Source organism: Papio anubis, chromosome X, assembly GCF_008728515.1.
Source record: "Papio anubis isolate 15944 chromosome X, Panubis1.0, whole genome shotgun sequence".
Lineage (NCBI taxonomy): Eukaryota > Metazoa > Chordata > Mammalia > Primates > Cercopithecidae > Papio > Papio anubis.
The window spans coordinates 5,075,520-5,147,608 of record NC_044996.1 but is presented as its reverse complement, the minus strand read 5'-3'; the positions used below and the strand labels follow the sequence as shown (position 1 = coordinate 5,147,608).

Sequence of the window (72,089 nt, the reverse complement as noted above, 5' to 3'; positions counted from 1 at the left end):
CCAGGTGGTGGTGCCTGCCAGAGCCGTGCACACTATAGATGTGGGCTGCATCTCCATAGGATAGCCTGATGCATTTCCACAGACAGGAGCTTGTCCTGTGTGGATACACGTGGAAGTTCCTTGAGAAGCCTCATTTTGTGTATAAGCTATGTGGTTCCGTGTAGATGCTGCCTGGTTATCTGCAGATGCAAACTCAATCTAAGTAAACATAGCCTCCTTCTGTGCGCACACAACCTTCTTGATGGCAGATAAAACCTCATCTTGGGTAGACACAGCCTCATTTTGGGCAGGTGCAGCTTCGTCTTGGGAATGTCCCGCCTTGTCCTGGGCAGCCAGAGTTTGATTCTGTGCAGACACAGCCTGTGATGACACACAGAGTTTTTGCTCATATAGACAGTTTGTGGCCAGTTGCAGGGCAGCTGTTGACACAGCCAATGTCCTCTTGTGGAGTCTGTGCTGTGTAGATGAGGCTTGAGCCTGCTGACTGAACTGTGTTCCTTGTAGAGACAGTTTGTATCTGGGTATAAAGTCACCTCCTGTGTGGCCATGGCCTGCAGAAGCCTGCCGAGACTCATCTTGTATCGATGTTGTCTGCACCTCTCCACTGAGCCTGCTTGCACAGATATGCCTGTATTGCCTTATGAAATTTCACTTGATCCTGACCTAGCCAGCACCACCATGAAGAGCTGTGCACCACATGGATCCATGGAGGGGGGTCTTGAAGAGCCACATTCACGACTAGTGCAACCTCTGCCTCCAGGGAACTGCCATCATTTTTCTGCAGAGCTGTGATCCACGCAGTGGCAGTGTGCATCACTGGGAAGACCCATAGTCCCCATGTTGGTGCTGCCCGCATCTCCTGGCTGGGTACTGTCCTCCACTTTTACTGTCTGTCTCTTGTGGCAGATTGGGGCTCTGTACGTGCAGTCTGCTTCTGCCTGTAGGGCTGGACTTGACAGACACAGCACGCATCTCTTTGCAGTTTTGTCCTATGGAGGCACAGCCCTCTTTTCCTTGGGAAGTATTGTGTTGCATGGATGTTGTCTGTATCTCTTTAGGGAGCCAGATTCCATGTAGATGCAGCCTGCATCCACTAGAAGAGCCTCATATCATGTAGATGCAGCCTTCATCCCCACATAGAGGCATCCCCACACATTCTTGTGGAGTGCAGCTACCTGTGGATCCAGATTGCCTCTGACCACCTGCCTTGTGTGCTGCCCCAGGTTACTCAGGTGGCCCAGTCCCTACAGCTATGGCTTCCCCACACCATGCTGCTTTCTTTGCTGTGATATCTGCTCAGGCAGCTATGGTTTCAGCTTTGCCCTAGGACCCAAGTTCCTGCTTGGGGCCCCTGCCCCCTTGGAACCCCAGCTGGTGCCAGCACAGCCTGCCTGCATCTCCTGAAGGACCAGGAGGAACCCAGGTAGGTGGTGAGGTGGGGGTGGGGTGGCACAACCAAGAGGAGACTGACTGGAGGAGAGCAAGCAAGCTGAGAGGAGGGGCCAGCCAACCTCAGAAGTCAAACGTGCATGTCTTGGCTGAAGTGGGTGTATCTATACAAAGAGAAAGGAGGTGGAAAAAATCCACTGCCACTCTCTGCTTGGCTCAAGCCCTGGTCTGGGTAAAGCCTGGAGAGTTTAATATGAATGACTCTGAGTCCCAGCCAGTCTACTTCCAGGACACAGTGAAGATAGCCCTGGAGAGTTGCTCCTGAGGAGATGACTCCGCCTATACAGTGGCCCTGTCCAGGTCAGCTGGAGGCCATTGCTCCAAAGGAAGGCCTCCCCACAGGACAGAGCAGGCACACATGAGTCCTCAGGGTTTCCAATGGGAAGAGACCTTAGAGGCAGTGCAGACTGCTGTGGTTGGCCTGGAGGCCAAGACAGAATCCAGAGCCCAGGTCCCACTCAGCAACTAATACCCTGAATTACCTTGGGTAGGTCTCTCACCTCTCTGAGCCTCAATTTCATCATCTTTTAATGACAAGTACCATGACTGCTAAGATTTTTTGCTGCTCTCACTTTCTAGGATTGTTGGGGCTCTTTTGTTCCCCCCACCCCCTTTGCTTTGCAGATGGTTGGCTGAGGCCCTGGGAAGGGGCAGGCTGTGACTCACCCAGGGTCCACAGTGGCACCTGAGCTGGAACCCAAATGCTCTTGCTCTAAGACTAGGCCCTTTTCTCCTGGTCCTTCCCTAGAGAAGGCAGCAGTGTGGTGCTAGAAAATGGAGCCCAACTTGCAGGAGGCCCAGAGAGCTGGCACTGGGGAGACCACACCTTCATGGACCTGTGATCCCTTCACTGTCAAATCCTCAGCCTGTCACACCAAGAAGATATTGGCCTTCTGGCAGATAAAGTGGAATGTGAACTCAGAGCAGCCCTATCAGAGTGGCCGGCTTCATCCCAGGCTCAGAATCCAAAAGCATCCTTCACTGGTTCCCTGGTCCTAGCCGCCAGCTCTGGTAGGAGTCAGGGCCCAAGTCACTGGGCCCAGGTCAAGGCAGAGGAGCTGAAGCCCAGAGAGGGAAAGAAAGTGAAGGGTGCAGGTTGGCAGCAACCTTGTGTGTTGAAACAGAATTCCTGGGGAGGGAAGCAAAACAACATTTTCCTACCTCCATGGCCCCTGAGGAACAGTGGCATTCCAAAGATGGGACTCCTCACTCTGTTCACATTACCCAGCCCTCAGCATGCCATGATGCATCTGTACAATTGCAATACTTATAAAGCATCGTTCTCATCAATGAACATGTGCCAAAAGGGATTTATTGTCCCCCTTTTGCTCTATCAGTCAGATATTTACTATCTCTGTCCTTGTGTGAAAATATTCTCAGAAGTGCCACGAGAAGATTTCCTACTGTGAGATTGCCAAAGAACCAAGGCAAACATCATGCATCTTTCTTGGGAAAATGTCTCAGAGTCTTCACCAACTCCTGGGAGAAACTCACTGCAGTCTGACAATCCTCAGATCCCTCCCAGTCCTAGACCTGGCTCCTGGCTCTCAAATGGGCTTAGGCTAATGGAGACTTGGATTCCAGTCTGAGCTTTGTCACACATTTGATATGTCACGTAATGCAGGTTCTTTGGACTCTCTGAGCCCCAGATTCTACAGAGGTGGCATGAAGAGGGTTTGACCTAGATGGGAGTGACTAGCCTATGCTCTGAGGATGAAGCAATTTTTGGTGACCTAGGAAGTTGTTATAAAATATGCCAACATCCAAAACAAATCCCAATAAAGAGCAACTGCTAAATAGTGAGCAAACATAGATGTATCATCTGGTAGATAATGTCAGTTTCAACAACCTAACATTTTAGATTGATGATTCACTAACAATTACATTATTTTGTAGTGAATTATTAATCAAAGCTAACATTCTGTGCCAGTGCCAGACAATATTCTCTATGTCTTAAGAATATTGACTCATTTCATCCTTATAGCACCCACCGAGGTGGGTATTGTTGTTATCCCTTTTCAGATATGAGACAACTGACACACAGAGAGAGGCATGTTGCCCCAGGTCACACAGATAGTGTGCTGGAGCTTGGATTCAGTCAGGCCAGGCACTTAACCACTGCTGTCTTCTGCCTCCTGCTCAAACACTTGGCAATTTCTATCCTTCCATTATTCTGTAGCATGGTAAGTTACATCATCTAAGCTCTTTGAGTCTCAATTTCTTTATTCGTATAAAGGGAAACTAACAGGACCTACCTCATAGGGTTGTTGCAAGGATTAAATGAGAGAATGTGCCAGAAAAGCCTGCTCTGCAGTGCATGTGCAATACATTCTTACTGTTGTAAATGGTGCCCACGTCACTATTGACATCCTCCTCTGGTATGTGCCATCTGTTTAGGGACATTAATGGTTTATACCAAGTTAAACTTGCTATTTAGGGATGTTACAATAATGATTCTACCAGAAGTTTCAGATACAAATGCAACCAACAAGCACTGTCAAGCACTTTCACATACATTTCCTGGGGCAACCTGTAGACAACTTTGCAAATGTGTTATTCCTATTTTGCAGATGAGAAAACTGTAAATTTCCTAAGGTTACCCAACTCACAAGTGGCAGAGCAGGGACTCTAACCCAAGTCTACCACTCACTCTCTGCTACACAGTTTGCCCACCCCTGTCCTGAAATGAAAAACCTCTTAGGTTTTTCAAGAGACTTGTGTGCTTTGATTCAGAGATGGACAAGCTGAGTAAACGCACAGAGAAACATGGCTCTAAGGTCCCTCCCACTCCCCCAGCCAAGAGCCAAAGCTGCTTTCACCTGGACACACAGCTTACACTGTCCAGCCAGTTTGAGTTTAGCAGGAACTGAAGCCTTGAGTTGTCAATGCATTTGCATTTCCCACAGCTGAATCCACTCTAATGAGCTGTACCTCAGGCTCCTTGTTTTAATAAAAGCTCTCTTTTACAGATAAAAATAAATAAATAAAACACCACATGTCCACTCCACAGGGTCACTCCTCACAGTGAGATTGGGATTTTACTCTCCCTCTTACTTCGCATTTCCATCGTCTAAAGATTCTATGAAAAACCAAGAAAGAAAAGGTCCAAAGGGCTAATCAGAAATAGAAAGAACAGAGTCATTTTTTCTATTTTAAATAACAGCTTTAGTGAGATTTAGTTTGCATACCATAAAATTCACCCTTTAAAAATTCTCTATTCTTTAAAAGTGTACAACTCAGTGATTTTAGTGTATTCACAGAATTGTGCAACCATCACTACTATCTAATTCCACAACATTTTCATCACTTCAAATGGAAACCCTGTATCCATTAAATAGTCACTCTCCATCTCATCTCCCCCAGCCCCTGACAACCACTAATCTGCTTTCTGTCTCTATTGATTTGTCTATTCTGGACATTTCACATTCATGGAATCATGCTATATGTGACCTATTACAACTGGCTTCTTTCACTTAGCATAAAGTTTTCAGAGTTCATCCATATTGTAGTATGTGTCAGTACTTCATTCTTTTTATGAATGAATAATATTCCATTGTATGGATATATCACATTTTGTTTACCCATTTATCAGTCAATGGACATTGGACTTTTTTCCACCTTTTGGCTATTATTAATAATGCAGCTATTTCTGTGCAAGTTTTTGTGTAGACGTATGTTTTCATTTCTCTTTAGTATATACCTAGGAGTGGAATTGGTATTTCATATAGTAATATTTAACCTTTTGAGGAACTACTAGACTGTTTTCCAAAGTGTCTGTACCATTTTACATTTCAACCAGCAACGTATGAGGATTCTAATTTTTCCACATCCTTGCTAACATTTGCTATTGCCCATCATTTTGATTGTGGCCATCGTAGTGGGCGTAAACTGGTATCTCAGTGGGGTTTTGGTTTCCATTTCCCTGATGGCTAATACTGATGAGCATCTTTTCGTGTGCTTATGAGCCATTCATATATCCTCTGGGGAAAATGGTCTATTTGAATAGACATTTTTTGATTATCATGTCCGTCATGATTTTGTCCATCATCTTAAATTTGTGTTGTCTTTTTACTGCCAAACTACAACTTCTTCATAAATTCTAGTTACAAGTCTCTTATAGGATATATTATTTGCACAAATTTTCTCTTAGTCTATGTGGGTTGTCTTTTCATGCTCTTAACTGTATCTTTGGAAAAGTAGATATTTTATATTTTGATGAAGTCCAATTTACCAACTTTTTCTTTCATGGATTGCACTTTGGTATCTAAAAAAACTTTACCAAACACAAGGTTGCAAAAGGTTTTCTCCAATGTTTTATTTTATAAGTTTTATAGTTTTAAGCTTTACATTTAGGTCTACGATACATTTTGAGTCATTTTTTGTGTATGTTGTATGGTAGGGATTAAAATTTATTTTTTGCGCAAGGGTGTCCAGTTGTTCCAGTACCACTGATTGAAAAGACTATCACTTCTCCACGTAACTGCCTTTGCACCTTTGTCAAAAATCAGGTTTTATTTTTCTTTTGGAGACAGGATCTCACTCTGTCACCCAGGTTAGAGTGTAGTGGCATGGTAATCTTGAACCCTTGGGCTCAAGCAATTCTCCTGACTCAGCCTCCCAAGTAGCTAGGACTACAGGTATGCAACACCATGCCTGGCTAATTTTCTAAAATTTTTGTAGAGATGGGGTCTCTCTCTGTTTCCCAGGCTGCTCTTGAACCCCTGGCCTCAAGTGATCCTCCTGCCTTGGCCTTTCAAAGCACTGGAATTACAGACATGAGCCATTGTGCCCAGCAAAAAAAAAGAAAGAAAAAAGAAAATCAGTTTTCTATATATGTACAGGACTATTTCTAGACTCTCTGTTCTGTTCCATTGGTCTATTTATCTTGATGCCAACACCACTGTGTCTTGATTACTATGCTGTATAATAAATCTTGAAATCAGGTAGTGTAAGTCTTCCTAATTTATTCTTCTTTTGTCAAAGTTGGTTTAGCAATACTAGATCTTTTGCATTTTCATTTGAGTTTTAGAATCAACTTGTTAATTTCTACTCAAAAGCCTCCTGGAATCTTGACTGGTAATGTACTGAATCTACAAAACAATTTGGGGAGAATTCACACCTTAGCAATATTAAATCCTTGCCCTGTGAATGTGGTATATCTCTGTTTATTTAGATCTTTTTATTTTCTCTCAGCAGTGTTTTATAGTTTTTACTGTAGAGGTCCTTTACATCTTTTCTCCAGTTTATCCCTAAGTATTTTGTATCATTGATGCTATTTTAAGTGGTAATTTTTATTTCAATTTCTGATTATTCGTAGGTAGTATATAAGAATGAAACTGATTTTTGTATATTGATCTTACATCCCATAATCTTACTAAACTCACTGGCCCTTTTTGTAGATTCCATCAGATTTTCTACATAGATATTCATATTGGTTGTGAATAGACAAATCATATTGGTTGTAGATAAAGTCAGTTTTAATTCTTCTGTTTCAATCTTAATTGCCTTTTTTTCTTTTTTTTCTAATTGCTTTAGCTAAATCAATGTTGGATAGAAGAGGTGAGAGTGGACATCCTTGCAGTGTTCCATATCTTAAGGGGAAAGCTTTCCATTATTTTACCATTAAGTTTTTGTTAGTTATAGACTTTTTGTAGCTGCTCTTTATTAGGTTGAGGAAGTTCTACTCAAAGTTTGCTGAGAATTACTATAAATAGGTGTTCGATTTTGTCAAGTGCTTTTTGATATCCTTTGAGATGATAATATGGTTTTCCTTTTTTAGTTTGTTAGTATGGTAAATTAAATTGATTTATTTTCAAATGTTAGGCCAACCTTCCTTCCTGAGATAAATTTCACTTGGTTATGTTGTATTATCCATTTTATGTATTATTGGATTTGATTTGCTAACATTTTGTTCAGAATTTTTTCATTTACTTCTATGAGGGAGGAATATTAGTCTATAGTTTTCTTTTCTTATAATATTTTTTTCTGGCTTTGTTATCAGTATAATGCTAGTCTCATAGAATGAGTTGGAAAGTATTCCCTGCTCTTTCATTTTCTGGGAGAGTTTTCTATAGAGTTAGTTTTATTTTATCCTTAAATATTTCATGAAGCCATCTGGTCCTGGAGTTTTCTGTATGGATAAGTTTTTAACTACAAACTCAATTTTTAAAATAGATGTAGAACTATTCAAGTTATTTATTTCTTCAGGAGTCAGCTTTGGTAATATATGTCATTCAAGGAATGGGTCCATTTTGTCAAAGTCACTAAATGTATTGTCATAAAGGTTTTTATGATAGTATCATATTCTTTTTATATGTGTAGAATCTATGGTGAATTCACCTCCCAATTCCTGGCATTAGTAATTTGTATCTTCTCTCTTTGGGAGCTAAATGATGAGAACCACACTCATGGATGGAGTTTCATCAATTTTGTTGATCTCAAAGTACCACTTTTTGTTACAACAATTTTTCTTTATTTTCCTGTTTTTAACTTCATTGATTTCTGCTTGGATCTTTATTATTTCCTCTTTACCACTTACTTTGGGTTTAATTTACTTTTTTTTTTTTTTTTTGAGACAGAGTCTCGCTCTGTTGTCCAGGCTGGAGTGCAGTGGCACGATCTCAGCTCACTGCAAGCTCCGCCTCTCAGGTTCATGCCATTCTCCTGCCTAAGCCTCCCGAGTAGCTGGGACTACAGGCTCCCGCCACCACACCCAGCTAATTTTGTTTTTGTATTTTTAGTAGAAACAGGGTTTCACCGTGTTAGCCAGGATGGTCTCAATCTCCTGACCTCATGATCTGCCCACCTCAGCCTCCCAAAGTCCTGGGATTACAGGCGTGAGCCACTGCACTCTGCTGCTTTCCTTTTCTTATTAGGGTGGACGCTTAGGTCATTAATTTAAAAGTTTTTTTTTCTAGTATAGGAATTTAATGCCATAAAGGGTCCCCTAAATACTGCTTTAATATAATATCATACACCAAATTTAGATATGTTATGTGTCCATTTTCATTCAGTTCAAAATACTTTCTAATTTTCCTTGTTTTCTTCTTCCAAATATTTGGTAACTAAATAACAGTTATTAGAACTTATTTTCTTGTTTCCTTGTTTTCTTCTTCCAAATATTTGGAAGTTTTCGAGAGATATTTGTCTTTGATTTCCATTTTAATTCTATTGTGGTCAGAAAACATATTGTGTATGGCTTGAATCCTATTAATGTTATTGAAACTTGTTTTATGGCACCAAATATTGTCTATATTGGTAAATGTTCCATGTACATTTAAAATGAATGTATTCTACTGTCGTTGGGTGAACTGTTCTATAAATGTCAAATAGATCAAGTTTATCAGTGTTTTTCACATCTTCTATATCCTTAATGATTTTCTGTCTACTTATTCTATTAATTATTGAGAGAATAATATTGAAATCTCCAACTTCAAATATGTATGTGTCTATTTATCCTTGCATTATATTACTTTTGCTTCATGTAATGTGAAGCTCTCTTATTAGGTTCACAAACTCTTATGTTCCTCTTAGTAAACTGACCCCTTTATCATTATGGAATGACCTTTATCCCTTGTGGGATGATCTTATCCCTTATAATATTCTTTATTCTGAAATCTGCTTTATCTAATATTAACATAGCCACTTCAGATTTCTTTTGATTAGTGTTAGCATCATAGTTTTCATCATTTTACTTTTAATGTATTTGTATCTTTATTTATGAAATGCATTTCTTGTAGGAAGCATACAGTCAGGTTTTGCTTTTTAAATTCAATGTGATAATCTCTGCATTTTTATTGTGCTGTTCAGACTATTTTATATTTAGTGTGAGTATTGATATTATCAGATTTAAATCTATCATTTTGCTGTTTGCTTTTTATTTGTCCCATATATTCTGTGCTCTCCCTTTTCTCTCTCTATTTTTTAAACTCCTTTTGGAATAATTGAATATTTCTTCAATTTCATTTTGACTTTTAGCTATTACTCTTTGTTTTGTTATTTTAGTAGTTCATTACAGATTTACAATATATACTATTAATTTATCACAATCTGCCTTAAGTAATATTATGTCACTTCATGTATAGTATAAAAATGTCATAACAGTATCTTCCATTTCTCTCCTCCTGTCTTTTGTGCTATTGTAGTAATTTCACTTATGTTATAACCTCCACTCTTAATTGTTATTATTTTTGTTTAAATAGTAAATTATCTTTTAGAGAAATTTAAGTAATAAAAAAACTCCCAGGAACAGAAAACCAAATACCACATGTTCTCACTTACAAGTGGGAACTAAATGATGAGAACACATGGACACATAGAGGGGAACAACACACACTGGGGCCTTTTAGAGAGGGGAGGATGGGACAAGGGAGAGGATCAAGAAAAACAACTAATGGGTACTAGGCTTAATACCTGGATGATGAAATAATCTGTACAACAAACCCCTATGACACAAGTTTACCTATGTAACAAACCAGCACTTGTACCCCGAACTTAAAATAAAAGTTAAAAAAAATTCTATATATATGTATAACCATGTCATTACCATTTCAGTGTTCTCCATTTCATTGTGTAGCTACATATTTCCATCTGGTATCATTTTTCCTCTGCCTGAAGGACCGTCTTTAGCATCTCTTGTAGTGCAGGTCTTCTGCTAAAAGTCTTTATTTCACCTTCTTTTTTTTTTTTTTTTGAAACATTCACTCTGTCACCCAGGCTGGAGTGCAGTGGCACAGCACAAACAGAGCTTACTGCAGCCTCAACTTCCCAGGTTTAAGTAATCCCCCTATCCCGGCCACCCAAGTGGCTGAGACTACAGGCAGGCACACACCACTATACCCAGCTCTTTTTTTTTTTTTTTTTTTTGGTAGAGATGAGGTCTCCCTATGTTGCTCATGCTGGTCTCAAACTCCTGGATATTTCACCTTCATTTTTGAAAGACAGTTTCACTGGGTATAAAATATGAGGCTGACAAATTTTTTATTTGCTTTTTTTTTCATTCAGTACCTTACAGATGTTGATTATCTTCTTATTTGCATTGTTTCGGACCCCCCAAAATTACTCTTATCCTTATATTTGTTCCTCTGTTCATAACATGTCTTTTTCCTTTGGTTGCTTTTACGATGTTTATCACTAGTTTTGAGCAATTTTATTATAATATATATTGGTACAGTTTGTTCATATTTCTCATACCTGGGGTTTGTTGAAATTATTAGAACTATGGGTTTATACTTTTCACCAAATCTGGAAAATTTGTGGCCATTATTTCTTCTAATATTTTTCTGCCTCTTCCCCTCCTTCACATGACTCCAATTACACATGTATTAAGTCTTTGAAGTTCTCTCACAGCTCAATGATGTTCTTTTTTAAATATCTTTTCTCTCTGTGTTTCATTTGGATAATTTTTATTAGCGGGTGTTCAGGTTCACTAATCTTTTATCCTACAATGTCTAATCTTCCATTATTCTTATCCAGTGTATTTTTATGTCATACATTATAGTTTTCATTTTTAGAAGTTCAATTTGGGTCTGTTTTATATCTCACACGTCTCTACTTAACTTTTTGAACATTTGGAATACAGTTATAATTACCATTTTAATGTCCTCATCTACTAATTCTAACATCTGTTTCAGTTCTGTGTTGGTTTCAATCTCCTCTGTGGGTCATATTTTCCTGCTTTTTTGTGTGTGTGCCTAGTAACTTTCTGTTGGATGACAAACATTTGCCCTATTCGGTGGTGGATATTTTCGTATTCCTATAAATATTCTTGAACCTTGTTCTGCAGCATAGTTAAGTTACTTAGAAATAGCTTGAACCTCTCAGGTTTTCCTTTTATGATTTGTTAGGCAGGATTGAAGCAGTTATCAGTCTAGAACTAATTATTCCCTAATACTGAGATAAGATTCATTTGTGTGCTCTACTCGATACATTGTGAATCTGAGATTTTTACAGACTGGCTGCGAGGAGCAGGCATTATCCTGAGTTGTGTAAGTTACAGGTACTGTTACTCGTGATTCTTTCAGATAGTTCTTTTCTATGCCTTAGGTAGTTCCTTCACATGGATTCACTGATCATTACTACACTGAATACTCAAGGGAGACCCTCAGCAGGTCACCAAAATGTCCCCTCTTTGCAGTTTTACAATACTTACCATGTAAAGTTAGCCTAGTTGGCCTTCCTGGATTCCCAGCCATGTCTTCAACTCAGGGAGAGCACCAAACTCTGCCTGGATTTTCCCTCCCTGTTCCACAGCCTTAAATCTGTCTCTAGGCAATAAGCTGGGGCAATTGTAGCACTCACCTCATTTGTTTCCCATGTATTAAGGATCACTGTCTTACATTACCTAATGCCCAGAATCTTGAAAAGTATTGTTTCTTATTTTTTTGTCTGTTTGATTGTTTCATGTCGTAGGATAAATTCAGCCCCTGTGACTCTGTCTTGGACAGAAGGGAAGGCTACAAACATCTTGAAAAATCATGAACTTCATGTTTAGGTGGACTCAAATGTTAAACATGCAAAAGTAACCTTTATTTTTTTAAATATCCCTTTTATCCCTTGATAAAATATTTTTAAAATGCCCCAAAGGAGTCCAGATGAATGGGGAAAAGTAGGGTGTTAGGAACGTTCAGGAAGAAAAGAGAAGGGACAGGATATAAGCTTAGGTGAAGGTTTTTCTTCAGGACACAACATCAAGTTTGTGTATGTTCATAGTGGCCCTCAAGGTGAGAACAGCAGTGGTGACTTGTTTTGGTGAGAAGATAATTTCTCTACTAGTATATGGACTCCTAACTCCCTTGCTTCAAAATGAATATACAAACAAAATATACCCTGCCCACCTGCTGCCCCTGCAATGCCAACTCCATGCACACATAGGATTGCTAGATAAATTACAAGATGCACAGTTAAATTTGAATTTTAGAAAAACAGTGAATAATTTTTGTATAAGTATGTCACAAATATTGCACAATATATACTTATCCTAAAATATTGTTAATCTTTCACCTGAAATTCAAATGTCAGTGGAGTCCTTTATTTTTGTTTGCAATATATGACAGCCTTATGCACATAGCAGTATGACTTCTAGCTCATTTTTTAGGCCTCTGGATTTGGTCAGAAAAGGCTCTCATATCAGTTCTGTCAGTGGGCTATTTGGGGATGATTCATGCACAATACTTAGCTCACCATCTGTCCCCTAGTAGCCACCCTATGAATTAGAACGAGTAGCCAAGTCAGATACTGATTCTCCTTTACAGATCACTCACTCATCCCTGATGGCCTCTGAGCCTTCTAACAGCCACCATAAGGCAGTTGACAATGATGTTATACCCACTTTACAGATGGGGAAGGTGAAGATCTTAAAGGCCACCACAGCAGGGCAGAATGTATAAGTGCCCTGTGAATGACCCAGAGAGGAAGGGTTCTCATCCCACCTCTGCCCTTGACTCCCCCCTGACTTCCTCTCCAGGCCCACCCTCCACACATAGCCAATGAGCTGAGCCCAGGAAATATACTATCAATGGGTCTGCAGTTTGAGTGACAAAACCAGAATGAGGACATTGCCCCCTACCTTAGCATCCTGGCCTGCCCTTTGCTGGGAGCAAAGTCTTGTGTTCTCGGGGCCCCCAAGGAAGCTCAGGCTGGCTACTTAAGGGATAGTGGACAGGCTTGTTATCTTCTTCTGGTTCTTTGATTCCTAACTGATAGGGCCCATATGGTATAGAAAGGGCTCTATGAAGCAAGAAACCAGGGCTTTGGCCCCACCTCAGCTGCTAATGTTTGAGGGATCCTCCTCCCTCTCTGCCTCAATCACTGCCTTCATTTCTCCATCGCTAAAATGGGGGTCATTTAAAAAATAGGAAAGGACTTTGAAAACATTAAAAATGCTGTTCAAATGGCTGCAGGTTCTGAATAGCAGTGTGGCCCCAAAATTAGAATCCTCATGTTAGCCCTTCTGCAGCAGTAACTGCTTATCCATCTATTTGCTCAGACCCTGACTGAGGTGTGGGGAATGTAGGGGAAGGAAGAGAATAAGACCTCCCTTCTCCTTCTGAGGGTCATTAGAAAGTTCTTCAAAGGGTAGAGAATACAGAGCTGTGCCCAGTTCTTCCCCGTAATTGCAAGATGCTGAACTTGGAGGTTTCTTTCCCCCTGGGCCCACTAGAGAGGGGTGAGCTTCCAGTCTGGGCCTATTGCCTACAGCCTCCAGAGACTTAGGAGAAAGAGAGCCAGAGGCAGAGTGAGGAAGGACAGGCCACATCTGCCTACTGTCCTAAAGCCTCCAGGTATGTTACTAACTCATTCCACATCCTAGGAAGCTAAGGACTAGTGCTTATTAGCAATCTCTCAGCAGGACATAAAGTACATGTGTATTTCTAGTACTGCTATGTATTTTCTGATGCTGAATAAATGGATGAGCAGAAGACTGACATCCAACAATGAAAATGCTGGGCTATCATTGGGTGCCTACAGTACACTGGACACTTTTACCACTTTGTTTTAATTTATTCATCCCCACAAGGTAGATGTTATTATTATCCTCATTTTATAGATTTATTATTATTATTATTATTATACTTTAAGTTCTAGGGTACATGTGCATAACGTGCAGGTTTGTTACATACGTATACTTGTGTCATGTTGCTGTGCTGCACCCATCAACTTGTCAGCACCCATCAACTCGTCATTTACATCAGGTATAACTCCCAATGCAATCCCTCCCCCCTTCCCCCTCCCCCCTCCCCATGATAGGCCCCGGTGTGTGATGTTCCCCTTCCCGAGTCCAAGTGATCTCATTGTTCAGTTCCCACCTATGAGTGAGAACATGCGGTGTTTGGTTTTCTGTTCTTGTGATAGTTTGCTAAGAATGATGGTTTCCAGCTGCATCCATGTCCCTACAAAGGACACAAACTCATCCTTTTTTATGGCTGCATAGTATTCCATGGTGTATATGTGCCACATTTTCTTAATCCAGTCTGTCACTGATGGACATTTGGGTTGATTCCAAGTCTTTGCTATTGTGAATAGTGCCGCAATAAACATACGTGTGCATGTGTCTTTATAGTAGCATGATTTATAATCCTTTTGGGTATATACCCAGTAATGGGATGGCTGGGTCATATGGTACTTCTAGTTCTAGATCCTTGAGGAATCGCCATACTGTTTTCCATAATGGTTGAACTAGTTTACAATCCCACCAACAGTGTAAAAGTGTTCCTATTTCTCCACATCCTCTCCAGCACCTGTTAAAATGCTCATCATCACTGGCCATCAGAGAAATGCAAATCAAAACCACAATGAGATACCATCTCACACCAGTTAGAATGGCGATCATTAAAAAGTCAGGAAACAATAGATATTTAAATCAAGGCCAGAGTTAAGTAATTTCACCTAAGTCATACAGCTACTAAGTGAAGAGTGGGGATTGAAACTTAGGTCTGGCTGGTTCTAAGATCTTCTCTCTTCCACACCATACTCTCTCTGGTGTCCCCTGGAACTTTCCTGCCCTGCTGCCTGGACCCCAGTGCCTGGAGCTCTGGCTCTGCCCTAGAAATCTTGGATGAAACCACTGAATGAGGCAGGAGGAAGGAAGATGGAGCAGCAGAAAGAACCCAAGTTGTGAGCTGGCCTCAACCTCATCACTCTGACCCTTCCGGGTCTCCAGTGGCACAAATGGGTGCTCAGGCCAAATAAAGTCTCTGAAGCCTACAGATTTCAAAAAGTAGTGTCTATACAGTTCAGTAACACCTCAGTTATTCCAAAATCATGTAGTTGGTGACCTAACTGAATCAGAAAGTCATCAACCTCAGAACGGCTTCTGAAGAGCTGAAATAGCCTGAAGTCTCCTGCCCTTCCTTCACCAGGGAGCTCGGCAGGTTCATATGCAGTTTGTGGCTTCACGCCCACATGTCTAGCAAGCTCTGCTGCCAGTTCTTTCAGCCTGTAGCACATAGAAGCAGCAAATTTGAAAGAGAGGGCCAGAGCTACTAGAAATGAGGCTGGCAGACATCATAAATGGCCACTGACAGTGACAGGGGAAGCAGCAATATTATACAAAGTAGATTCAAATGCAAGAGGTTCAGCCATGTGGGATCATTTATTATAACAACAAAGAGCCTGACAATGCTAGATAAATTAGATGTTACTGGACTTCCTTTGACAACTTTGAATTCTCAAGTTACCTATTGAAAGATCTAAACGTGTCCTTCTGGACCTTAGCACTTACCCAAGACTCAGGAACATTAATTAGAGTACAAGAACAGAAATCATTTGCCATCCCATGTACATAGAGATTATGCTACTGATTCACTATTAGAAGGACACTCCAAAGTTTTTACAAAAAGGAAGTCACATTCCATAATCCAGTAACACTTTTGAAAATAGCATTTAATGGGGGAGCTAAATGGCCCCAGCTAGAGCTGGGAATCAGGAGATGAGCTGAGTATCCCATTGCCTCAGTCAGGAGTAGGGCATGCCTCTAGGGTCCTAGCCTAGTGTACTCATGAATGATGTCCTCCTAAAATTTGTGCCTGCCCTAAACCTATGAATATGACCTATTTGGGAATGGAGTCTTTACAAATGTCATTAGTTAAGACGAGGTCATACTAAATTAGGGTGAGCCCTAATCCAATGACTGGTATCTTTCTAAGAAGAGAAAACAGACACAGACACAGGGAGAAGGCCATGTGAAGATGGAGGCAGAGATTGGAATGGTGTGTCTACAAGTCTAGGAATGACAAGAATTGCCAGCAACCACCAGGAGCAAAGAAGAAGCAAGAAAGCATCTTCCCCTAGAGCCTTCAGAGAAAACGTGTCTCTGCCAAGACCTTGATTTCAAATTTCTAGCCTCTAGAATTGTGAGAATAAATTTCTGTTATTTTAAGCCACATGGTTTGTGACACTTTGTTGTGGCAGTCCTAGAAAACTAATATAATCTAAATTTTTATAAATCAGTTCATGGTTCAAACAACACTAGTAAAGAACTGAGAACTAAGCCAATCTGGACTGCTGGATAAGATGGCTTTTTCAAAGTTTACACTTTAAGACACCTCCACCAAATACATGGCAAGAATATACTATAAAGAGAAAAATGCATACAACCCTAAAAATAAATCAATAAATATCTCAGTGGACCAAAAATGGAACATAAATATATCTGCTAAGCAGGGATGAAGGCACAGGGCAACTAAGCTCTGGATCCAGAAGCAGATGGAGATGACCAGGTGTTCTGCTCCTATGGGGTAATGAGAAGGCACTGGATTTACTGCTTGAAACCAAGTCCTAGTGTGGGGCTTTCCCATTCATGAAAAGGATGTATAAACATTGCAGTTACCCCCTGATTAGAACTGTGGTTTACACAGAGCTGCAAACTTAGGGATGTAAGATGAAGCAGACACATCCTGGCAACCAGGACTTGGCTCAAGTTACCTGTAAATCTGGTGATATCCCCAGAATCGCAGCAGGATGGAAGCCTGAGTCACCAAGCAAAGACATGATTTTTAACCGAGATCTCTAGGGTGCTAGATGGAGGTAATAACAAGAACACTAAACAGGAAAGGGTGAGGACAGAGAAAAGAAACAAACATACTACTACATGAGCTAAGCCAAAATCCCGAAACACATGAGAAAAATGAATATGAAGAGTGACAGCTAAAAAAAAATCAACACTAAGGAGCTGGATTCCCTCTTGACAAAGGGAAAGTATTATTGCAGCCTAAAAATGATTTGATAGAAGATACATTTAGTATCCTCAAAGAGGTGAAAAATAACGTCTCGTTTTTAAAACTAAGAAATTAGGTACCAAAACAGACATAAATGAAATAAGAACAAGTAAACATATAAATGAACCAATTAGAAATTATAGAAATGTCTGCTTATATTTGTTCCTCCCTACATTAACAGACATCTAGGACACTAGATCTAGCTCACTTAATCCAGCAGCCTTGTATACCACTTTCCTACTACCATTGTTATTTTTTTAGCATAGCCTGTCTTCTCCTCTGCAGACTCCTTGATCTGTGGCTAAAGCTGGATTAAGAAGCAGGTAACCAAGCAGCGAATCTAGAAATGGTGGCCACATATCAATGGATTCATTGGCTATAAGATACCAGTTTATTCACATACAAACAGACACCCAGTGTCTTTATATTGTCCCTCAGCCTGCCCTTCCTTCTCTGTGTATCCTGTACCCCTATCACTCCCCTATCCCATGTGCATTTCTCAGATCCCGTTTCTACTGCCTGAGCTCTCTGCTACCTTCAAAGAGGGTTCTTTCTTGCTATGCACTGCTATCTGCTTTAACATACAAGCTATCCTGAATCCTCTCCCTCTTCCTTTTCACCCTTCTGTATCATCACACAGTCTATTCCCTTTGCTTGGCCATTCTCAGCCATCCTTCAAACCTCATCTCCCATGAAAAGGCCTCCCCCAACTCCTAGCAGAAACTAGGGAACTCCATGGCTTGCTCCCGGAGCATGTGTCCAGATTGTACCACAGGCGACTGATTATGTGTCTGTCACCCTCATGTGACCATGAGCTACTGGTGGGAAGGGACTCTGACTGATTCATTCCTGCATCCTCAGAGCAGGTACTTGCGTGTGCTCTTTGAATTGGCCAATTGCTGCTAGTGTTTGTCAAGTGGAATTACTTAGCATGGATGGCATCCTGACACAATGCAGCTTTGCTTGGCACCAGCAAACTGTCATCCTCCCTGTCTCTCCCATCATCTCTCCAGCACCAGGCTTCAGGGGCTGGCAACTTTATCTGTGTGGATGCCCAGCCCCTGTATGACACTGTTTATTGATTTTAGTTGGGCTACAATCATTACATCTGTTACCCAGCTCCACACAAGGGCTTTTAATAGTCCCTCTCTGTCTCGAATTCTCAGTTTCAGATCTGTCAGCCACAGAAATGTTGCTTTCCTTCTCTTTTCTAAGTCCATACCATACTGATCATTCGTTCACCACTCTGGGAGTCTCCGATTTTCCCACATAGCCCCACAGAGGCTTCCAGATAAAACAGCTATGACACAAAATGACAGCAGGCATGCCAAGAGATACCTATCATAGCGCCTGGCATGTTGTAAGTGCTTATAACACGAATTTCTATGATAGTAATTCTTCATGCACCAGAATCATCCAAGGACTTGTTAAAATCCGATTTCTGAGTGCCACTCCAAGAGGTTCTGAATCAGTAGGTCTTTGGTGGGGTCCAAGAATTTGCATTTCTAACAAGTTTCTGAGTGATGGAGATGCTGTTGGTCCAGGGAACACACTTTGAGAACTGCTGGTTTTCAGAATGAGTGAGAGTAAACAAATGAAAGAGAACTTGTGAAAGAAAAGTCACTAAAGTACCATGAGGCCTGTGGAATGCCTCTGTGAAGGCTGTGAGGATTCAGGAATGAATCAGAGTCCCTTCCCATCAATAGCTCATGGTCACATGAGGGTGACAGACACATAATCAGTCACCTGTGGTACAATCTGGACACATGCTCCGGGAGCAAGCCATGGAGTTCCCTAGTTTCTGCTAGGAGTTGGGGGAGGCCTTTTCATGGGAGATGAGGTTTGAAGGATGGCTGAGAATGACCAAGCGAAGGGAGCAGACTGTGTGATGATACGGAAGGGTGAAAGGGAAGAGGGAGAGATTTGGGATAGCTTGTATGTTAAAGCAGATAGCAGTGCATAGCAAGAGAGAAGGCTGAAGAAGTGGGTGGAGTTGGAATGGATTGTGGTGCTGGATTTCATCCTGTAGGTGATAGGAAGTCACTGGATGTTTCTGAGCAGAGGAATGATATGGCAGACTTGGTGTGTCAGTGAACTCATGCTGGGGACTGCATAGATGATGGAGCTGAGATGGAGACAGCTTGTCCAGGAGGCCTATGGGGATTCTGTTTGAAAAGTCCTGGAGAAAGCTAATACGGGTCTGAACTGGGTCAATGGCACCAGCATTGAATGAAAATAATGATTGGAGAGATCTTGTCAGAGACAGGTCCTGCAGAACTCTGGGGGATATAAAGATATACCACAGGGTAACCACCTTACCTCACAAGCTTAGTATTCCTTAGAAGGAAGCCTAACACAAGTATATAACGCAAGAAAAAACCTTTCTTTCACCTCATATGATGTATTAGTTTCCTAGGGCTGCCGTAACCAAGTTCCACAAACTGAGTAGTTTAAACCAACACAAATTTGTTATCTTACAGTTATTGAGATCAAAAGACTGGAGTGAGTTGGCAGGGCTGCATTACTTCTAGAGGCTCTAGGGGGAAAATCTTTTTTTTTTTTCCTTTTCTAGTTTCCGGAGGACACCCACATTCCTTGGCTCATGACCCCACATCACTCCAACCTCTGCTTCTGTCATTATATCTCCTTCTTTGACTCTAACCCTCCTCCATCCCACTTAGAATAATCATTGTTGATTACATTTAGGGCAAATCTTGAAAATCCAAAATGACCTCCCCATCCCAAGATCCTTAAGCCAATCACATTTGCAAAGTCCTTTTTTTTCATGTCAGGTAACATATTCACAGCTTCTAAGGATTATGATATGAACATCATGGGGACCAATTATTCAGCCCTACTACATATGAAAAGAGTTCTTATGTTTTCATGAATAAAGAATGATGATAATGGTCAACTTCTTTTGAGTGCTTACCACCCATCATATATTTTCTCATTTAACTTTTGTGGACTCTAAGAGGGTATGTTCCATTCCTATCCTTCGAGTTGCCAGAAACAACCCAGCTAGGAAGTGGCAGGGCTGGGTAGCACTCCTATTCCCAGGACTGTGCATCTGTGTCAAATCTCCTTCTGCCTCCCTCTTATAAAGACACATGAAGTTGCATTTAGGGCCTACCCAGATGGATGAAGATGAGGATAACATCCTCATCTCAAAATTCTTAAATTACTCACATCTGCAAAGATGCTATTTCCATATAAGGTAGCATTTAGAAGTTCCAGATTTGGGGACGTTATCCAGCCTACAATAGTTTTCATCATCACCTAGGTCTTACAGCAGGGTATTCACATGGCTGTAACTCTTCTTTAAACACCTACTAAAGTTAATGTCATATCTAGATTCATCTTAAAAATCTTACTCCTTGACTGCTGAATTCACTAACCCAGAGGTCTCATCTTCTTGCCACAATTTTGAGAGATAATTTTCGTTTTTTTTTTTTTTTTTTTTTTAGACAAGGTCTCACTCTGTCACCCAGACTGGAGGGCGGTGGTGCAGTGGCATGATCATGGCTCACTGCAGCCTCAAACTCCTGGGCTCAGGCAGTCCTTCTACCTCAGCCTCCCAAGTGGCTAGGACTACAGGTACGTGCCACCACACCCCACTTTTTTTTTTTTTTGAAGAGATGTGATTTCAACATGTTGCCTAGGCTGATCTCAAACTCCTGGCTTCAAGTGATCCTCCCCCATTGACTTCCCAAAGTGCTGAGATTATAGGCATGAGCCACTGCACCCAGGCAAGAGCCAATTTTCAATTGTCTATGGAAGTGATATATTAACTGATATTTGCTAAACATAAATTCACGTTTGCATTCACAGAGTGAATGGGGAAGAACTGTGGAGACAGATAACCCAACTTGTGTCCTCACTCTGAGATGACCTCTTAAAAGAGTGCTCATGGCCAGCTGAGGAGGCAGCATGCAGAATGGCAAGGTAACTGAGCTTGGAGTCAGAAAAGCTGAGTTTTGACACAGCTATATTACTGCCAGCTGAGTATGACGAATCACTTAACCTCTCTGGGCCTCGATATCTTTGTCTGTGAAATAGGACTATTGATATCTGTTTTGCTTACCTCACAGGGCAGAGGTCAAGTGTGAATATATGCCCTTTTTCCATCTGCAAGAGCATGGCTCAAGCTGGGTGAATAGTGAGGGCCATACAGGCATGTACTCCCAGGCAGCAAGTGGTAGTGAGGCCTGAAGCCTGGGCAGGCCCTATAGGAAGACTCAGTCCACTGGGAGACATCAAGAAAGGCCTTGGCAAGGTGTGTGTGCTCACATACCACCCGTTTCCCTCAGCAGCCCAGGCCTGGGGCCTGCCAGCTAAGACTTGCTGCTCACATTGAGCCTCATAAATGAATAAAGTAGGCAATTTAATATCATTGTGACAACTACTGGAGAGATTTTTACATATCTGCTTTGCAGCATAAAGTTTCCTTAGAGCCAACTTTTAGACTTAGACAATTTCTATATTATTTCCTACCTCTACCTCCCCAGAGAGGCAGGGATGGCAGACGGAAATTAAGAAAATTCTAAATCCTCAGGAAGATTACTGTGTTTGGATTTTTTTGAAATAATTGAATGAACATTTTGTCAACATGGTATCAGGGGAAAGAGGAGTGGTATATTCAGTGCTATCTTGCATCCTTGTGAAGATAAAGGCAGACTGTGAGCACTGAGGCTTCTTGTCTGTTGACCTCTACTCTAAGGCACCCCTGTGGACCCCTCCTCTACTCAATCTAAAGTGGATGTAAAAGTCTATCCTCATCTGGACAGGCCAAATGGGCCCTCCATGCTGTCTTTCTCTAGCATCATGCCCTGAGGCTCCAATGACTATATAAAGGGGCTGCTTCTCCAACCCAAGCCCAGTGGCCCTAACCTCTCCCACTCTACACTGGCTCCTGTTTTCATCCTTCCTCCCTCCCTGTCACTGCCATGCCTTTGATAGCACATGGACTCAGCATCCTCAGACTACATCAGTGCAGATCATCAGATAGAGTGGCAGGGGGCTAAAAATTTCAGTCATTCAGAACCCATTCCACTTGGAGCACATGGTACGTCAGGGACCCAGTCTATATTATCCCCAAGTGAAGTCTGGAACACAGAAATCCAGAGATTCCTAAACCCACCCAATAAACTTCCCCAGCACTGACTGAGGTGTATTCCTGGTTGCCCACCCTACGCTCACCTACTGCCATCCCCCATCAACAGATATGCCAATCTTTTTTTTTGCCCACCGTCTCCATAAGTGCCCCCTCTGTGAACATCATGGATTCCCTTCATGTTCGCTCTATTTCTCCCCACTGCTGCTAACCTCCTGACAGGGAAGTGGCACCCTTGGGCCACCAAAGTCCTTTAGTTGAGCTGGATCCCCTCCTCCAAAGGGCTGCTAGTGGGACACTAGGAGGACTCAAGTCCAGCTGTATGAGTTAGCAAAAGGGCAGAGGCAAGAAGGCTTTTAAGCCAGTGTTGCCAAGATGACTTTTGGTGAGTGGGGGTGTTTGGATGGGAGAAGAAGCTTAAGATAGATCCTTTCCCATTGGGATGAAACTTTAGGCCAGCCAGCTTTCTTTGTGATATGTGATGAATTATATCACCCACCCAGGATAGAAGTGCCTGTTCATCCAGGTCCTCAGGACCAGAAAAAGCTTCTCCAGGGCAAAATAAATCACATAGAATCTCCTCAAGGGCCCAGGAAAGTGAATATTCAGTGGCAGTTTCTCCCTGACTAATGCTAACTATAGTTAGCCCTGAGCTAGCCCAACCTTCCATTCTTCAAGTGGGGAAATTAAGGCCCAGGCAGGTCATGTCTCCAGTTCTCCCCAGGGTTGAATGTAAGTCTCTTGATTCCTAGTCTTGTCTTTTCTCCACCCTACCACCTGACCTGCCCTTGGACACATGGCTGAGAGGGCCAGCCTTCCTCAGCTTACCGCTCTCAATATCACTTTGACAAGAATTCAGATTTCACAGCTGTATCAGCAGCATGTTAAATGTTGCAGTGAAGAGTGGCTAAACAGTGACATCTCTAGCTTCATGGTGGTCAGCCTATAACTGAGAGGCTCAGGGTCAATAGCTGCAGGCCTGACAGGTCCCGGATCCATATGCCAATGGCAGTGGAGACAGATTTACCGCAGGGAGCCCTGCACCATCAGAATGGATGCCAGCAATAGACCTTGTTTCTTTCCTTTGATATGCCAAAAGATTAAGTTTGAACTCCTAAGGACTCTCTAGGGTATCTAGGAAACTTCCACCAGCCAGTAGTCAAAGTGCCCTTTAATCCAGCTGAGTGCATAACTAGGGAACTAGAGTATTGTCTTGGGCTACAGCTGAGATGGGGCTCTAGCAAAAAGTCTAGTGTAAACTTACTCTTCTAAAGCCCAAGTAGCCTCTGCACAGAGAGCAGCTAAGTAAAGATGAAGCCTCTTAGGCCACAGAGCTGACTGTGATGTGATGATCTTGCCATCTCCTGGAAAGAGGGGGTTGTGGGCCCATCACAAGAAACAGCCCAAAGGAAGGGCTAACCTGTGGTGGTAGCCCCTGAGCTGCCCACAGTGTGCCAAGAGGCACAGTGTCAGCATTTTCATCAATGTTGTTATCATTGTTTGCAACCTCTCTCAAACAACTGCCTGACATTGAGTGCCTCCTTCGTGCCAAGAATATTGTAAGCATTCACTCCTGTGTTGATTCTCACAAATACCCTGTGGGATTAGTATTATAATTAGGCCCATTTTGTAGATAAGGAAAACAAAACTCAGGTAAAGTTACTCACCAAAGTCTTATGGCTGGTAAACATGTGACAATGAGGTGAATAAGAGCTGGTTCTTGTTCTTAAGGTGCTGCCAGTCATGTCTACAGAGTGTATGGAAATGGAATCAGTGTTTCTCCTGGGGACTGGGTTCAGTCTTGGTGATAAGAACTCCCATTTATTGAGTATCTACTATCTGCTAGGAGCTTTATATGATTATTCCATTTAATCCTTACAATAGCTCTCTGAATATGCTATTATTATTATCTTCATTTTAGGGAGGAAAATGAGACTCCTAGAAGTTAAGCAACTTGAGCAAGGAATCACAGCTAATAAAAACAGAGCTGGGATTTGAACCACTAAGCCAGTGGCTCTCAAACTTTTTTCCTCAGATCCTTTATACTCTTGAAACTTATTGAGAGTAAATCTACAGAAACAGAAATTAGATTAGTGGTTTCCAGGGGCTGGGGAAAGAGCAGAAAGGGGGGTGAAGGAAATGTGGAGCTACAGAGGTGATGGTTGCACAATATTGAGAATGTACTTACTGCCACTGATTATACATTTTAAAGTAGTTAATTTTATGTCATGTGAATTTTACTTAAAAAAATATATAATGAGGTAAATCAACAACAACAATGACAAAAACTTATTGAGGCCTCCAAAGACCTTTTGTTTATGTGGGTCATATCTATTCATGTTACCATGAATATTAAAATATTTATTTATTTTGAAATTAAAATAATGAATTAATTACATGTAAATATAGTATTTATATGAAAATAGTTATATTTTCCTAAACAAAAACTTGTATTGAAAAGAGTGGCATTATGTTACATTTTTGCAAATTTCTTTTATATCTGGCTCGCTAGAAGACAGCTGGATTCTCACATCTACTTCTTTATTCAGTTGTGAGATGTTGTTTTGGTTGAAGTATATGAAGAAAATCTGGCCTCACACTGATATGCAGTTGAGAAAGAGAGGAATATTTTAATAGACTTTTCAGATCATTGTGGACATTCGTCTTTGATAGGACACAAAAACTCCACCAATGGTTGTATCTTACAGGTTAAATGTAATGTGGGATGCAAAACTGTATCAGTGAGCCTTCTCTACTTGGTTTCATTGGACTCTCTTATCTTTTGAATGGGTTTTTTACCTATTTATGTTTTGTTAAGATTGTGTATTGGTTGCTTAAAAAAATGATGGTGCCCTGACTTATGGAGATCCTCCATATGTTGACATATTTCATTCCACAATATCACAAGATCACATTTGTTAATATTATGACCCATCTCGTTGGAAAAAGCCTTTAACTGTTGAGAAGCTGTCAAGTTTACAGTGGTGGATACAAGCTTTTCAAAATTCAAATTTTTCCTGAAGGCTCAAATTTTATCATTGGCAAAAACTATAGTCAGTTGTTTTCCTTGAAGTGACAGGCTCACTTCGTTCATCTACAAGAAAATGTCTGCCAAATACCCAAGTCTGAGTAATATTAGTTAGTCATTCTTTCAAGTAAATATGTTGTTCTACGAAAAATCAGCCAGTTTAGCTCACAACTCAAAACATGCAGTAGTGCTTTGCCTTGAGTCAATGACTACACTTCGGTTCCAGCAGAACTGCTTTGAGCATAGTTCTCGTTGTGTCTCACCATGTTTTAAAAATATGGGAACTCAACGGCTAGTATTTAATAAAGTTAATTTTCACTGCTTCGCTAAGAACATTCCTAAGTGAAGCTGGCATTTTTTAAACTGCAAGTATGTGGTGGTGAAGAATCCAATTGACAACTAGTGCAGTTGGTGCTGTGGTCCCAATTCATGCTCAGGAACCTGCTCTTTTCACCTCTCTCTGCTTTTGCACCAGCAGTGCCAATGGAAAGCATGACAGTGGAATATCAAAGAACATTTCAGTATTATTGGGAAAATAGTTTTGACCTTACGGATGCCCTAAAAAGGTCTTGGAGACCTCCAGGGGTCCACAGATCCTACTCTGAGAACCATTGCACACGGCTATGCATGGTGCCACCTCCCTTACTTAAGAGCTTTGATGGCTTACTATCATCTGCAGAATCAGACCTGCCCTCAGCCGTGATAGCAGCCCAGGACACAGGGACCCAGCCAAATGGGCTGCTTGCCATTTTCCAAATGTGTCCTCCCATGCCCTTGTCACTGCTCTCCCCTCTACCAGGAATGCCTTCATCACCAACTCTGGCCATTGAAATATTACATACCCTCCAAGGCCCAGGTCAACCACTGCCTTTTCCAGAAAGCTTTCTCAGGTTTTTAAGTGGAAAATAGTAATGCTTTACTCTGAGCTTCCTGAGCCCACTCTTGGAGCATCTTCTCTAGCACTTATCAAGCTGGGTGTCATTAGATGGAAGTATTTCCTCATCTATGAGATCATCAAGAACAGGCACCAAGCCTGTCCTCTCCATTTCCCCACAGGGCACCCTTGTTCACCATTACGTTGGGGAATATATTTGTTGAATTGCACTGAATTGCCCAGAATGTAAAACTTAAAAATGCTATGTGGCTGTAGATGGTAACGCTCAAAGCCCATGGAGCATATTCTGACTTTTTTGAGTACCCAAGGAATGTCACCATTGGAACCATTGGTATTAATATTTGTGCATACTTCTTAAAAATGGTCTTATTTTGGGGGGCGGAGCAAGATGGCCGAATAGGAACAGCTCCAGTCTCCAGCTCCCAGCACCAGCAACAGAGAAGACAGGTGATTTCTGCATTATCAACTGAGGTACTGGGTTCATCTCACTGGGGAGGCCGGACACTGCGCTTCGGTCAGCTGCTGCAGTCTGACCAGCTTAGAACTGAAGCAGGGCGAGGCATCACCACCTGGGAAGCACAAAGGGAAGGGAATCCCTTTCCTAGCCAGGGAACAGAGAGACACACAACACCTGCCCGGGTAACTCCCACCCCAATACTGGGTGCTTTAAGCAAACGGGCACACCAGGAGATCATTATATCCTACATCTGGCCGAGGGTCCCACACCTACGGAGCCTTCCTCATTGCTAGCACAGCAGTCTGCTTATCTAACTGCAAGGCAGCAGCCAGGCTGGGGAGGGGCCGGGCCACACTGAGGCTTAAGTAGGTAAACAAAGCCCCCTGGGAAGATCGAACTGGGTGGAGCTCACAGCAGCTCAAGGAGGCCTGCAAGTCTCTGTAGACTCCATGTCTGGGGACAGGGCACAGCCAAACAACAACAACAACAACAAAAAGCAGCAGAAACCTCTGCATGACGCAAGCAACCTGTCTGACAGCTTTGAAGAGAGCTGTGATCTCCCAACATGGGAAGTTGAGATCTGAGAAGTGACAGACTGCCTGCTCAAGCGAGTCCCCTGACCCCTGAGTAGCCTAACTGGGAGACATCCCCACTTTGTAAGCAACGACACTCCCACACTCTACAGGGTGGAGCTACATCCCTGAGAGGAAGCTTCCAGCAAGAATCAGACAGGGACACTGCCGGGTTCAGCAGTATTCATTCTGCAGCCTCTGCTGCTGACACCCAGGCAAACAGTGGGTCTGGAGGACCTCAAGCACCCCTAACAGAACCTACAGATGAGGGTCCTGACTGTTGTGAAGGAAAACTAACAAACAAGTATATGGACACTCCACACTCAAAACTCCACTGGTACATCATCACTACTATCAAAGACTAGAGGCAGATAGAACCACAAAAGATGGGGAAAAAAGCAGGCAGAAAAGCTGGAAATTCAAAAATAAGAGTACATCTCCCTCCAAAGGAACGCGAGCTCATCACAGCAACGGATCAAAGCTGACAGAGAAATGACTTTGACGAGATGAGAGAAGAAGGCTTGGTCCATCAAACTCTCAGAGCTAAAGGAGGAATTACGCACTCCAGCGAAGAAACTAAAACTGAAAAAAGAGTGGGAAGAATTGATAACCGTGAATAATTAATGCAGAGAAGGCCATAAACGAACGGATAGAGATGAAAAGCATGACACGAGAAATACCTGATAAATGCACAAGCTTCCAGTAACCAACCCGACCAACTGGAAGAAAGAGTATCAGCCATTGAGGATCAAAATGAATGAAATGAAGCGAAGAGAAATCGTTAGTGCTAGAAGAAAAGAAACGAAACAAAAGCCTGCAAGAAGTGGCTGGATTGCGTAAAAAGACCAAATCTACGTCTGATTGGGGTGCCCGAAAGTGAGGGGGAATGGAACCAAGTTGGAAAACACTGGATATCATCCAGGAGAACTTCCCAACCTAGTAGGGCAGGCCAACATTCAAATTCAGGAAATACAGAAAACGCCACAAAGATACCTCCTCGAGAAGAGCAACCTAAGACACATATAATTGCCAGGATCTACCAAAGTTGAAATGAAGAAAAATCTTATGTAAGCAGCCAGAGAGAAAGGTCGGGCTACCTACAAAGGAAGCCCACTCAGACTAACAGCAGATCTCTCGGCAGAAACTCTAAGGCTCAGAAGAGAGTGGGGGCCAATATTCACATTCTTAAAGAAAAATTTTAAACTCAGAATTTTATCCAGCTTTTCAAACTAAGTTTCATAAGTGAAGGAGAAATAAATCCTTTTATAGATAAGCAAATGCTTAGAGATTTTGTCACCACTCAGGCCTTGCCTTTACAAGAGACCCTGGAAGGAAGCACTAAACATGGAAAGGAACAACTGCACTACAGCCATTGTAAAACATACAAAATGTAAAGACTATCGAGGCTAGGGAAGAAACTTATCAATGCACGAGCAGGAAAAATAACCAGTTAATATCATAATGGCAGGATCAAGTCTGTTACTACAATAAATATTTCACCTTAAAATGTAAATGGACTAAAATGCTCCAATTAAAAGACATGACTGGCAAACTGGATAAAGAGTCAAGACCCATCAGTCTGCTGCATTCAGGAGACCGCATCTCACATGCAGAGACAGACATAGGCCTCAAAAATAAAGGGATGGAGGAAGATCTACCAAGCAAATGGAGAACAAAAAGCAGGGGTTACAATCCTAGTCCTGGATAAAAACAGACTTTAAACCATCAAAGATCAAAAGAGACAAAGAAGGCCATTACATAATGGCAAAAGGATCAATTCAACAGGAAGAGCCAACTATCCTAAATATATATGCACCCAAATACAGTGAGCAATCTAGATTCATGTAAAGCAAGTCCTTAGGAGACTTAAGGAAGAGACTTAGACTCCTATACAATAATAATGGGAGATTTCCAACACCCGACTGTCAACATTAGACAGATCAACGAGACAGAAAAGTTAACAAGGATATCCAGTAGGAATTGAACTCATCTCTGCAGCAAGCAGACCTAATAGACATCTACAGAACTCTCCACCTCTAAATCAACAGAATATACATTCTTCCTGAAGCACTACATCACACTTATTCCAAAATTGCACCATATAAATTGGAAGTGCAAAGTAATTTCAGGAAATGTATAAGAACAGAAATTATAAATAAACTGTCTCTCAGACCACAGTGCAATCAAACTACAACTCAGGACTAAGAAACCCAATCAAAACCGCTCAACCACATGGAAACCTGGAATAACCTGCTCCTTGAATGACTACTGGGTATACAAATGAAATGAATGCAGAAATAAAGATGTTCTTTTGAAACCAATGCAGAACAAGATAATAACATACCAGAATCTCTGGGACACATTTAAAGCAGTGTAGAGGGAAATTGATAGCACTAAATGCCCACAAGAGAAAGCTGGAAAGATCTAAAATTGATAATTTAACATCACAATTCAAAAGAACTAGGGAGAAGCAAGAGCAAACACATTCAAAAAGCCAGCAGAAGGCAAAAATAATCCAAGATCAGAGAACTGAAGGAGATAGAGATATTAAAAACCTCCAAAAAATCAATGAACCAGAGCCGGGTTTTTTTGAAAGGATCAACAAAAATTACAGACTGCTAGCGCACCTACAAAGAAGAAAAGAGAGAAGAATCAAATAGATGCAATAAAAATGATACAAAGTGGGATACTGCCACCGACCCTACAGAAATACAAAACTACCATCAGAGAATACTATATAAACACCTCTACTAAATAAACTAGAAAACCTAGAAGAAATGGATAATTTCCTGACACTTACACTCTCCCCAAGACTAAACCAGGAAGAAGCTGAATGCCTGAATAGGACCAATAGTACAGGCTCCTTGAAATTGGAGGCAGTAATTACAGCCTACCAACCAAAAAAAAAAGTCCAGGACCAGATGGCTTCACAGCTGAATTCTAGAGAGGTACAAGGAATTCAAGAAGAATTCCCAGAGAGGTACAAGGGAGGAGCTGGTACCATTCCTTCTGAAACCATTCAAATCAATAGAAAAAAGAGGGGAATCCTCCCTTAACTCATTTTACATGAGGCCAACATCATCCCAAGTGATACAAAGCCTGGCAGAGACACAATAAAAAGAGAATTTTAGACCAATATCCCTGATGAACATCGATGCAAAAATCCCCAATAATAAAATACTGGCAAACCGGATTCGCAGCACATCAAAAGTTTATCCACCATGATCATGGGCTTCATCCCTGATGCAAGGCTGGTTCAATATACACAAATCAATAAACTTAACCTACATATAAACAGAACCAAAGAAAACCACATGATTATCTCAATAGATGCAGAAAAGGCTTTTACTAAAATCTACCAGCCCTTCATGCTAAAACACTAATAAATTCGGTACTGAGGGAACATATCCTAAAATAATAAGAGCTATTTATGACAAAACCCAATGGTGCCAATATCATAATTGAATGGGAAAAACTGAATAATTCCCTTGAAAAACTGGGTCAGTTGATTGTGATGCCCTCTCCTCACCACCCTGTCCAACATATGCCAGTCTCATTAGGGCAAATCAGGCAAGAGAAAGAAACTCATGGCATCCAGTTAGGAAAAGAAGTCAACTGTCCCTCCTTGCAGATGACATGATTGTATATTTAGAAACCCACTGTCCCCCAGCCCAGAATCTCCTTTAAGCTGATAAGAAACTTCAGCAAAGTCTCAGGATACAAAATTAATGTGCAAAAAATCACAAGCATTCCTATACACCAGTAAGTAAATAGACAAACAGAGCCAAATCATGAATGAACTTCCATTCACAATTGGTTTCCAAAGAGAATCACCTAGGAACTAACCAAGGGATGTAAAGGACTCCTTCAAGGAGAACTACAAACCACTGCCCAGTGAAATAAAAAGAGGACATAAACAAATGGAAGAACATACCACGCTCATGGATAGAAGAATCAATATCGTGAAAATGGCCATACTGCCTGGAAGGTAATTTATAGATTCCAATGCCATCCCCATCAAGCTACCAATGAGCTCTTCCTACAGAATTGGAGAAAAAACCGCTCTTCAAAGTCTATATGGAACCAAAGTATGGTTTCCGCATCTCCAAGACAATCCTAAGTCAAAAGAATGCTGGAGGCATCACACTACCCGACTTCAAACCATACTACAAGGCTACAGTAACCAAAAACAGCATGTGAAAAATTGGTACCAAAACAGAGATATAGGACTAATGGAACAGAACAGAGTCCCCTAGAAATAATACCACATCTACAGCCATCTGATCTTTTGAAAACCTGAGAAAATAAGAAATGGGGAAAGGATTCTTATTTAATAAATGGTGCTGAAAATTATTAGTCATAAGTAGAAAGCTGAAACTGATCCTTTCCTTACTCCTTATAATGAAAAATTAATTCAAGATGGATTTAGAGACTTAAAATGTTAGACCTAATACTCATAAAAACTTGTATTGAAACCTTAGGTAATACCATCTGTGACATAGGCATGGCAAGGACTTCATGTCTAAAATTAATTAAAAGCAATCTACAGCAAAAAGCCAAAAATTGGATGGCAACGGGGATCTTAATTAAATCCAAAGAGCTTCTGCACAGCAAAAGAAACTACCAGAGGAATAGGCAATCCTACAGAATGGGAGAATTTTGCAATCTACTCAATTAGACAAAGGGCTGGGAATATCCAGAACCTACAAAGAACTCCAAAAACAAACTTATAAGAAAAAACAAACAACCCATCAAAAAGTAAGTAAAGGATATGAATAGACATTTCTAAAAGAGGACATTATCTATACAGCCAACAGACATACATGAAAAAAAAATGCTCATCATCACTGGCCATCAGAGAAATGCAACTAAAACTACAATGAGATACTCATCTCACACTCCAGTTAGGAATTCCTGGCAAGCATTAAAAAGTCAGGAAACAATAGGTGCTGAGAGGATGTGGAGAACAGGAACACTTTTACACTGTTGGTGGGATTGTAAAACTAGTTCAACCATTATGGAAAACAGTATGGCGATTCCTCAAGGATCTAGAACTAGGAAGCACTATATGACCCAACAACCCATTACTGGGTATATACCCAAAGGATTATAAATCATGCTATAAAGACACATGCACACGATGTTTATTGCGCACTATTCAAATAGCAAAAGACTTGGAACCAACCACCGTCCATCAGTGACAGACTGGATTAAGAAAATGTGGCACATATACACCATGGAATACTATGCAGCCATAAAAAGGATGAGTCTGTGTCCTTTGTAGGACATGGATGCAGCTGGAAACCATCATTCTCTGGCAAACTATCGCAAGAACAGAAAACCAAACACCACATGTTCCTCACCATAGGTGGAACTGGAACAATGGTGATCACTCTGGACTCGAAGGGAACATCACACTGGGGCCTATCATGGGAGGGGGAGGGGAGGATTGCATTGGGAGTTATAATTCCGATGTAAATGATGTTGATGTGGGTGCTGATTTATTGATGGGCAGCAGCACCCCAACACGGTACAAGTATACATATGTAAATAAACCTGCTATGCACACATGCACTTGTAGAACTTCTAAAGTATACAATAAAAATACACAATAGAATTACAAACTGAACCCCTGTGAAAATTTCTGGATGCACGGGGTATGAGAAAATAAACTAGTGTTGTTTTAAGTCAAAAAAAAAAAAAAAAAAAAAAAGGAGGTCTTATTTCAGGTGTAGGGAAAGAGTGTTACACATCTCGACTACTACAACCCCAGGAACCTCAGCTCCCAGGTCTAGAAGAACCCTTAAGAGGGAGAAGCCTCCGCCACCAACCTTTATTGAAAGTACAATGTCTCTTGCCACTCCCCTGCATCCCATTTTGCAGATGACATGGTTCATGGCCCTGCAGGAAGGTTGGGTGCAGTACCTGAGAGCCCACAGCCAGGAAGTGGTGCCACAGGTTGGACCTGAGGCCCAGATCCTTCCCTCCCAGTTTCTCTCATATGGCTTGCGATTCAAATACGAGCATGCTAATGGCTCCCATAGATTGCCCCACATTCTGTCCCTACATGCCCAGCCCAACCTGGACTGGAGGCTTTATCTCATTTAGGGCTCATCTTGGAACTCTGCAGAATCACAGCTGATGCCTGAAGAGATGCACTTGTTTATTTCAAAGGTCAATTTAATTAGGATGCCTTTGGCCTCAACAGTTGTATCCTGATTTCCAGGAATTGCTCTCAATTTAGAGTTGCCAGCTCACAGCATTGTGTGCCAGCCCTTTGCCCACCTGCTGTGCACCAACTTCTCTCTCCTCAGTGATCACATTGGCTGGCAGGGGTGTGGAGCAGGAAAAAGGAGGTAAGGGTGCTTCTCCAAGCACAGGCTTGAGCATGGTTTAGTTGGAGGAGAGGACCCAGACCATGGAGACCGAGGGACCATGAACCAGGGCCCAGAGAACATACAGGACAAGACACAGAGATGGGTGGGAATAGTCAACCTCTCTGTGTGAGTTGGTGCCAAGATGGGTGGCCAGATAAACAATCTGGGCCTTAGGCTGTATCTACAGGGGCCAAGTATTCAGAACAAGGGGGTGAGTGTGCTGCTTTCTTCTGCAGTTCAATGTGTAAGGTGTGGCTGTGGAGTCAATTGTCTGAGTTAGACTTTTGACTCTATCAGTTATTACTTATTATGACTTATTATGATTATTACTTATTATGACTTTGGATCAGTTATTTAACCCCTCTGAGACTCAGATTATCTTTGTCATATTTTCAGAGTACAATAGTAGAAACTATTTGAAAGTGCTGTTAGGAACAGTCAGTGAGATACTAGGTGTGAAGGGTTTGGCACAGTGTCTAGTGGGCACAGCTGCCCTATTCTCTGCTCTGTTCTGCTCTGGTCAGCTCTGGGCCTCACATGTTGAAAGGCCCTGATAAACTGGAAGATATCTGAAGAAGGGAAGGCTGGGAGTGAAGAAGCAAAATAATTTCTATTTGCCTCGTAGAAGAGAGGGCATCTCCTAATGTGGGTGCCAGGTTCCTCAATGTGGGGCTCAGTTAGGATGGGGGTGGGGTGGTAGAAGTGACTGAGATGCAGGCTGCAGTGCACTAGAGGAAAGAAGCCTTCTCAAGGAGTCAGAAACATGCTAGTATCTGTTGCTTCAGGAAGAAGGGAGATGGAGACTGAGGTTCCTTTAGGTGACGGCATACCAGGAGAGACTGGATGGCCACAGAGCGAGAATGTCACAGGAGCAGAAAGCTTCACGTGGCAACCACGTCCAGGCCCAGGCCTCTGGGGTGTCTAGAGTGCAACTTTGTTCTGCCCCTAACCCAGGCAATAAACTATAAAGGTTTCTGCTCTGCATTGGATTCCTATAAGGGTTATGGGCCATTCCTGGGGATCCATGAGTCCCAGGCCACCCAAGGTGCCCCTGTTGAAATTGCAGAAGGGATATTGCCAGTGTGTTCACTCTAAGAGCAGGGTGCTGCAGTGGCCTGTCAGGCAGCCATGGGTGTCCAAACTGGGAGAACCCCCTAAGATCCTCACTGAGTCTAAAACCCCGTAAGATCAGCTCCTTTTCCAGCTGAGGGGCCTGAGGCCTAGTAGAGGGACTAGGCCTCCCAGTGCCATGTGGGAATAGAGTCACACTCCATCCAAAGCTCAGCCCTGCCTTGTGCCCAGGGACCCCAAGGGCTCATTCCCTTGACAAATGCCTGTGTCATGTAAATGTGTTAGGCCTGGCTCAGAGCTCAGCAGGCTTATCCAGACAATAGGAGCCTAGGGGCTGGGAGACAAGCCCCTGCTCTCCTCCATTACGTGCCTCACTTGCCAAGGGAACTTGAGGCTGAGAGCCAGGCAACCTCCTCCCCCCAGGCTCTCAGCCACTTTAGCTCTGAAAGGAGAAAGTGTCAGTTGATCCTGTCAAAGGCCACACTGCCCTGATAGCCAGACTTCTTGGAATTCAGTGATCCATCAGTGGGAGTGTATGCACTGGGGTGAAGGGTGGACCCCAAAAAGATATGTCCAAGCTTTAACCCTCAGAACCTGTGAACGTGACCTTATTTGGAAAAAAAAAAGAGGGTGGGGGATCTTTACAGATGTGATAAAGGTAAGGATATTGAGATGTGATAAGCCTGGATTATTCAGGTAGGCCCTAAATCCAATGGTAAATATCCTTAGAAGAAAGGAGAAAGACACAGAACAAAGCCAGGCACAGTGACTCACGCCTGTAATCCCAGCACTTTGGGAGGCCGAGGTGGGCAGATCACCTGAGGTTGGGAGTTTGAGACCAACCTGACCAACATGGAGAAACCTTGTCTGTACTAAAAATACAGAATTAGCCAGGCGTGGTGGCGCATGCCTGTAATCCCAGCTACTTGGGAGCCTGAGGCAGGAGAATCGCTTGAACCCGGGAGGCAGAGATTGTGGTGAGCTGAGATCACGCCATTGCACTCCAGCCTGGGCAACAAGAGCGAAACTCCGTCTCAAAATAAAAAAAACAAAACAAACACAACAACAACAAAAAAGAACAGAGAAAGCCGTGTGAAGACAAAGGCAGAGACTGGAGTGATGCAGCCGTAGCCAAGGATGCTGGCAACATCCAGAAGCTGGAAGAGGCAAGGAAAGAGTCTCCCCTAGAGCCTTCTAAGAGAGCACAGCCCTGCCAACACCTGGATCTCAGTCTTCTGGCTTCCACAACTGTGAGACAATGCATTTCTGTAGTTTTAATTCATTTAGTTTGTGGTAACTTGTTACAGCAGCCTCAGGAAACATACAGTGGACCACGCTGCTCCCAAGACCCTGACCCTGTGAGCCATCCAAGGGCCTAAACCCTGCCAGGTGGTACCCATGGAGCTTCTAGTGACTCACTCAAGGTCGAAGCAGCATGATTGGCTCCATTCCCTGTCAGACCTGCTCAGAGCCCATGAGCTTCAGGCTTTGTACTTAACCACATTAGAAGGCGAGGCTGTCAAGTGAAGCCTATGAATTGATAGCAATTTGATTAATTAAAATAAACCTGCTCAGAGTCAGAGCAGACACCAAAATGGACATCAAGTGTGCTTCACTAGGATACACCTGCCTGAGCTGCTCCCTCCCTTTATGTTTGACTAGGGATGGGGGCTGGGGTCATTTGTATTTAAGAAAAGGAAATACATCAGGGTTATGAGTAGTAATTTCCCTTCACCTCCACTCTGCCTGGCCCAGTGGTTTCTGGAAGATGGCCAATCGAATCAGAAAAGGAAGAATTGCAATCATTGTGTAGACATCCAGGGTCCCCAGAAGCAGAAAGCAACCTGGCCTGAAACTGGCTTCTGCTGGGGATGCTTAACCTCAAATCCTCTGCCAGGTCTGGGCTGGTGGGGTAGGGGTAGTTGATGAGGCTGTTGCCTGTAGTTCCTTCTGACCTTGGGTTCTTGAAATGGCCCTTCTCCTCTCTAGGCCTTAGCTTCCTCTTCTTTAGATGGGAAGAGTATCCTTCTCCAGAGCAGTTGTGGGGATCAGAGTTCCATCATGCACACTGGGTAAGCATTCTGTAAGCCAGGACAGTTTGGACAGGATGGTGCTCTCCGCCTGGAGGGAGGAATGCTGAGGAGGAGGCAGAAGAAAGGTGGGTGCCTTCCTGGTCTTTGTCTAGGAGCAAGGTGACTCTGTCCTGAGAGAGGACATTCCAGCAGTCCAGGGAGGTTTCATTTTGCTGCAAAGCCCCTGATCCCAGACAACCTTCCAGAAAGCCACTGGTGGCAATGGCCGGTCTCAGCAAGACAAAGGATATCTCAGGTGCCGTACCAGCTCATTGATGATGGCTGGCAGCAGCTCATGCTCATATCTCTTGCCCTGCACCTCTGCTTCTTGACTTCTGCTTCGCTGGGCCATAGTCCCTGCCCAATGCATAGTAGTAGCAGACGCATGCTCTCCAGAGACCCTTGCCTAGCCCCACTGGTGTCCTCTTTGCCTGAGATCAGGTGTCTGCTGTGTGGCAGGAAGTATGCAGCAAGTGGGACCAGACGCTGACCATGAGAGCCACATTCATGGCCATGATATCCTCCATAGGCCACTGATGACCTAGATGTCCCCTTCAATGAGAGAAGAAAACCTGGGGTGGAGGGGCAAGCCACCAGCAAAAGGTAGCAAGTCAGAGCTGCCAAAGGGCAAGTAGCCCCTGGGCTGTCTTCATACAGGCTCAGTTCTGAAAACAATAGCCCTGATCCCTTTTAGTCTAGTCACACCGGTGACTGTGATTCAAAAACAACTGGCAGTGGTGGTGTACTCCAGGCAGTAAAAGCAGTCAAAACCACAGAAGTTGCCCTGGAGCTTCAGAGTGACCTCTTAGCGCCTCTTCTCATATACTTTTAAAATTCTAATGATACTATTCACAGCTCCTCAATGGCTCTTTACTCCTCAGCATTCAGAGGCTCCTATAGAGGTAGAGATGGCAGAACGGGCCATGGAGGGTTCTGACAGGAGGTGACTTGGTCCACACTTAGTTTGGAGGGATTTACTGTGAGCCATTCAGGGGGCCTGCAGGCAAAGGCCTGGAGCCGCTGTTGACCCTGGGCGTGGTGTGGTTTACAAATCCAATGCAGAGAGGAGCAGATGGTGCTTCTGGGTGGTGGCCTGCCTGTGAGGGGAGGGAAGGTGGCCTTGGCCAGAGTCTGGACAGCCTGAGGCCTTCTGGCAGCTGCTCCCTCACCTCCCCATCTCCCAAAGCTGCCCTTGGCCTAATACCCTGTTCTCTGCCGAGAGACTAGCCCCCTGTGAGGTGAGCTATGTGAGGACAGCGTCTCTGTTGGAGTCTGGGCCTGGGGGCCCAAGGTTTGGCCCAACTCTGACTTCTTCCCTGGAGATACCCATTCTTGCAGCCCCCTCTCCCCTGAGTCCATAGTGGCCGCATCCTTGGATTCCAGCCCACAATTCGACCTTCCATCAAGAGGAGGGAGCAGTGTCTAGCAGCTGCAAAGCTCCCAAGAGCAGGCCAAGGCTAGGAGGCCTCAGATTGCTGGGCCTGGGGAACCCAGGTTTGTGAAAATGCCCCCACCCTACCTGTTGTCAACTTTGTCACTCCCTCTCGGGTCCCCCAAGCTACAAAGCTCTCTTTGGAGGTTTCTGGTCTTCTGTGTGTCTGCTCAGCACTAGATCAGAATGGCTCTCTACAAAGCAGCTTCCCTCCTATAGCTGCCTCTGCCAGCCTGCCCCCGCCCCTGAGAATTTATGTTCTCTCCAGCCCTTTCTCACAGCTTTTGCCCTAAGACTGGCTCATCTTTGTGGAGTTGCCTTCCTGGGGGCATAGTTGAAGCTTGGCAGAGCAGCCATGGCTTGAAGCCAGCAGGTCTAGTGGGGTTTCTCCTCTGCCATAAAGAACAAGGAGACTTGCAAAGATCTCTTTCTCTGTACAGCCTCTCACTTAAGCATCATCGAAATCCCTAAGTCAGATACTAATGGGATTCTCATTTTGTGGAGGAGCAGACTATGCCTGAGAGAGGGTGGCTGGACTGCCCAAGATGGTGCAGAGGTAGAGATGGGTGGGGAACCCAGAGCCTTCAAACTCCCAACCACATCCAGGTGCCGCTTAGCTCCCCTCTGGGAACACAGCCCTCAACAAAGAGTGTGCCTCCTCCCTGCTCTAAACAAAAATGCAGCAGATGGTGGAGCAGGCTTGCTGGAAGCATCAGCTTAGGCCTCAATCCATTAGGACCACCCTAAATGGGGAGGTGATGTCTTTGGATGCATATTGCAGAATGTTTGGCAACTCCAGTAGAAGAAACTCCGAGCTCAGTAGCACAGGTGGCCCTATCATCAGGCCCTCTACAGTGCTGCAGCCACAAGTGCCCAGCGCTTCACTCCCAGTAGACCCTGCCCCTGGGCCTGCCACCATTCTCCATGGCAGGCAGGCTGAAGGCTGAGCTTCTTAGCCACCCTGCCCCACAGCATGTCCCACTACTCCCACTGGGTGGGTACCCAGGGTAGGTGTTCAGGGAACAGAAAGTGAGCTAACTCCTCCTTCAAGGAACTTCTTGGAACTTGCCCAATGAAAACTGTTCAGAATTCTGAAGAATTCTAGAATTCTAATACCAAAGCCTGGGAAATGGACAGGGCCCTCAAAGCAGCTTGTGCAGATTCTCCAAGGCAGGGTGAGCATCGGGGCACTGGGGCTGCTGAAATAAACTGCAGATTTCCTGGGCTCCATGCCAGAGCTACTAAATCAGAATCTCAGGGTCGGAGCGGGGGTGGGAGTATAGCCAGCTGCATTTTTGAAAGGGATCCACAGGTGGTTCAGATAGACTCTACAGGTTGGGGAAGTGAGGGCCCCAGATCACACATCGAGTCATCACAGACTGGGACCGGAACTCTGGTCCCTGCCTCCCACTGTGGGGCTCTCTCTCCTATGTCATCAGACCTAGCTGGCTGCCAAGGCTGCCAAGGCTGAGGAGCTATGTCCATGAGTCACTTGCTGACAACAGTCATCCTGCCTTGAGGGCATGAGTCGTATCAGACCACAGCTGAGGATGGGCAGCTCCAAAGATGTCAATGGGAGATGGTGGGGATGCCTCATCTATCCTGCTGTCCTAGTACTGGGTGCTCGGTGCCCTGGAGCAGGAACAGTCCCAAGATGGAACTGCCAGTGCCTCTTGGGCAAGAGAGCCCAGTGTCTCAGAAGGAAACCTGCACAACTTCAGTTCAGTCTTCCATCTGGTGCTGTGGATCCAAACATACTGTTTTTCCAGCCCTCAGCCAGGAGCCGGAGTCACTCCAGTGAACAGGCCAGATGCAGCACTTGCCCTCAAGAAACTGCAAGAAGCAAGAAGCCTGTCACTGGGATGAGGCACACCAAGGGGCAGTGCAAGATGATGCTCTGGGCATGCCAACAGGGGCTCAACCAAAAGATGAAGGGGAACACACCACTCGCGGACAGAGGGAACCGTGTGTGCACATGAGGAAGGGGAGGCCCAGGTGGCTGGTGCTAGAGTGGAAGTGGAGGGCCCAGGGCCATTCAGTGCAGCCGGGAGTAGGGCAGGGCCTTGGAGGCCCAGTAAGGATGCTTTGTTTTTTCTTCAGAAACATGGAAAGGGCCAATAGGTATGTGAAAAGATGCACAACATCATTAGTCATTAGGTAAATGCAAATGATAGCCACAATGAGATACCACCTCACACCCACTAGGGTGAAAAAAAAAAAAGAACAACACATGCACAGAAAATAACAAGTGTTGTCAAGGATGTACAGAAATTGGAATGCTTGTACATTGCTAGTGGGAATGCAAAATGGTACAGCCACTGGGAAAACAGTTTGGCAGTTCCTCAAAAAAACATAGGATGACTATATGACCCAGGAATTCCACTTCTGGGAACATACATAGCCAAGAGAATTGGAAACAGTTTTCCACACAATGAATGTCTATCTCAGATTCACAATAGCCAAAAGGTGGGGGAAACCTAAAATGTCCATTGATGTTGAATGGATAAGCAAAATGCACTACGTCCACATAATGGAATATCAATTCAGTCATGAAGAATAAAGTACTGATCCATGCTACAACACTGATGAACCTCAGAAACATAATGCTAAGTGAAAGAAGCCAGTCACAAAAGACCACATATTGTATAACTCCATTTATATGAAATATCCAGAATAGGCAAATCCATAGAGGCAGAAAGCAGATTAATGGTTGTCAGGGGCTTGGAGAAGGAAAAATGGGAGAGTGGCTGCTTAATGGGTATAGGCTTTCTTTTGGGGGTGATAAAAGTGTTCTGCAATTACGTGGTGATTGTTGCATAGTGTTGTCAATGTGATTAATACCCAAGTATACTGAATTGTACACTTAAAATATGAACTGACAAGTTTTATCACACACAGAGACACACACATATACCACAATAAAAAGTGAGGGGACCAATGGGAAGACCAGTTGAGAGTTCAAAGCAGCAGACAGAAGGCTGAACAGAAGGACATGCAGGTTCCTGCCAGTTCTGAAACTTTGGTGCCTCCCTCTCCCTTTTGCGCACTGAGCACTCTAGCCAGCTTCCTTATCTGTAACCAGGCCTGAGCATGGCTTTCCTCCCCTACTCACTGTTGGGCTCCCATAAGACAATATGTGGAAGCCCTGGCACATAATAGATGAGCAGCCAATGCCAGCTCTGTTCCCTGTGAGGGGCGACGTGCTGTGGTGTTCTCTAGAGTCACACTGCCTGGCTCTTATCCTGATTTGGTCGCTACTTAGCTATATGGCCATGAGTAGATCACTTTCTCCCTCAGAGCCGCCACATCTTTGTGCGTAGAATACAGCCGGTCACAGTCCGGTCTTCTTTTAGTCCCTCTTGCTTCACACTCACCAGGCTGAGGCCTCTCTACCCTGGAGCCAGGAAGCACAGTTTTCTCTCAGAGTGCAAGGCTCTGCCTTGGCTCAGTCCCTTGGGGAAGTTGGGAAGGACCCTGATGCCTAAGACTTCCAACAGGTCTCCAAACGGGTCCTCTTCATTCAATATGACAATACCCTCTGTTGTTGGCCTGGGAAATCACTGAGAAGAAAATCAGAAACAAGTGCAGCCTCCTTTCTTGAAAAGTGTTAATAAAACTGTTAACTTTTACCTCTGGTTCCGTGCTGTTGTTCTAAGCCTATTTATTAGTATATCATGTAATGTGCTTCTAGAAGGGCAAATATGAGAAAACAGGGAATCCCTGAGTGTCTCTTCCTGAATCCTTTCCCCCCACTTCCTCTTCCTACTGATCCATTGGTCTCTGCTCTTTTATGCTCTTCATTTCTGACTTTCCGATGCCTCGTCAGCCTGCAGCCTCAACATTTTGGTCTCTAAAATGGGTTTCATGTGAAGGTGAAAGGAGTGAGGCTTAGCCCAGTATGTGGCTTGTAATAAGTGCTTAACAAAGGTTAGCTATAAATTACAATTATTTAAAATAATTTTTAAAAGTGCTGATTTTTTCTCATTGGACATTGTTTTTTCCCACATAATTCATCATCTAAATTGTAAGACTGTGGTTTTTCCACAACACTCAATAGACTTATTTTTTAATCCCAAAAACAAAAAGCAGCCAATCCACCCATTTCTTTGTGCTGCCTCATCTAGTCCATGGGCAAACCTTGCTCCTTCCAAGCCCAAACACTGATCCCTGAGAACTAGCGTGGGCAAGCAAGCTCCAGACCCTTTCAGGGTTAACCTCTCCATTAGGTACAGTAGGCCATGAGACTTTTAAGGACCCACAAAGGTAATTTAATTTCTTTTAAAATCAGAAGGAGAGAAATGAACTTTTAGATTAAAGACAATATTTTCTTATGTAATATTAATGTATTCATCTTTATACCAACACAATCATAAAATATCATTATTTATTTTAAATTGAAGAAGGGCCCCATGAAAGCAAAACTGTTCACGGTTCCTGGAAGTCACAGAGCACCTGCCCCATGTCAAGAAGAGGAGACAAAAGATCAGAGACACTGGCTTCACTTCCATCTTCCAGATAACACCCGAATTTCATGTGGCTCCTGCTGAATGAGAACTGTTTAGGGGAAGGGAATTCCAGGCATCGAAGCTTCAGCTTCACTCAACTGGCATGGAATAAGGCTGCCGCCACCATATTTAGCAATCTGAGTAAATATAGTATCTAGTAACAAACCTTCACATTTCCCTGAACCTAAAAGTTAAAAAAAGTAAAAGATTTTCCGTTCAACTAAAAGGTGTGTTTGATAATGTACACGTTGTTATTGTTGCTGTTATTATTATTTTGCTGCTACATGTTGAAAAGTTTGTTTCCTTATTAAGAATATAAATAAAATTAGTTACTTTGTGTTTCAATATAAAAATAAATAAATGTAGTGTCTAAGTGGAGAAGCAGCAGGGGCTGGAAATCTAGAAAACCCCCACACCCTGAAACTGACCACATGTTCTGCTTTACAGGGCTCGTAGGGTGTGTGGCGGCTTTGCACCTCAACACTCCAGTACTTCCTCCTCACAGATTTCCCATTACCCTGTAATCTATAAGCTCAGGACCTCACCAGTCTGCAGAGATAGGGTCCCAGAACATTAACAAGCTAGTGGCCTGCTTCTTGCCCTACCTATTCACCCAGGCTCCCTCCCAACCCCCTGAATATTTCGGGGAGTCCCCAAAGGAGCTTGTATAAGTGTTCACAAATGTTTTTGTCAGCTCATCACAATCTGGGGTCTACCCCATTCTTTCTCTCCAGAATCCATTCTCATTTGTTAACATGGGCTGCCCAGGAATCCCCTTACAGAAACCATGGCACCATGTGGCTTACAGTGCCCCTAGTGGGCAGGCTGAAGGCTGTGCCAAGCGTCTGGCCCTGACACTGCCCAAACTGCCCAGGCCTCCTCAGGACACCATAGGATTTGGTTCTGGCAAGAAAAGGGAGAGCAGCCCCAGCCCTACCTCTTGGGTACATTTTGTTCTCTAGGCTCTGTGAAGCAAGATGCACTGGGCCTAGAGGTCATGAGTCCATCAACAGAGTTGTAACTCAAGCTGCTTTGGAGGAAGTAGCTGCTCCTGGGATTCACAGCCCTAGCCACCCAATTCCTCCATGCTTCTTCCTGCCACCTGGGGGCCCCACCAGGCCTCAGGCTGGGGAATGCCTTCATGCTCTGTCCCTGCTTGTCTGGGAGAACTCTTTTGACTGTCTGCAAATCCCCAAGCCGAGCCCTCAGCACTTGACTTGGAGGTTGAGAGTTAACATACCCACGTAGCCCTTTTCCTTATCTCAACCCCCAGGAGGTGAAATGCTCCTGCCCCAGCATCCTTCTCTCAATTGAGATGAAGGCTCAGCCCATGCTCTCAGGAGGGACACCCCTCCCAACCCTCTTCATCCATCACCAGATTAGAGAACATAGAAATCTCAGCCAGGTTTTCATATTCCAATCAGGGATCTGGCTTCTGGAAACTTTCACAATTATGCTAACTATGTTGAGTGCTCTCCACAATTTGGCCAAATTTGAGCATTCCATAGATTGCGATACAGAAGGTAGGGGTTGTCATAGCATGATGAGTGTCTTACAGCTCAGTGTGGGGTCCTGCTACCAGGGTCTCACAAGAGATCAGCAGCACGGGAGTAGAACAATTCACAAAATAGCAACCCGTTTTGGAACAGCGTTTCCTTGGAGCTTGGGAAATGATGATGCCTTACTCTTCACAACAAACACAGGTTACTGAGACAAATACTAATCAAGGCAGCTCATCTCTTGTGCCCTCTGCATCCCATTCTTCATTGACATTGGCTGTCATAGTCATTCCAATTCAACTTGACCTCAGTTCACGTGGGAGAAGAGATGTACCAGAACAGAACATCTCGTGGTGTGCAGGTTAGCAGCACTCACTGTACACAAAAGACAGGGATCTGAGTTCAAGTCACTGCCTTTTACCTTTGGTGGTGATATGCGATCGTGAGGGATGCTGTGCAGGTAAGCCAGGTTTCCAGGTTGCAATTGGACAGATACATGGTGTGAGAAATTTGGCTGCTGAGAAGTTGATTGTAATGAAGTCCTTCCAGGGACTCAAGGAGCCTGTCCCCTTTGGAGGCTGCCTCTTCCTCAACTGGCTCTTGCTCTATGGAGGATATATGCTAGTAGCAGGGGGTGCCTCTCAGGGCTGTGGGCTTCCATTGACCCTTCTTCTTGAAGAACACCAGCCTCAGATAGGATCTTGCATGTGCTTAGGAGAGGTAAGGGATTTTAGGGGATCAATGGCTAAATCGGTTTTGACTACACAGCTAAGGGAGTTCCTGCCACCTGGTTTCTGTTATGCAGATCTGTATAACCAAATCAGGGTCACCTTTCCATGGGGTCTCAGGGTGGTAGTGAGAAGAATGCTTTCTCAGGATGAGGGGCTGGACTCACTCATTGCCTTCCCCACGTTACTGTGGTCAGTTGTCATTAGTGTGCCCCCTGCTAAAGCTCTAGTCATTAGCTATCAGAAACATCTAGAAATTTCCTTGGACTTCCAAAGGTGAATTGACGAAGGACAGCAGCTCATAGTGTTGCGCAGCAGAAAGGCTTGATGGTCAGGGACATTCCCTGAGATTGAAATGCAGCTTCTAACAAGGGCCTCCTTCCTGCCTCCCTTGTCTAGACGAGGAATTCATTTCAGAGCTGTTTCCCTCATGTTGACATTGCCCCCCACTCCCTTGTCAAAACAAGTAAAAAATCAAAAGGTAAATAAATGTAATTTTAAATTGTAAAATAAGTTAGAAGATAACATCTTGAAAGAAAAATGGGTTGACTGGCAAAAAACAAACAGAACCAATAACAAAGACAATGGCCAGAAGACAACACTCCCACATGGGGCCCAAAGAGGTGAATGGCCACAGTTCTGGACAGCAATTGCCCTGTGGCCAGCTAGGGCTAAGCTGAAATTTCTGCAGGGTCCTCAGAGGTATTTTCCAAAGTTTGGGAGCTACAGATTCAGGGCTAGAGGTAGGAGTCCCACTTCAGGACAGAGATATGGGGACCCTGGTGGTTCACTCAGCTGTTCTTTCTGCCCACAATGGCAATGCCCACAAAACCATGAGTTTGGCCTTCCTCTCCCCATGGCTGGCCCCTAAGCCTTTTATGGCATTTCAGGTCCCCCCCAGAAATTTCAGCAGGGCTCCCTCCTCTTCACCAGATGCTCTCTCAGGCACCTGTGACCCAACAGGCCAATGTCTGGAAGTGGTTAGTAACTGTGGTCATTTTACCAGCAGCCCAAGTGGCTTACATGAATGCTTACATTTTGTGTTTCACAGCAGCTTTCAGCCTTTGATTCCATAGTGGCCCGCCCAGAGGGACAAGTTCTTCTACTCACCATGGCTGTCTTTTCTGCCTACTTAAATGTTTAGTGGAGAAGACTCCTAGGGCACAAGTGGGTAGTCCACAGGTAAAGTGAGAGTAGGCTGTGGCCATGGCCTGAAGTCATAGCTTACTCTTTCCTGGAAGGCACAGTGGTGGAATGACACCACCAGCATGTGGGTCACCACCCTTAGGGGCACTGCACTACACAACTCTAAAAGGTAACACTACATTGTCTTCTAGGCATAATTTTGGGCAATTGTTGTTCTGTGACCAATCAGGGCCAAGCTAGATTCCCAGCGGGGTCCCCAGAGGTATTTTCAGGGTTTGGGGGCCACAGACTCTATCCCAAGCTGCAAATATCAGCCCTTGAAACACAACACTTGGGGTTGGACAACACCATGACTCTGGAACCACAGTCCTGGTTTTCAATATTGTTTCCCATTTGTTGTCAATCTGTATAGCAGGCCATGTGCCTTGCCTGCTTTCCCCTCTTTCCAGATGCCTCCTCAAAAGCAGATGGAAGGCAGCACTTCTTGAGACAGTCTTTCTAATTTTATTAACCAGACCTGCTTCATTGTGTCTGCTTTAGGTGGGCCCTGTGTTACTGTCTGGAGTGCCACTGAGCCCCTCCCATGGGACTCAGTCTGATGGAGGATACTTGTACCTGTCCAGAATGATCCCTAAGGTGCTGTCACATAAATGTCTTTAATGAAAACTTTTTTATTGTTCAATATTGCACACAAAAGTGCTTAAGACATATATATGCAGTTAAACAAATTGTTGTAAACACTAGTGCAACCATCACCCAGCTCAAGAAATGCAGCATTGACAGCTTCCCCAGAAGCCCCCTGCATGCCCTACAAGTCACAGTCATGAGCCCCTCCCTCATCCCTGACTTCTATGAGAATCATTTCCTTCCAATCCTTTGTATTTTACCATATCAAGGGGCATCCCAGATCACCATGGATTACTTTTGCTTGCTTTGAAGTTTATAGAAATGGAATAATGCATGTTCTTTTTAAATTCAAATTTTAACCTTTTAATTTTGAAGTAATTATAGATTCACAGGAAGTTGCAAAAATAGTACAAGAAGGTCCCATGCACCATTCACCTAGTTTGCCCCAATGGTACTGTTTTGTTCAACTGTAACATAACATTAAAACCAGAAAATCAACATTGAGATGTCCACTGACCTTACTCAGGTTTCACCACTCATTTGTGTGTATGTATGTGTGTGTGTATGATACATACACATTCCTTTTGGTCAGTCCTCTTTCACTTAATATTTTGCTTTTAAAATTCATCCATATTTGATTTCACTGCCAAATAGTATACTTTTCATATGAATGCACCACAATTCATGTGGCCATTCTACTACAAGAGACAGGTAACTCCAGGGAGATTGGATACTGTGAGCATCATTGCCCATGTCTCCTAATGCACATTTCCTGGGGATATCTATTTGTCTTCTATCTATCTATATCTATATATAGATATATAAAAGTGGAATTGTTGGGTCATTGGGGATGGCGATCTTCAACTCTGTTAGATAATAGAAATGTTTCCTAAGTACCCATCCCATTATACACTCCACCAGCAGGCAGCTTGTGAGTTCCAGGGGCTCCATATCCTCATGAACACTTGCTGTCATCACTCTTGTTAATTTTAGCCATTTTTATGGGTGAGTAGTGCAGCTTATTGTGGTTTTCATTTGCAGTTCCGTGGTTACTAGGAAATCAAGGACCATTTCACAGTTACTAGCTATTTGGATTTCCTGGCTTGTGAATTACTGGTTAAGCCTTTTGACAGTTTTTCTGTTGAGTTGTCTCTCTTTTTCAAAATAATTTGTAGCATTTTAAAAATATGTTCTAGATATAAGCCTTTAGTCAGTTTTACATGTTCCAGATAACTTCTCTCAGTCTGTGACTTGCTTTTTCACTCTTTTCATGCTACCTTTCAAAAACTAGGAATTCTTCATTTTTATATAGTACAGCTTGCCCATCTTTTCCTTATGCTTGGTGTTTTTCATGTCATGTTTAAGAAATCTTTCCCTACCTTTAGGTCATGAAGATATTCTCTTATATGATCTTCTGAAAGCTTTGTAGTTTTACCTTTAACATATAAGTCCTTACTCCGTCTGGACTTGATTTTTGTGTTGATGTGAAATAAGAGTCCTATTTCATTTTTTATCCTGTGGATACCTCACTATCCCTGCACAATTGATTGAGAAGACTATTCCTTCTCCACTCCTGTGCAGTGTCTCCTCTGTCATAAATTAAACTTTATATATGCATGACTGTATCTCTGGGCTCACTCTTCTGTTCCATCATTCTATTTGTCTAGCCTTATACCAATACCACAGCAGGCAGAAGTCTCTCAACGGCTATTGACCCAGGCTGTGCTCATTAGGGATTAGAAGGATAAAAGTTAGCTATAGTGAGATTAGAAGGATCTTAAAAATCAATTGGAAAAGTCTGGACCTGACCTGAGGAGCAAAGGGGTGCCCCAGCATGTCACAGAGAAGAGAGATTATGAATGAGCACCTTAGGAAGATAAATTTGGGAATCAAGTTAAGTCTCAGTGTGGGGCTAAGAAAAGAATGTAGAGGTCATTGTAGTGGTCCAAGCCTGAGATCACAGGGGACCTGGATGAAGGAGGTGGCAGTGGAACCAAAAAGGAAGGGATGCATCCAAGAGACATTTAGAAGAGAAAACTGAAATGATGGCACTTTGTTATGAGTCCATGTGAGAGGGAGGGGATTGGAAAGGGCAAAATGGCCTGGAAACTGAGAGGTGATTCTGGTTTGATGAAAGAGACTCATAAAGTAGTTGGTGGAGTATGTTTTCCATCATTCAATCCTAAAAGTTCAATTTTTGCTCCCAAGAGTCAATCAGATAGTCCTGACTGTATAAAGATCATGTTGACAAGGCTGTTGAGCAGGACACACCACCCATGGCTTGGACTTTTGAGATGTGAAGTGAGACTTTGGGCCATATTCAGGCCCCTTTAGGCATTGTTGATTGGATCTGCTTTGCATTCTGAACACAATTTGATCATAAGGACATCCTGAAGCATATGATTTAATCACTAAGCAACTGTGTTTACAAGGCAAAGTTCATTCATATTAAAACAGCAACAGTCAGAAAAATAGCCACCAAAACTAATGGAAAACCAAAACTTAAAAACAAAAAACAGCTAGTGCTGGGTTAATTCATGGAACTCTATGAACTTATATCCAAAAGGTACTTTGAATATTCTTAAATACATTAAACATGCGTTTTTTCTGTGTAATTTTTAAATAATTTTTATTTAATTAATAATTTTTAAATGCATGTAGCAGCCTTCCTCACACTCTCCTACCCTGCTGATATACACCAAAGCATTCAGCTCTAATATTATTACTGAAAAGCCAAAAGCATATTTACAGAGGCTGAATGTGTATAAAGAGCAGATGAAGCAAGTCCCTTAAGAAAATAAAGTCCCATAGCAGATTATGTTGTGAAAAGACAAAAATAGTGTTTGCAACTCAATTACATCACCAATTGGGTTTTTAAAAAGAGGCCATACACATTTTAGGTCATGAAATCATTCCCTTAATCCTTTAAACAACAAATCATATTAAAATTTAAGATAAGATTCACTTGGTTAAAAATGATATGGGAAGCTTTGACAAATAATTTAAAAGGATTTGGTAACATGATAACTAGCTAATTGAAGCATACATTTAATAAAGAATGGGTTATGGGAGGAGTTAGTGTTTGTGTTTTTTCCCATAGGAAGAAAAAAAGCCTGTCATTCTTTGTAAGTACTACTGATGTTTGCGGAAGAAATCTAAGGTGCTATGAGAGCATGTGAGCACATCCTGGGCGGCCGGTGTGGAGTAAGCCAATCTAGACCCTGGAGATGTCCCCTGAAAGACTGCCAGAGGCCACAGTCAAAGGAGGCAAAAATGCAGCATTTCCAGGAAGTTGTCATCTTGAAGTTTCTGGAGCCACCTTTCATTTGTTCTGTAGTGTAAGAGCCAATGCTGACTTTTCTTCTGGGTCTCAGCAATCCTACGCTCAAGCAGTTCAACTTACACATGTAGAAAAAGCAGAACTCACAAGTGTTCTGAACCTAGATACTTATCCCTCTCATTCACTCATTCACTTGCTCACACACTTACTCATTCATGCATTCACTCATTCATTCTCACACACACACACTCCTACACACTCATTCATTCATTCTCCACTCACACATTCATTCATTCATTCTCCATTCACTCACACAAACATACTCACACACTCAGCCATTCACTCACACATTCAGTCATCCCTTGACTCATACACATAGTCATTCACTCATCCACTCACACATATGCTCACTCGCTCATTCACTCACTCATTTCACAAACATTCCTTGAGTGAATGCTTCATGCTATGAGGGCTACAGAAAAGACCAGCCCTTGGCTCCATACTCTCAGGGACTTTACTCCCTCGTGAGAGACACAAATACCAACAAAGTAGCCCTACCACAAGGCAGAGGAAAATAAGGATAATTTGGGGTAAGAAAATGCAGGGCAAGCAGAAGGAGAAGTTAAATCCACCTCTAAAATTCTACATAACGCACTGCTCTTGTTTTCCTTTCTTCCCATCTAGAATGTCAGCTCCGTGAAGGTAGGGGTTTTTATCTGTCTTGTTTGCTGCTATATTCCCTATGCCAAAAACAGTGCTTGGCACATGGTGGGTACTCATTAAAAGATCTGTTGAATAAATAAGTGAATTAGGGGAGGAAGCAGGAGAGCTCCCTTTGGAAATGCTTCACACAGGAAAGAATCCTGGAGTTGGACCTTGCCAAAAGAGAAGGGTCTTGGTGGACAGCTGGAGTTAAATGGCATTTTGGTCTGAGGGAACAGCTGAAGTGATGGCCCATGGAGGGGAAATTGCATGGTGTGTTCAGGGAACAGAGTTGTCCAGCATACAGGAATGTAGGACACAAGGTGACAGTGGTGTCAGATAATGTTAGGACAAGATCACTGAGAGCTTTCAAAGTCAGGTGGCAGTGCTGTGTGTTTTCCTGCAGGTGTTGGGCTCTGGAGAAAGAAATTTGACATCCACTTACTGAGAAGGCTGACTGCATGCAGAGCCTCACACACTGGGAGACGGCAGAAGAGTTCTGATTTCATTTACCAAGTACATATTGAGCATCCACTATGTCCATAGAAAAAACTAGTAGCAGAAGGTGTAGCAGGAAGGGCTCTGACAGGGAGGGAGGCAGGGGGTGGGCCCCAAGCGGGGCCCCCTAGCCTGGCTGTCAGTCCCATGATGGAGACAGGCCAGCTGATCTTAAGGGCCCCTGCAGCCCTGACATTCTGGGACTCTAATTATAGAAGACGAAGCTTCATTCCAGATAGCTGGGGAAATCCTTGGGTTCAATTTCACCTCCCGGGGCTTGTACTTCAGCTGGCACTGAGGCAGTTAAAAAGGAAAGGAATGGAAATCCAGAGCCTGCCTCAGCCCAATTGTCTCTTAGCTGACTGTTTGCTTCTAGATGTCAGCAGCTCTTTTAGGAATGCGGAACAGCAGCCTTTTCACAGGCAAGGGTCCAGGTTTGGTTCCTGATCTTTTCCTTTGCATTGTGAAGAGGGAAGGTCATGTGGGCCAAGAGGAAATCAAAGACCAGATTCCTTCCAGACTTCCTTTCCAAAAAAGCTCAAAGGAAAGGTAGAGCTGTAGTCATATGGACAGGACCACTCTTCTCATAAACAAGTCTCAGCTTTCACGGAAGTCAGTCAAACAGGCAACTGATAGGGAAGCCCCCATTCCAACAGGCCCAGCTGGTCGGCCTGTTCTGGGTCTGCCCAAGTGGGGCCCATGGGAGGCCAGTGGCATTGGGTGTCATTTCTGACTCAGAAGCCATGCCTACACAAAGAAACCAGCTTAGAGAAAAGGGCTATGAACAGTCAAACAATTGGTTACTGGAAAATCACCAAGACAACTCATGAAAAACAAAATAAATACATGCCTCTAACAAGCTAGTAATCGGTTGCTTTGTGGATTGACTGAATCCCACACTTGCAAAGTGTGAGTGTATTAGGGCCCAAAGCAGGAGGCCAATCCCAGGGAGGCCCAGCAAAGCCATTCAGTGTGTTTGAGATGGATGAAGTCAAACACTTCCCATCAGTGGAGGGATGTGAGGATGGGAGGGAGGAGGCCAAGACCCAGGAAAGGTAGAGCCTTGGCACCTGATGCTGGCGGTGCCTTTGCTGAGATGGGAAGCAGAGGTGAAATCTGGGGTAAAAGGTGAAAGATCAGCTGGAGAGCCTGTGGGATTGACAATCCCATGGGTCGTCCTGGAAGAGGATCAGGGAAGGAGATGGGAAGACAGATCTGGGCTCCAGATGTATATTGGGGAACACCCTTCAGGCATCTCCTCACTGGTCTCCATGTGGGCCTCAATGGGAGGTAGGAGGGCAAAGACTGAAGTCCAGGTTTGACCACAGTTGGTTTGAATGTCCAGGTGGACATGTCCAGCAGGCTGTTGTATATATAAGTTGTATATATGTTATATACATATATATTATTGTTTATATAAGTCTAGAGCTGAGGGAGATGTGGCGCTTGGAGCCCCACGAAGCGGTGGTCCCCTCCCCCAACCCCACTCCTTCCTTTGGCACCAGGGTCACCAGGACCACACGGTAGTTTCTGTTTTCACCAAATTCTTCTCAGTCCCTGGAGCTCTATGTTGGGGGCTTCTGGGCTTCCCTGGGGGGCTTTTCTGAGGACCTCTGGCCACTTGCCCTTAGTGGGGATTGGGGGGACCCTGACAGGTCAGACTGCTGATGTGTCCTCATTCTCTGGCTCCATTCTAGTCTTGTGGAGGTGTCACTCTCCAAGGCCCACCCTCAGCTCCAGCAGACCTCTGCCTCCCCAGTGGCTCCCGCTCCTCTTGGCCCTCTATGGCAACGATGACAATGGTGGCCCTCCATGGCACCTGATGGCAATGGCGAGCTTGGCAGTGGGGAGGGGACAGCCTGGACTGCATGCTGTGTCTCTGCAGTGCATCCCCACTACGCTGGGGACACAGAACCACACACATCTGTGCTGCGGCAGGGCAGGGTTCTGCTCCCAGAGCCCAGTGTCATATCAGACCCGTGTATGTCTTAGCCAGGTCAGGGACCTGCCTATGGGTCTGTGACTGATCTCTCACCTGCTCTCTTTGCGGAGTGGCCCTGCAACAGGAGCAGCTGAGAAAGCCACCAGCCTGCAAATGGCAGAGCCCCCCAGCTTGTGGGGAGGAGCCCACTCCTTCGAAGGGCTATGGGAGACAGAGAGACATTCAGGCAGGAGTCCCAAAGGAACCCAGAACCCAGAGCCCAGGCCCCATCCCTGCATCTCCCTGAGAGCCTGGGAGGGAGGGAGGGAGGGAGGAATAGAGGGAAGGAGGGAGGGAGAGAAGGAGGGAGAGAGGGATGGAAAGAAAGGGGAAGAGAGGGAGGGGTGATGGAGGGAGGGGGAGGGAGAGGGAAGGAGGAAAGGAGGTCCATGGTTTCCCTGGTCATCCACTGGGAAAGCCCCATCAGCCACCACTGGGGCCAAGGCCGCTGTTTCTGAGATGTGTCTTGTGCTCCCGGGGACAGTGTGCACCGACCGGGCAGATGCCACCTTCACCAGGTGAACTTTGGAGAAGGACTCAGAGTCACCCAAACCAGGTGGGACATTTTCCCACTCTGACCCCAGCATTATACTGGTTCCTTCTGAGGATCTTGGACGGGGCTGCTGGGTCCTCCAGAGCCCAGGGCACCTTGGGAGGCCCTGCTGAGAGCCCTGGCTGAGGACTCAGGGACCGCCCCCGCCCCGGGGCCCTGACTTGCAAGGGACCTCAGGCACAGCCCTGCCTCTTGTGGGCCTGGGTCTCCCCACCTGTCAGCACTTTGTGCTGGAGGCCTGCCTGACCTGAGAGGCCCTGCCTGTCTTTCCCACAGGCTCCCAGAGACTGACCGGCTTAAGGCTCAAGGCGTGCCAGGGCCCCTGGAGTCACCCTGCATCAGCTCTTGCTGCCTGCTGCCTGGGCACGGGAGACCACACTCGTGGAGGGGATGAGACAGGGCAGGCCCAGCCTTGGGACACCCCTGTCCCCACAGCTCCAGTGACTGAGTGCTCCCCGGAGCCCTGCAGAGCAGCCTGCCCCACTGCAGATAGTGCTGGTCCAGGGAGGTCCTCACAGGACAACCAGAGTTGTGACGGGAGTGATAAGCAGAAGCTGTGAGTGTGGAGGAGGCAGGTCTCTCTGTCTAGCCATTGTACAGATGAGGAAACGGTGGCCCAAAGCCACACAGTGCCCAGCAGGGGTGGCCCCAGGAGCCAGTATTTCAGTTCAGGCTTGACTGACCTCAGAACCCCCAAACTGGCTCATGCTGCCTCCCGGCTGTGCTCTAAGATCCCCGAAGTAGAGGCCCTCAGTAGACCCCCACCCTGTCCAATGCCCAGCACTGTGCCAGGCAGAAAAGTGACAAACAGTTGGCATCTCTTAAAGGGTGGTGCAGCCGAAGGAGCTGCCCACCCAGCTAGAGAGGGAGCAGCACCCTGTGCAGGCCTGTCCTGACGAATGGGGCCTGTATGAGGGAGGCCTGTTTCTGCAAAGGGGCAGTCCTTTGCCAGCCCTGCACACCCTCCCACTCAAACCTGTTGCTCTCGGCAGCAGTGGCTGACTTGAGACTCGGTGTTCTCTGTTCTTTCAGGGCAAATAAAGCTGATGCGTTGGCCTCCAGCTCTGTGAGGGAGGGAAGAGGTACATTGGGCTCCCAGCTCCTGCCCACACACAGTAGACCTGGGGGCTGGGTTTCCTCCGCAGGGGAACACTGGTCTCCACTGAACCACATGTGAAACCTTGGCATTGTTGACTAAATTATGGCAGGAGGGATAGGGCAGTTTGGGTTGGGTGGGAGAGGAGCTGGGGAGATAGGGAGGAGTGTTCGTGGGGGTGGGGTGGGGAGAGGTGGAGAGGGGTGCCTTCCATGTCTTCTAAGGGATGTCTTCAATGTCTGCTGCATGAGCACGGGAGACCACACTCGTGGAGGGGATGAGACGGGGCAGGCCCAGCCTTTTGGGACACCCCTGTTCCCCACCTCCAGTCCCAGCTCCAGTGACAGAGTGCTCCCCAACAAGGGGGATAATAAAGGGTCCTAACCCAGCTTGTCCTTCCCCTAGGACAACAGCAGTCTGTGCACACCTCAGAGAGCCCAGGAGACCACATCCCCTTGCAGACGACCCACTATGGGCTCCTGAGGGTTTGTCCCTGGGCAGACATCATCCTTCACTTAGGTGATGGTAGTTTGTTTTCTGCCTCTTGTTCATTTTATTTTTAGACCCACTTGGCCAGCCTGTCTCCCAGCCTTTGCAGAATGTGAGCGTGCCCAGAGAAAGTGGTGGGCACATTAGTGAGGCGGGCAGGAAGACGGGTACACTGAGGGGCTGTGAGGACAGCTGATAAAATGTTTGCTTAGCTTCATCTATTTATTAGCATGGTTAGAAACTGCTATTTATATTTTAACCCTTCAGAGACAGTCGTGAATCTCTGGATAAAAAGAGTTAGTTGATTTCCAGCCTGGAAAGTGAGAAATAATCAATAGTCACAGATCTGGTCAGGACTGCCTGAGATGCCCGAGAGTGGCTGCCAGGAATGGTGGGCATCACCATGCTCATGCCACACTACCCCCTCAGCTTACATGGTCGCACTCAGTGTACTCACGTGGCCATTGGTGCTGTTTATGTGAGGATCAATATAAGCAAAGGGCAGAAAATGCTCATGGAAATTGTGGCTGGCAAGTCGTGATAGGGTTTCACACCTGGGAAAATAGAGACTCCTCTCCTGACCCTCCACAACTGTGGGAAGTGCTGGGAGTCACACGAGGAGTGGCCAAGCTGCAATAAGAACCAGGGCCAAGGTTCCTTCCCCTATGTAAAAGATAAAGTTGAAGGGAAATGGTGGGGGGAGGGCGGGAGGGGTGCAGAAGCCCCCTCTCCTTTTGCCCACCACCTGGAAGTATCCGTGGGGAATGATGCACCCTGCCTCTTCCCAGGGTGGTGTCCCACTTCTGAGCAGGTGCAGACCACCCCGTCACAGCTTTTTCTTTGCGGCTGCTCATGCCAAGTTCAGGTTGGTTAGAGGCCCCTGTGGGGTTGTAGGGGGTGGTGATCAGACGAGCCTCTCTTTGAGGGAGGGCCATTCCAGCTCAAACCCACTCTGATCCTGCCACTGCCTCCCCAGAGGGGCTGGCAGGTGTGACTGAAGTCACCAAGGAGTCAGGCTGTGGTGCCCATGCTCAAGGAGGGACTTGGGGCCTGGCATGTGTCTGAAACTAGTTTTTGGGAGCGAACTGAGAAATTTCCTAGTATTAAGATGTTTCCATTACAAGCTGTTTGCATCTCAGATGCCCTTGTATGTAGTCTGCTATAATGGTGATGTTTTGGAACACTTATCAATAAGCATTTTGACAATTTGCTGTGGTTTTAGGAGCACTGGCTCCTGTCTTTGTAGCTTATTAGTGGGAGACAGTTTAAGGACATGTGTAGATATAACTGAGTTCTTCCTGGAGCAAAACTGAAGTGCAAGCATCTCAGAATTTAACTGGAATTAAAGCAACCCAAATCTGTCTCCTGTCCCATGACATCACTTAACCTTGCAAACGGGACCAAGTAACGTGCATTTCAGTTCCTGATGGGGTTTTCCTGTAGGGTCTGAAGACTCTAGTGGTCTCCTTTGCTATGAATTCATGGCATCAAGCCCCCATCTACTAAGTCTAATCCTCAGTGGAGATGAGTGGGAAATGAAAGGGCACCAGCCTGGCAGAGGTGAAGGCCAACGCACCCCTGGCCTGCTCTGCACAGCCCCAGCCCAGCCTTCCCTGGCACTTGATTAGAGCTCAGGTTTAGTGCAATTAACAACTCAAGTCCATAGCTCATATCTAAATTTACATTCATCATAATCCAAAAGCAAACATGTGCCTTTGGTAGTTCTGATTTATTCATAGAATCAGTTTGCTGTTCATGTCTTAATTATTTTTTTAATAGCTTCGCAGTAGAAAATCAAAGCCTGCTGAGTTTTGTATTATAACAACTTATTTTCTTGTTTTTTGCTTTTCAGTTTTTAAAACTTAAAATATCTAATTAATCCGCGTAATCTGGATACATACCTTTCATGCTCATATAAAATAATGATGAAAATGTAGCTAATTGGTATAGAAGCTTTTTTCCTGGTTTTTGTTTGTTTGTTTTGGTTTGTTTGTTTGTTTTTGTCTTGCCAGATACATCAGCAAATATATGTTTAGGACAAGAAGGTTGTGAAGCAAGAAAATGAATGAAATCCCAACAATCGGGGGGATGTTAAAGGAGCTTCACTACCCTTTGGCAAATGTTGACAAAGATTCCTAGTAAGAAGTTCAGTTAGCACAGTGCTGAGGGGCACTCTTCTTCCTTCGGCCCTCGTTTCACAGAGTACTTGCCTGAGAGGGGCCCCTTCGGGCCCCGTGGCCAGGCAGAGCCCCGATAGCGCTCGCCTTCTCCAAGCCTCGCTTATGCATTGGCAAAGCTTTCTGCAGCCTTAGTCCCATCACCTCCTGCCAGCCATGTTGTGAACCTGCCTTTCCTGTTAGCATCCCCCTCTTGACAGACTGGCGAGCGAGAGACTAAGGACAGCACTTGTCTGCAGCCACTCTGCTAGTCCATGCAGAAGCCAGGAAGCGATCTCAGAGCTGTCTGACTCCAGATCCTTGGCCTCTCCCTCTGTGGTCTGAGGAAAATTCCCCCGACCTCAGCCTTGAGTCACCTCTGAGGTCGAGAGGTCTGTAGAGGCAGAGGAAGGCTGGAACACATCAATGCACACCAGCTCAGCCATCTCCTGGCTCAGGAGCATCTCTAGAGCTTGCTGACACATCTCAGTTGGCAACCCTGGCTGCCCTCCCCTGCCTCCAGAGCCCCTAGCCCTGTCATTCCCCAGCCTCGCCTGCCCGGGCTCGGAACTGAAATCCCAAGAAACAAAGAGGCTATTCAGGTGCAAATATCCCTAATGAATAAAGAAAGGAGATTCACTTGCCAGATTATTTAAGGCAAGTTGTCAAAGCCATTTCTCTTTAGCAAGCACGTTATTTCTGGGGGCGGGGAGTTGGAGGGGGAGCGGCGGTGAGGGCCTGTAAAGGGCACCAGCCACTCTGCAAAGCCTGTCTTCAGATTCCCTCCTGGAACCAGTACCTACAAGGAAGAATGGATGAGCAATTTGCAAAACATTACCACCGGCGGAGTGAGGAAAGCTCCTGGGAACAGGTTTATTTGACTAGACTCCTCTGGGCAGACAGATTATAAACTTGCCTTGTCACCAGGAGACTGAGGATGAGGATACGAGACTCCTTGGATGTTTCCCAGCAGGCTGGGTCCCTCCCAGGGCTCTGCTGATGTGTCTGCAGGAGGGCTACTGGCAACTCCCTGTGGCCACCACTACCACCACCACCTTCCCAGGGAGCTACCTTAGGGGTAGTGCTGCTCAGGGTCCCGAGTAATTAGAAGCTGCCTTGTCCTGGTACTTCTCCAGTTTGGCTTAGAAACAGGCTGTGATGGAAAGGAAGAATCACAGGGCTGGGCCTCATTTCCTTTTTGGCCATTCTCACCTCCATTCCAATATCGAGACATTGTGCAGACCCCACATAACAGCAGCTAGCAATACTTTTATTATCTGTTGACTGAGGAACACACAAGGGTAAACAGGTGATTTGAGTTTAGCATCACTCTTCAATGCAACTTTAATTGATCATACTAGCTCCCAGAGACATAGAGCTATGAAAGTTACATCCATCTATAGACAGTGCTTGGTATATACATGGATCCAGGCACTCCTGGCAGTAAGAAAATCACGATCACTGGGCTAAACTCATGGTGTCGGCAGGACCAGGCTCCTTAAAGCTCAGGGGAGAAAGCTTCCTTCACTCCTCCGGCTTCTGGTGGCTCTGGGTGCTGCTTCACTTGTCAGTGCATCATTCACTCCAGTCTCTGCCTCCAGCTTCACACGACCCTCTCCCCTGTGTGCCTCTTCTGTCTGCGTCTTCTCTTCTAAGGACACTTGTCATTAGATTTAGGGCCCACTGAGATCATTCAGGATCATCTCATCTTAAGATTCTTACCTTAATTGCATCTGTAAAGACACTTTTTTCAAATAAGTTCACACACCCTTGCTCATGGCCTTTAAAGACTCTCCGGTGCCTCTGAGATGCTGCCTGAGCTGCTCCATCTGGCACTCAGCACTCCCTAGTCAGACCCCAACCCTCCTCTGCAGTCATCATCTCTCCGCACCCCATCCTCCTCACACACATCTCTATCCTGACCTGGCTGCTTTGCACCTCCAGCATACCCTGACTTCTCCTGCCCCTAGGCTTCTATTCTCTTCTTCCTTGCATAGAATACTCTTCCACACCTACCAGCCTTCTTTTCACTCTTCCAGGCTCAGCTCAAACCCTGCTACCTCCGAGAAACCTTCCCAGTCTGGCGGTGCTGAGAATGACTCCCTCCCTCTGCATGGTTCTTTCCAGAGGATTCATATCCAGATTACAGTCAACCCTGTGGCAAACTCACCTAATTAGGACTTCCTTTCTCCCTTGAGGGGATGGGGTTTTACTTTCCCTGGGATCTCTGACACCTTGTACATGATAGGGTATACAATGGATTTTTGTTGAATGGAAGCAAAGGTAATTTGTGCACCTCATGTTGCCCCCATTGCTTAGTTGAGAAGAAAATTAACTATGTCCAAAAGGGGAAAAAAGGTACAAAAACCAGCTGAGAGAGAAGGGATTCAGAGTCATCCAGTATGACAGATGGCATTCAGAGATCCTGACTCCTGCCCTGGCCTCTTCCACTTCCCTCTAATACAGTTTAGAGTCCCTAGGGCACCCCTTTGCCTCCTGCAGCACTTTGAAGGCCTGAATTTGCCCTTGGCATAGAGACTTGGGGTTCAGACTGTTGACATGTAACATGAATGCAGATCTTGTTCAGATTGCCTCAGCCTTTGCAGATGTCCCCGAAGTCCCCTTCCCACTTCCTCTTTGCTTTTTGCCAAGGGTAGACCTCTTCCTTTTGGCTCTTCTGGCTGTTGAGAAAGTAAGGCTAGTCCTTTCTGTATGGATTTCATGCCCACAGCTAGAGGCGATACCCAACCCCAACTAAGCAGCACCTCTGGAGTCTGTCCCCAGAACCTCCCTGACTTGCCCCCACTACCCCAGGATGCACGGCCCCCAGGCAGCCATTCACTCTGCTCACTCAGGGACTTGCTGTCTTTGTCCACAGTTTCTTCTTGACTTCCCAGGCTCTTCACACCTGCCTCCATTGGAGCACCAGCTCAAGGGCTCCATCCTGCAGCCACTATGGTGGGGGGCAGGGGTGGGCAGAACATGAACTATGACATCAGCCCTGGGTTTGCATCTCAGCCCTCTGCTTTTTACTAGCTTGTGTCCTGCTCTGAGTCTCATTTCCCAATGGACACATTCATTCACTTATTCAGAAAAAGGTGAAAGAAAGAAGGAAGGAAGGAAGGAGGAGAGAGAGAGAGAGCAAGAGAGAGAAAAGGAAAGAAAGATAAAGGAAAGAGAAAGAAAGAAAAAAGAAAGAAAAGAAAGAAAAAGGAAGGAAGGAAGGAAAGAGAAAGAAAGAAAGAGAAAGAAAGAAAGAAAAGAAAGAAAAGAAAGAAAGAAAGAGAGAGAAAGAAAGATCTTTATGGAGCACCTACCAGGTAACACACCTACTGTGTGCTAGACATCAGCAGCATCAGCAGTGTAACAGTGCAAAGGACAAAATCCCTGCCCTCAAGGGGCTCCCCTTCTGGTGAGATGCTAACCATATGAATGAGCAGACTAGAATGGGACAGAGGGTACAGGGTTGTGCCATGCCCTGTGCTCTGATATGACTGCTGGACTCCTCAACAACTCCCACTGTCAATATTCTAAGAGCACAGTGAAGGGTTAGGGAGCAGAGAATTCTTACTTGCAATAAAAAGTCATTTTCCCTGCAAGGATTTCAATAAAAGAGATTTTTGGAAAAAGAAATAATAACTATGGGTGTATTTGGCCATTGCAAAAGATAATCAGCTGCTCCAAATGGATAGAACAGCCTTAAGTACCACAGGACCTGCCTTCAACAGCAAATACAGCCACAGTCAAGTTTGTGTGCCCTCGAGTTTAATATGGTGTGATTGATAAGCTGCACATAATTTAATAGTTTTTCAGGAAGCAAGAAAGAATCAGCAACATGGCATTGAAGGTACCCGTTGACAGTGACGTGCATGACAGCATTAACAGGTGAGGAAAGCATGCGGCTCTGAAAATCCTCTCCTTGCAGCCCAGCTCACGACCCACAAAGGCCTGTGGCGCGGCCAGTCACTGTGCTAGCACAGCCAGGCTTGTCTGTCAGTCACAGGCAGCAGTTTTCCTCCTGCCTACTCCCCGTCCCCGTAGCCCCAGTTCCCAACTCTGATCATGTTATAACCAAGAGCAAACTGTGCTGCTTCTCTGTCCTGGCAGGAGAATTGCTTGCCTGTGCAAATGGGAGACAAAGGCAAGGGGCCACCACATTCACGGAGTGTACTGCGTGAGAGAAATGCTCAGGAAGGGAATTGACGAGACTGGCTGTGGAGAGAAAAGAGAAAGAACATGGGAGGCAGAGGTGTGCCCAGGTTTCTTGCAGATTACAGGGACCTGTACCCAGGAAAGAAACAACAGTCGGTAGGGGAACTACAGGTCTGGATCCGCCTTGAGCAGGGAGCATTGCGTGTGCTCGAAGCTCCCCTTTTTCATGGCCAGCTCTATTATGAGGGCTCAGGGGAACTGGGTTAGGCTAGCCATGTCCCATTCCTGAAAGGCCAGCTCTGGGTCAGAAATGTGCCCTCTCTCTCCTGAAGCCCCAGAGACTGAGTGCTCCTTGTGCATCTCCCTAAATCCTGACGTTTGTCCAGGCTCTAGCTGGGTCACCCTTAGCAGGCCACTCAGCAAGGCAGGCCTGGAGTCCCACCACTGGGGCTCCTCTCTCAGTTGGTTCCACCTCTCCCAGCTGAGCAACCCGGCTTTCACTGCTGAGTGTCTGAGCCTGCTCCATCATACAACAGGAGTGAGGGAAGTACCTGCTTCACAAGGTTGTCATAGCCATCAAATCACACTCTAAAGGCAGCTAGGACAGTGCCTGTGTGACACTTGGTGGATGGTCAATAAGGCTTTCTCCTTCTTCCTTCCTTTTCCTCTTCCTCCTTCCTGTTTCCCCTCCTCTCCTTGATATTATTGCTATTGTGTATTGGTTTCTGTGCCTACTGTAACAAATTACCATAAAATTGGTGGCTTAAAACAATGACAGCTTATTCATTGATGCAGAAATGTATTTATTCATTCATTCTCCAACAGTTCTGGAGGCCAGAAATCAGAAATCAAGGTGTCAGCAGGTCCAAGCTCCCTGCGAGGGCTCTAGGGGATAATCCTTCCTTGCTTCTTCCAGCTTCTGGTGGATCCAGGTGTTCCTTTGGCTTGTGGCCACATCACTCCAACCTCTGGCTCCATCTTTACCCTTATCTTCTTCCCGGTGTATCTCGAATCTCCCGCCACTCTCTTATAATGACACGTCATTGGATTTAGTGCCTATTTGGATAATCTAGGATGGTATCTCAAGATCCTTAACTTAATTACATCTACGAAGACCTTTTGCCAAATAAGATCACATTCACAGGTTCCAGGCAGACATATCTTTGGGGGGCCACCATTCAATAAACTACAGTATGAATATTAGGTTTTCTTATCAACCCCAGATTCTCAGGCCAAGCCACCTGTATTTTCCCTGAGCTGAGCCACTTCAGAACACTCATGGAGCTACAAGCCTGTGGCCATGGTGAGAAGCAAGACCATAGCTTGTATCAGGTCTCCAGAACTCATGGCACAAGGCCTTGGCAATCAGGTTACCCAAGCCTTTTGCTGGCCTAGCAGGGGAAACTAAGCACCGCACCCTGTTCCCACACAGGAGACAGTAAATCTCATCCTCTTTCCTGCTTGCTTTCAGCAGGCATCTAGAGGGCGTCTCCCATAGGTCCACCCCAGGCTGACTGCTGGGACACAGTGTTATTAATTAATTAATAACCAAAACCTCCTAGGCATCTCCCTGGCAGCCCCAAAGCCATCTTCCTGCCCCTGCCCTCTGGGCTCCGCAGGCTTTGCTAAGGGCATGCAAACAGGCTCTCCCATTGCCCAGTGGACTGGGGCGGCAGTGGGCCCTGAAGTACAGAGGGTGGGAAGAGCTTATCCTAGCCTTGGAGCTAAAGTCCTGGGTTCGAAACCTGAGGACTATGTCTGTCACCTTAGACCATGCCCTCAAGGTAAAATAGCAGCCATGAGCCCTAATGAGGTTGTGAAGCACTTGCAGGGAGGGGAGTGCAAGCATTTTACAACCTGCAAAGGGCCATGCAGGAGGCATTCTTAAGAGATGCCAGGCCACTTTTCCCACCTGCATGGCCTAGGGGCTGGGATTGACCTTTCTCCTGCATCAGACAGGACAAACCAATGCCCCCGATGCTGGGAAAAGCAAGGACTCTGGGAGAAAGGCAGACCTTGAGGGCAGGAATGGGAGGATGCCTATGCAAAGCTTAGCCCCCCTCCTCACACTTTTCTAAGAACGCAGTGATGGAACAGAACAAGAGAAAGACCATGTCTTTCACCAAAGGGGGGAGGGGACAACCCAGTGACCAATTTCAGTGATTAGCTGCAAGAAGAGGGTCCTTTATTCCAGGCGTGTGTATGCCTTTTAATTTCCTCTTGTGGGCTCCTAAGGGGGCCCAGTAACCATGCAATTGGTATTCCTCTCCAGCCTTGGAGGATGCGGGCACTCTCTCGGAGATGGCTCCAGGTGGCACAGAGTGCCACCTGCACTCCCAGCTTCCCGATTAACTACTCTGCAGCAGACCTCCACAGGGCGATGAAGGGGAGGTGATAAGCTGGCCCAGCTCTGCCCTGGAGCCCAGGTGGGTCGTCTCCCTTCCGGAGGCAGCAGCGGCAGCATTAGGGAGGTGCGAGTTGACCCTACCTCCTACCTGCTTTGTGCTGAACGAAAACAAAAACTGCTGTCAAAAGGGCTTGGCCCCCTTCAGCAATTGAAGGCATAGAAGTTACATGCCAGGCCAATTAGGGAGTGGAAATTTGCATTACAAGAAGACCCTTTGCTTCATAAAAGTAGTTCTCATGAGATTGCAATAGATGGCACCCGGGGGGTTAAAGATTCAATTTACAAAACCGAGTTCTGCCCACAACTCTTTCACAGCCCTTTCTGTTGTGGAAAACCAGTCTCCGGACTGACTTTTGACCAACCTCCCAGCCCCAAGATTTGTTGTTTACCAAAGGATACATGCCATCCTTATACTATCTCATACTCAACCCCCTTCTTTGCTGTGCCCTGGGCAATTGCTCCAAAACAGATGTGTCTCCTCCCAGGCTGGCACCTGGCTCTGGAGGTAGTCATAGTGGGCAAGTGTCCAGGCCTGGGGTGGAGAGTATGATCTAGACCTGAGTCCCAGTCCTGCTGAGTCATCTCAAGTTGCAGGGCCTGTCCCCTCTTTCAGACCTGAGTGTCCACATTTATGGAACAAGGGAAGGTTGATACAAGAATCTCCCAAAGTGCTTTTCATTCTAGGAGCTCATTCCTAGGCATTGCTGGGTGGCCCTCGGGATACTCTTGACCTATGAAGTAAGATAGGGACATTGCCCTAAATAATGCCAATAATAATACACAGGGGAAAATCCAAATATCTGCGTGAAAGTACTTTAGCCATTGTACCATTTACAGATGCTGAGGGTGCAGCGGTGGGGATGGCCTGTGTCCCTATAGAAAGTGCATCTTATAAGTCACACGCCTCACCATCTAAGCACTCAGCTTTCTGAAACCTGCTCATTCAGAGCATATGAACATCATGCTGTGGTATTCCAGGGCTCAGCTTGGCAAGCTCAGTGATGTTTTCATTCCAATCAGTGCTGAATACAAATAGACCCTTATCCTTAAATTGTGAAATTTAGAGAAAAGTAGAGTGCCAAGGTGCAAAATTTGAGCCCCATAAAATTTAACTAAACCAAAGTTTGGGATATAGTAAGAGCTCAAGGAAATGGCTTCTAATTGCTCATCGGGAATAGATTTTTGAGATTAAAACAAATTTTTCAAACCTGTCCAGGCTCAGAGGCTTGGGAGTGAACAGTTGTCACTTAACTTTATGGCAGTGGTGGCTGGAAGCTCGCCCACCCTGATTCTTTGTTCTCCCTCCCATAATTGCTTAAATTGAGAGGTCTGTAGGCACCTTAAGGATTCAAAGTGATTTGTGGAAGTTGTAAAGTCCAAGCCTCAACTAGAGAGTTGTTCTTGGAGGTAGGAAGTTTGAGGGACTTAAAATGAACTGGGGGGAAAAAGGCAACAGAGGAAGAGTGAGAACAGAGAGAGAGAAAGGCTCAGAGGAAGGAAGATAGGGGAGGGGGGAGAGAAGGGGAGAGAGAACGCGAACATTTCCTGGTGATTTTAATTTTCACATCACAAAACACCGCACGTCTGTCAACCGTTATATTTCCTGTGCAGCCTACTGTGACCACATGGAGTACCTCAGGGAGGGGAGAAAATAGAATTCATTCCTTTCTGCCCCCAGCCTGATCTGCCCACAGCTGTTTGGGCACAAAGGAAGGAGGGTAGAGCTCTGGAAAATTGCCAAGAGCACCTCCTCTCTCTGAGGGGAATGACCAATTTTCACCTCCACTGGAAGGGTGTGAGTTGTCCCAAACTGCCCTCTGGGATTATACTTACTCAGTTCCACAGGAACATTTAGAGAGACAGAGGTTGCCTTGGGTTATCAGGGCCACAGGCCTCCTGGGTCTGCTTCTGGCACCTAGGATTCCATGAGGAGGGACTGACAGAACCTGAGAGCTGAAAAGCACCTCAGGAAGTCATCGGTCCAGCCTTGCCTCTAAGGACTCTCCATCTCAATCAGCAGAACGCTCATCCAGTCAGCAATGGATCAAACGTCCCAGCTTCTGGGGCCAAAGACAAGCCTCTGCCTTCATGCTCCTAGTCCCTTCCTTGAAGCGGTCGGATAATCACATGACGAGCCTCAAGCAAGGGACTTCAAGCTGGTGGCTTCCAGCAACTAGCTTCCTGCTTCTGAACCATCATCCCCTCCTACTGAAGTCCTCCCATCCTCCACTCCCACATCCACCCAGGCCCTGGGAAACGTTGCCAAGAAGCAGATGATGGTGTCTGCCTTTGCCTGGGTGATGAGATGACTGGCTTCTGTCCCAGTTCTGCTACTTACCAGATGGATCAGTTTCTCATTGCTGCTATAACAAATTACCACCAACATAGTGGCTTAAAACAATGCAAATTTACTCTTATACTTTTGGAGATCAGAGGTCCAAAACTAATCAGTTTCACTGGCCTAAAATCAAGATGTCAACAGGGCTGGATGCTTTTGGAGGCTCTGAGGGAAGAATCCATTTCTTTGCCTTTTTCAGGTTGGCCACCTGCATTCCTTGGCTCATCACCCCCTCCTCCACCTTCAAAGCACATCATCTCAATCTCTTTCTTAAGGTATCTTGCGGAGGAGGTCCCAGAGGCACCAAAGGGGTGAAAAGCACAGATTGCTTTAACTGCTCCTCAGAGAATGACTCTGCGCCAAGCCCTGTGCTGAGGGCTTTACATTCACAATCTTCTTCATATACACATGGAGCTCTTGTCATCACATCCTCTTCTCTTCTGTCTGTGCCAAATCTCCTTCTACCTTCCTCTTATAAGGACACTTGTGATTGCATTCAGTGCCTTCCCAGATAATCTAGGACAACCTTCTCACTTCAAGATCCTTAACTTAATTACATACACAAAGTCCCTTTTGCCATATAAGGTCATATTCACAGGTTCCAGGGGTTAGGACGTGGACATCTTTGTGGGCCATTATTTAGCCTACCATACCAGTTAAAGGTCTTTGGCAAGTAAAGTCACCTCACCTCTCTGAACCTTATTTTCCTCATTTGTCCAAAAGGGAGAAGACTCATGCCCTGCTGACTTCCTGGGCTCCCTAGGAGGCTCCAATAAGACAGTGAATGTGATGACATTACTATTGAGTGAACACCAGAATAAGTGCTGAGGCTGGTTCTCGTTGCCCTTCTTATGAAGCTGTGGTCCCCTCAGTTCAGTCACCCAGTGCTATCTTTCTCTCTGGAGCCCTGCCTCCGTGGCCTTTTCCAGGCATGTCTTGCTGAATATACTCCAAATTAAATGTGTCACTAAGCCAACTGGTTCCTCCTACCCTGTCCCAATGATTGAGCATGTAGAGTGGCTATGCTGACTTTGGATCCCAGGCACTGGCAAGTGAACACTTTAGTTGGTTAAAATATCCCTTCTCACTCTGCCGTGTTATGGTTTTAGTGAGACCCATGTGTATATGAAGAAGATTGTGAGTGTAGAGCCCTCAGCACAGGGCTTGGCACAGAGTTGTTGTTCTCTGAGTGGCAGTTAAAAAAGTCTGTGCTTGTTGCCCCTTTTGATGCCTCTGGGACCATCCTTTAGCCCCTCCTCTGCAAGATGCCTGAAGACCACAGCTAAGTCACAGCAGCAAGCGCAAGCACCTTTTGACATGTATGCCATCCTGGCCCTCTGCCAGTTGCTATCCATATCACTTTGGTAGGCCAAGCCCCATTGTCAGCCTCAGCTGGCCAGCATTCCTGGAGGCAGGTCACAGTTTGTTCAACTGCTGATAAGAGGTGTGCAAGGGGCATCAAAGGTTCTGAATGGAGAGGTGGAAAAAGCCCCTGGGCACATGGCCCTGGATGACTCTTGGGGTTTAGAAGAGACCACGGAGATGACCAATGACCAACAAGCTTTCAAAGGGAAATGCTTGTGTCTGTACCAAACTCAGGGGAAATCATATCTTCTGTCACCCCAGCGGGACTTCAGTTAAGCTTGTGAGAAGCTGAGAGCAGAAAGATCTTTTCTGAACATGATGTTCCCACCCCTCATCGTGCCACTATGCAGACAAGATCTACAGGGAACAGGGAGAACTTGTCCATTATTTCCCGAGACAGCCAGGCTGGCAACTTCCACTGCAGGTGCTTCTCTTCTCATTCCTGATCTTCTGAGCACACCATCATTCCCCAGGGCCTTCCCCAGCCGTCTTCTCTGCTGGGGTGACCCATAGCCTTTTTATGAGTCCCAGATAACCTTGATTCCAAAACCTGACAAGGATATTGCAAGAAATGAATATTATAGACCAATTTCTCTCATGAACATAGTTCCACAAACCCGTAAGAAGATATTAGCAAACCAAATCCAATACATATACACATATAATATTTATTGTTACATTATGTATATACATATAATATATACATATATGAATATAAATACATATCCCCATTCCTATTCCATTAATATCTGTGTATATATATACATATGTCCAGTCATATATATTCATATATGTTCATTGTCCCATTCATGTGTGTATGTGGAGACAGAGAGGACTTCATCTTCATAGTTCTTCTGGTATTTTCAAGGATCACCTCCCAAATAAATTATTTGTACTCCAATTCCTGACCTAGTGTCAGCTTCTGGGGAAATACAATCTAATTCAACAACCAATTAAGGTTTATTGTAGGCATGTGAGATATGAGGGTGGTTAACTATTTAGAAAATCAACCAATGAGATTAATTATATTAACAAAGAAAAAGGAGGAAATCACACAATCATTTGAATTGATGCAGAAAAGCATTTGAGAACATTCAACAGCCATCCTTGATAAAACACCAAAAAACAAACAAAAATCTCTTAGAAAACTAAGAAGGGAACTTTCTGATTTAATAAGGAGAAGTCACACACACAAAAAAACCCTACAGCAACCATCGTAATTAATGGTGAAGTATTAAAATCCTTTGTCATAGATTGAGAATGAGAAAACATTTCCTACTATTACCACTTCTGGTTCACATTATATCAGAGGTCCAATATAGTTCAATAAACTAAGAAAATGGGAGAAAAGCATAAAGATCATAATAGATACATAAATCTATTATTCACAAACTACATGATTGGGTCCATAAGAAATCCAATAAAATCCACAGACAAACTATTAGAATTAATAAGTGAATTTAGCAAGGTAGTGGGATACAAAGTAAACATGTTTAAAAAATCAGTTGCATTTTTATATATCAGCAACAAAAAGACAAAATAAATTTATAAAATATATCATTTACAATAACATCAGAAAACACCAGATACCTAGAAATAAATCTAAGATGTGCAAGATCTCTACACTGAAGACAAAAATAACACTGAAAGCAATTAAAGAAAATCTAAATAAAAGGAGGGATGTGCTATTAGTCATGTATTGGAAGACTAAATACTGTAAAGATGTCAATTTTCTCCAAGTTAATACATAGATTTGACACAATCCCAGTAAAAATTCAAGCAGGCTTAAAAAAAACTTTTAATGCTACCAGATATTAAGAGTGCTGTAATAAATAAGACAGTATGATATTGGTGCAATGACAGTCAATTTGAAAATGTAACAGAATAGAGTTCAGAAATGGACCCACATATATATGGTCACTTGCTTTATGAAAAAATATTACATTTTCATAAATTATTATGGGTCAATTGAATATCACATAGAAAAAAATATATAGTGACTCCTAGTTCATATCATACACCTACACCAATTCTAGGTGATGTGTAAAAGGTAAAAAATAAATATTTTATAGAAAACATAGGAGAATATCTTCACGACCTTGAAGTAGGCAAAGACCTTAAATGGGATGCAAAACACACTAATAATATTTTAAAAATGCATTAGACTACATTAAAATTAACAACTTTTATTTATCAAAAAACATTGAGTGGAAGAAGGTCATCCTTAGGGGGAAGAAGACATTTATAGTATATATTCAGATTCCTTGCCAAATTTTCTATTGGGATTTCTGTCTTTTTCACATTGATTTGTAAAAATTCTTTATATACAATATATATATTATGTATTCTAGATAGTTATTTGAGATATATATCTCTGGCAGTGCCTCCAGAGACATATATCTTAAAGAACTATTCAAACATGTGAAGAATTCCTACAAATAAAAAAAAGACTGACATCCCAATAGAAAGCTTGGCAAAGGGCCCAAACAAACATTTCTCAAAAGAAGTTATCTAAATGGCCAAAAGATGCTTAACCTCAGGAGTCATCAGAGAAATGCACATTAAAACCACGATGCAATACCACTACTGTAGTGGACTCTGTAGTGTGCTTCCCAAATACGATGCAATACCACTACTGTAGTGGACTCTGTAGTGTGCTTCCCAAATTCCTCCTCGACAAATCAGGACCGAAGTACTCATCTCGCTGACTCCTGTAAGTGTTGATCACTGACAGCTCACAGCCTAGTTCCTCCTCCTGCTGGGGAGGTCTGCATCCAATGACTGGTTGATATGAGGTATAAAGGCTCAGTCCCCTGCCCAAATCTGAGGCAATTCTGAAGGGTCATCCCAGCTTCAGAGTTCTCCATGGCACTGGCCAAGGTCTTTGGTATGACTGCATCATGGTCCAACCTCTACCCCTGCCTAATCCTGCTTTCTCCACTTCCTCAAAGATACTGTTCCTAAGAGCACTCCCCAGTAAACTTTCTGCACACTAATATTTATCTTATAGTCAACTTTCCTAGGAACCCAACCTGGGGTGACTACATATCCACCAGAAAGACTAAAAGAAAAAAGACAATACCATGTGTTGGTGAGGATGTGGACCAACCAGAATGCTCATATATGAATGTAGACTAAGTAGAATGCTCATATATTGTGGGTGAGTGTGTAAATTGTACAACCGCTTTGGGAATCACTGTGGCAATATGGCTGTATCTACTATAGCTGAACATACATACATGACCCAACAATTCCACTACTAAGCACTATAACACAAAGAAAGACATATTCATCAATACATACGTATACAAATGTTTGTAACAGCACTGCTCAATGCAATGCCGTCCAAACTAGAAGCAACTCAAATGCCCATCAAGATTCGAATGGAGCCAGGCACAGTGGCTCACATGTCCATCAAGATTCGAACAGAGCCAGGTGCAGTGGCTCACACCTTAATCCCAGCACCTTGAGAGGCCAAGGCAGGAGGATTGCTTGAGCCCAGGAGTTTGAGACCAGCCTGGGCAAATGGCAAGACCCAGTCTCTACAAATAATAATAAAAATATTATCCAGGCATAGTGGCATGTGGCTGACATGTCCCAGCTACTCAGGAGGCTGAGATGGGAGGATCGCTTGAGTCTGGGAAGTCAAGGCTGCAGTGAGCCGAGATCATGCCACTGCACTGCAGCCTGGGTGACAGAGCAAGACCATGTCTCAAAAAAAAAAAAAAAAAATGGAATGGATAAATTGTGGCATACTCACTGACAAATCTCAGAAACATAATATTGAGTAAAAGAAGCTGGACACAAAAAGGGAAGTTCTGGCTAGGCGCAGTGGCTCACACCTGTAATTCCAGCACTTTGGGAGGCTGAGGTGGGCGGATCACAAGGTCAGGAGATCGAGACCATCCTGGCTAACACAGTGAAACCCCGTCTCTACTGAAAATACAAAAAAAAATTAGCCTGGCGTGGTGGCAGGTGCCTGTAGTCCCAACTACTCGGGAGGCTAGGCAAAAGAATGGCATGAACCCAGGAGGTGGAGCTTGCAGTGAGCCGAGATCATGCCACTGCACTCCAGCCTGGGTGACAAAGCGAGACTCTGTCTCAAAAAAAAAAAAAAAAAAAAAAATGAAGTTCTGTCTGATTCTGATTCCATCTATGTAAAATATAGAAATAAAACCGGTAGAACTCAGGATAGTGGTTACTATTGAGGGGCAATAGTGACTATGAGGAGCACTCTGGGGGTTTCTGGATAGTGCTATTTTTCTGTTCGGTGATCTGGGTTCTGGTTACACAGTGTGCTCACATTGTGGAATTCATCAACTTGTATGTGCATGATCTGGGCACTTCCTTGCATATAACACTTCAATAAAACAATTTCCCAAATT

At 44.6% G+C, this 72,089-nt stretch overlaps 1 long non-coding RNA gene across 1 annotated transcript; it reads left to right on the top strand.

The window, feature by feature from the left end:
* Window positions 1-20,718: 20,718 nt before the first annotated feature.
* LOC103880943 lies at window positions 20,719-49,779 on the top strand. Its single transcript, XR_642275.4, has 3 exons — window positions 20,719-20,762; window positions 20,997-21,110; window positions 42,583-49,779. It is a non-coding gene; the product is annotated as an uncharacterized LOC103880943 (long non-coding RNA).
* Window positions 49,780-72,089: the final 22,310 nt, after the last annotated feature.